Source organism: Phascolarctos cinereus, unplaced genomic scaffold, assembly GCF_003287225.1.
Source record: "Phascolarctos cinereus isolate Bilbo 61053 unplaced genomic scaffold, phaCin_HiC Scaffold_4;HRSCAF=312, whole genome shotgun sequence".
NCBI lineage: Eukaryota > Metazoa > Chordata > Mammalia > Diprotodontia > Phascolarctidae > Phascolarctos > Phascolarctos cinereus.
The window spans coordinates 719851805-719920678 of record NW_027555847.1 but is presented as its reverse complement, the minus strand read 5'-3'; the positions used below and the strand labels follow the sequence as shown (position 1 = coordinate 719920678).

The window sequence follows — 68874 nt, the reverse complement described above, 5'->3', positions numbered from 1 at the left end:
CCCTCCAGGCAGAATAGACAATCCTTTGCTCAGGCAGTTTCCCATACTTGGAATGCCACCTTTGCCCCTGAATCCTTACCCATCTTTTAAAGCCCAGATCCAACATCACTGCTGCCTCCTCCAGGAAGGCCTCCCTGACCTCTCCGGTTGGTAACAACCTTCCCCCCTCGGACCTCACATAACCTTCTGACGCCTCCACTTGCACTTTGTTGTCATCCTGCACTCCAGCACTGTGTCCTGGTGTATGGCAAAGCTTTCCCTTTTCAGGTCATCCCCAGAGGATCGTGGCACCTCAGACCAAGAAGAGACCTGCTCGGCCATCTGCTCCCTCCCACACCTGAACAAACAGCCAATACACAGTATCCGTGGCCTGTAGAAAGCTAGTTTTTGCTTCTCTCCTCCAGGTAGTAGGAGTCACTCACCTCCCCTTTTACTTCGGGATAGGCTTCATCACTGGGAATTCCCCGCCCCCCCCATGTTACAATTAAATTTACTTGTTGACACGACTGGGAAATGCCAGTACATGCCCTACCTTCTAAGCTCAGAATTGATCCCCCGAGTCCTCTTTCTCCTCCCTAATCAGTCCTCCACAGAGGGGCCAAATTGACGTTCCTACAGTTCAAGTCTGGTTGTGCCCTTCTCTTGCTCACAGAACTTCAGAGTCTCCTTCTGGATTTAAGTACACTCTCTCCCGCCATCTGAATCTGAATCCCTCCCCAGTCTGGCTCTAGGTGACCCGTCCAGGCTCAGCACACATGTCTGCTCTGCACACACTGTGTTAGTGTTGGTGCCCAGTACTCCCCATACAATGCATGACCTTCCACCCCCATTTCTGGACCTTTACACAGCCTGTCCTCTGCACTCCAAATACACTACCCTGCTTACTTTTGCCTCAGAATCCATGGACCCCTTCGAGGGTCAGCTGAGATACCAACTTGTAAGAGGCCTCTTCTAGAAAAAGGGAAGCAATTGATAGGGGTGGGGGTGGAGGTTGGATCATTTCATCAAAAGTCTCTGCAAAGTGTCTTCAATCCAAGATATAAAGGGTACTCACATATGAGACCAATAGTAATGGATAGCTGCTCAAAGGATGTAAGCAAATAGTTCTCACAAGAAGACTTGTAAAGTACTAAAAATTGCTCGAAATCACTAATGAAAGGAGACATATAAACTGAAACAGTTCTAAGGTTTTATCCCTGTTCAACAAATTGGAGATGATGAAAATGGGAATCATCAATGTTGGTGGGGCTGTGGAAAACTAGGTGCACTGGTACATTGTTGATAGAGCTATGAATTGGTCCAAACATTTTGGAAAGGAATTTAGAATTATGCAAATAAAGCGTGCCTACCCTTTGGACTCTAGATTCTAGTGCTGGGCACATACCCCAAGGAGGTCATTAATGAAATGAAAAACCCCAGAGACACCAAAATACTTGTAGCCAAACTTTTTGTGGTAGCAAAGAACTGGAAATAAAAGTGCTCATTGATTGGGTAATGGCTGAACAAAAAAGGCTGTTTTGGAGCCAGCTTGGCTCTCCAGGAGCCTCTTGTTAAATTTTCAATGTGAGCAATCACATCTGAGAAATTGGCAAAGGCTACATATCAGGGTTTGATCTATTGTTTTATTGATTATCTAGGCTTAAGTTATGGCTAAAATCTTAATAATGCAAATTAGACTTAAAAGTGTGTGAATTCTACCCCCACCCATTCCCACTCCCCCAACCCCACCCAAAAGAGCCAGCTGTTAAATATTTACCAGGGAACTCCTGGGTACATGCATGTAAAGGAATGTTACTGTGCTGTAAGAAATTATCAATATAATGAATTTGAAGAAGCATAGAAAGACATATTGAGCTGATACAGAATGAAGTCAACAGAGGCAAGAAAATGGTATATTAAAAAATGACTGCAACAAAGAACCACAGAACGATTGAAAGGGGATGTTGTGAAATGACGGCATGCTGGCCCGGAAGGAGACAGAGGAGAAGATGCTTGCCCTTGCCCCTTTGGAGACAGTCAGTTTGGCTGTTTTTTTTTCTTTTCCTCTTTAAAAGAAAAAAAATTCTATGTTGTAAGGAATAAGTTATCTGGAGGAGAGAGGACAGAGGGGAAAATGTAGGCAATGTAAAAATAAATGATAACCTTAAAAGTCTATTTTTCTAATTTAAAATAATTAAAGTTCCTCGTGGTCATAGACTGTTTTTGCTTCTTTCTTTGTATCACCTGTGCTTAGTAAAGTGGAGGGCACATAGCAAATGCTTAACAAATGCTTCTTGGTTTCTAAAAAAAAAAAAGATTGAGAAAAACCGCAATAATAAGGTAAATGAAAATTGCAACAATCCCAAGGTTTCATTTTACTCAGCAATATTAGCACAGATGATCAAAGTGGGAATGGTCAGCGTTGGAGGGACTGTGGAAAGACAGACATACTAATGCCTTGCTGGCATAGCTGTGAATTGGTTTAGATGTTCTAGAAAGAAACGGAGATTATGCCATGAAAGTGACTAAAATGCCTGGAACTTTCTGCTCATACATCCCACTTCGAGGCACTTACCAAGAAGGTCGCTGACCAACATACACCAAGATACTTGTAGCAGCATTTATTTGTGATAGCAAAGAACTAGAAACAAAATACATAGGTGCCTACCGATTAGGGAACGGTTAAAGAAACTGTGATACATGAATGTGATAGAATGTTACTCTGCATGATCAGTGTGGGGAATTCTGAGAAGCTTAGGGAGAATTCTATGCACTAGTGCCAAGGAAAATAAGCAGAACAGGGAGAAGAGTATATACAATGACCACAGTATGAAAGGAGGGAACGAAAAAGAAAGAAAGTCAAAATCAAAAGCTATGTCATTTTGATGACCAAGAGACATGGTAGAATGCACCTCTCTGCCTTCTTAGAGGAGATGAGACACTATGGGTGTGGAATGCTACATATAATGCCAGACTTGATTGGATGATGCTTCATTTTGCTACACTGTTTCTTTTTCTCTTCTTTTTTTTTGTTCAAAGGGATGGCTCTTTGGGTGGGAGAAGGGGAGAGACACCTTGGGAAATGAAAGTGATATAAAAACAAACGCTATCAATACGAATGAAAGAAATATTTACAAAAAAGAGACACCCTCCGCCCCACCTGCACTTTGTGAACATTCAATTCCAGCTCCCATGAAACGAGCTATTTCTGTGTCTGATTGTTTTGTTGTGAGCTCCTATTGTAAGTTTTGGTTGTCATTATTTTTAAATAGCCCACTAAAAATATTCTCCTAACAACAGGGCATGAGAACTTATGATCTCCCCTGTCACCAGCGACATCCCTCCGGGAAACTGTATTTTGTATGGAGTCTGTATCGATTATTCGGTGTTCCTTTTATCCTCTGCTCTACCCCTATAGAATGTGAACTCTTCGAGGGCAGAGACTGCTTATTTTTTTTCTCCTTTCCTCCTCAGCACTTCACACAGTACCTGGCACAATATTGTAGTTGTGCAGTTGTTTCAGTCGTGTCTGACTCTTTGTGACCTTATTTGGGGTTTTCTTGGCAGAGACACTGGAGTGGTTTGCCATTTCCTTCTCTGGCTCATTTTACAATGAGGAAACTGAGGCAGACAGGGTTAAGTGACTTGCTCAGGGTCACATGGCTAGGAAGCATCTGAGGCTGGATTTGAACTCAGGAAGATGAGTCTTCCTGATTGCAGGCCTGATGCTCTATCCACTGTGCCAACTAGCTGCCCCTACCTGGCACATAGTAGGCCCTTATTTAAGTTGGCTGTATTATAACTGTGATCTCAAAGCCCCTTTTGGCCTTGGCTGGAATGTGACTAGGCAGGTAGGAGAGACAATGACCTTGGCCCCAGGCAGAGCAAGGTCATTGTCTCTCCTACCTGCCTACACTGGACAGTGGGAGGGGTTTAAGTTGAAAAATTGGGGGGCCCCAAGCCCCAGAGATGTTTGCTAGTTTGGGGGCAAATACCTTTAATGTGTATAATGACCAAATGTAACCTAGGCTTCAGGGGCAAAAACTTGGAAGCATGAAGTATACTCACCAGGAGTCAAATGATGTCTCCAAGAGGGAGATCCACACCCTTGGACCAAGATGTTTGAGTCCAAAGAAAAGATTGATATCTATCATATCAGCTAACTAGGAGGAAACCCTGTTCTAGGTCCTGAACTTGGGAACAAAAAAGGTCTGGCTGGATGATAGATTTTTTTTTTTTTGCTAACCAAGACTCTGGAAAGAAATAAGACAGGCTTCTCCAAAAAGAAAAAGAAACAAACAACAAAATTAGTTTTCTTTTTTTTCTGTTGCTGGTCATGTGGCTAAGGCAAGGGCAGGTGCTTTCCAAAAAGAGCTGAAAGAACATTCCAGCCTTTAGGCAAACAGTGTCCAGCAGAGACCACATGCCCAAGAGAGCCTATGGGTGAGTGAGCCTGGTAGAAGCAGTGTGGTGACGTCACTAGAAGAGTGCAGTGTTGTAAGCATGAGCTGACCCTCCACATATGTATCCTGGTCACGTGTTTCCTGTGTACATGTTGTTGCCAGCACATAGTAGGTGCTTAACAACCGCTTATCAACTGACTGATCCACTGATGGAGCGTGGATTTACAGGAGAGTGTGTCCCGGGTTCATGGGGCAGATGCTGTATTGCAACACTTTTTATTATGCCATTTATTAAATACCTTTGCTATGAACTAATTGTGTCCTGTGGCTACTAAAGGTAAGTAAGCACACTTATGGGGGCTTGTGAGCTATGAACCCCCAGAGTACTTTCAGCCTCAGCAGACGTCACTAGCCGAGGAGACCTGCCCTATAAGGTGGGAGAGCCTCCTACTACCTCAGAATGATAGAGTGGTAAGTATGCCACACTGGGACTCAGAAGCCCTGAGTTTAAATCCTGACTCCTACTTATTCCCTATGGGACTTTGGGCTGGTCATTTAACCTCTCCGTGCCTCAGTTTCTTCCTCTGTAAAATGAGGGGGAGGGTAGACAAGATGGCCTCTGAGTCCCCTTTCACCTCTAAGTCTATGCTTTCATGATCCTCTGACTCGATGGGTCCCATGAGGAGGGGGACTTGGTCTTCTATAACATTCCCATTTCCCCACAAAGTACTTAGTAGGCACTCAGTAGATTATTAGCTAAACAAATGAAGGAATGACTCCAAGAGATGGAGTGGTTCAGTAAAAAGAAAGCTGGATCTTGACTATGAGGACCTGGGTTCAAATCTTGCCCCTGTCACTGGCCTGCTGTGTGACCCTAGGCTAAGCCCTTTAACTCCCTGAGTTTGAGTCTTATCTGTAAAATGAGGGGATTGGACTGACTGAGGTCTTCCGGCTCCAAATCTGTGATGATGCCACCAAGTCACTTCCCCTCTGGGCCTCAGTTTCCCCACCTGTAAAATGGGATGACTATATGCACGCTAGCTGTCATGAGAAGAGTGGGTCCTTCTGGGATGGGCTCTGGACATGAGAGTGAAGAGAACTGGTAGGTTCTCGGTATCTGGAAGCCGACCTCTCAGCCAAACGGCTTGAGCTGGAAACCTGAGTGGGGGCCCAGAGGCCTCCCCTGGAAGGGCCCTGGCCTGAGGGAGATCTGGGGCAGGCTAGGCTGGTCTTGGAGGCAGACTGGGGCCTCAGGCTGGGGGAAGGGGAACGGCTCACAGGATCTATATTTGGGCAGCTGGAGCGGTGACTAAGGGGCCGTGATAACAGGCTTGGGGTGGCAGCATCCCAGGGGGATTGGGGGGGGCTGGGAGGAGCCAGCTGCCAGAAGGAGACTGGGGGGGGGGAAGGAGCAGCCGCTGCAGAGACTAAGCCCTCCGGAAGGCCCCTCCCAGGCCCATTGTTTTCTGAACCTCTACTCCCTCCACTCCAGGGCTTGGAGCAGCCTCAGTGGGGGGAGGCTGAGGGGAAAGTGGATGGGGCTCTAGCTATTACACCACACTGCCCCATTCCCCTTTGGTCCTCACTGCACCCCTGGGAGGTGCACAGGTGCTACTAGTACCTTCCCTTTCTGGGCCTCAGCTCCGAGATGCTCCATCTCTACGATCTCTTGCAGCCCCTAGACCTCAGCAGAGCGTCTCACCCTCTCCCTGGAGGCCACAAGCTGCTGTCTGGCCAGGAAGAGAATAAGGCGTTTTAATGGCCCTTCGAGATCTGGCTCCCCTCCTACAAAGGGCCCCCTGAGAGTATGGCTGGGAGCACATCCCTTGAGGGGCAGTGCTCAGGAAAGTGCTCGGGCAAGCCGCCGGCTCTGCTCAGACTCTGGCTCACTGTGGGACCTTGTGCCTTTTCCCAGCCTCTGGACAGGCCTCTGAGACCAGAGATTTAGAATGGGAAGAGACCTTAGAGGCCACTGACGCTAACTCCATTATTTTAAAGACCGGGAAACTGAGGCCAACAGGCTCTGTGACTTGCCCAGGGTCACCTCGTTCCTAAGTATCGAAGCAGGATTTGACCCTGGCTCTTTCTAGCTACAATTCTGGTGCTCTATTTATTTATTTATCTTTTGAAAGTTACAAGTCACATTTATTACATTTAAAAAGAAAAGCAAGGGGTACATGCAGTTTTCTGCACAAGCCTCTTTTTCTGTTCTATTGTGAATTTAGAAAGTTGCATGTTATTTGATCTCTGTTAAGTTCAGATTCAAAATTTTTTTTTGTAAATAATATTTTATTTTTTTACGATTACATATAAAGATAGTTTTCAACATTCATTTTTTAAATAAGATTTTGAGTTTCAATTTTTTTCTTCCTCCCTCCCTCTCATCCCCCCTCCTCAATACAACAAGCAATTTGATGTAGGTTATGCATGTGCACTCATATATTTCCACATTAGTCATGTTGTGAAAGGAGAAACAAAAGGGAAAAACCACAAAAATAACCCCAAAGTACAAAACAAGTGAAAATAGTCTGCTTCCATCTGCATTCAGACTCCATAGTTCTTTCTCTGGATGTGGACAGCATTTTCCATCATGAGACTTTTGGGGTTGTCTTAGATCCTTGCATTGCTGAGAAGAGCCAAGTCTATCAAAGTTAGTCATCGCACAGTGTGGCTGTTACTGTGTACAATGTTCTCCTGGTTCTGCTCACTTCACTCAGCATCAGACTACACAAGTCTTTCCAAATTTTTCTGAAGTCTACCTGTTCATCATTTCTTATAGCACAATAGTATTCTATCACATTCGTATACCACAACTTGCTCAGCCATTCCCCCACTGATGGGCATCCTCTCAATTTCCAATTCTTTGTCACCACAGAAAGAGCTGCTATGAATATTTTTGTACATGGGGGTCCTTTTCCCATTTGTATGATCTCTTTGGGATACAGCCCTAGAAGTGCTATTGCTGGGTCAAAGGGTATGCACATTTTTGTAGCCCTTTGGCATAGTTCCAAACTGCTCTCCACAATGGATGGTGTTCTATCTATTATACCACACTGCTTTATTCCCATTTGGTCCTCATGACACCTCTGTGACTTGGACAGGTGCTATTATTATCTTTATTTTATAGATGAAGAAACTGAGGCTGACAGACAGGGTTACAAGCAGGTTAAGTATCTGGGGCTGATTGGAACTCAGGTCTTCCTGACCCAGGCCCAGCGTTCTATCTACTGTGACACCTAATTTCACCATTTTACAGGTTAGAAAAATAAGGCCTAGGGAGGGAAAATGACTTGCCCAGAATCCTACAGCCAGGTGCAAGAGACTCAGGATTCAAACCTAGATCCCCTGATTCCAGATATGCTCCTTTGTATTAGGCCATACTGATTTGTCCACAAAAATATTGTCCTACATGCCTCGTGAGGTCATTGTGAGTGTTGAATGAGAGAAAACTTTTTGGAGAGGTAGAGGAGAGAGAACCCTGTCTTCTCTTCCAGGAGAACCACTGAATTCTGGCCCCCTGCCCTCGGGGGCAGGACTCCCCCTGAATCCTGGCACATCTGGGCACAGTGCCCCAAAAGTTCAGACATCTCTGTTCTTTGGCTACTATGGATGGGGTGCAAGGAGCCCTTCATGTTGAGCGGGCCAGCATTGGGATGGCGCCCCTGGCAGGGCAGCCCCAGGAGGTCATGCCCCTGGATACAGGTAGGCAGAGGCTGGAGGACACAGGCGAAGGTGAGGAGGCAGCTGGAGGGTCCTGAATAAACAGCAGATCTGTAGCATTTCCTAGCCCACTGAAGGCCAGGAGACAAGGCACTACATGGGCAGAGGCGTAACCAACTCATTAGCTGGCAAAGTTCGCAAAACAACCATAAATATTATCTCACAACCCTGGGAGATATTATTCCCATTTTGCAGATGAGGAAACAAAGGCAGAGAGAGGTTAAGTGACTTGCCCAAGGACAAGCAGCTAGGAATTGTCTGAGACTGGATTTGAACTGGGTCTTTGGGGCTCCAGGGCCATTGCTCTTCCTTGGTTTTAGTGTCAAGAGACCTGGTTGCTAGTCTTAACCCAGCTGTGGTGGCTGGTAATCTTGGGTAACTGACTTCCCTTCTCTGGGCCTGTTTCCTCCTCTGTAAAATGAGGAATTTGGACTTGTTGATTTCTAAGGCCCCTCCTTATCCCTGCCATCCCCTGTTCTAAGGCCCTCCCAGCCCTGCCATCCCCTGTTCTAAGGCCCTCCCAGCCCTGACACCCCCTGTTCTAAGGCCCTCCCCAGCCCTGACATCCCCTGTTCTAAGGCCCACCCCAGCCCTGACATCTCCTGTTCTAAGGCCCTCCCAGCCCTGACACCCCCTGTTCTAAGGCCCTCCCCAGCCCTGATACCCCCGTTTTTGTTTTTTTTTGATTTGCATTTCCCTTTTTATTAGTGAATTGGAGTATTCTATCATATGGTTAGTAGCTTGCAATTCTTCTTTTGAAAACTGTTTGTTCATATCCTTTGAACACATGTATTGAGGGATGGCTTTTGGTCTTACATATTTTTGTTACTTGCCTATATATGTTGGATATCAGACCCTTATCAGAGATATTTGGTTATAAAGATTTTTCTCGGTCTACCTCTTTCCTTCTTATCCTTGTTACATTAATTTTGTTCATGAAAAAGCTTTCTACTTAATTCAGATTAGAAGCAAGCAAACTTTTCCTTTCAAATCTACAAATGATTAGACCTTCTTTGAAATGTTCATACATACAAGTATATTTTGAGTTAGGTTTATCTCCAAACCTATTGCATAACACACCGTCTTCTATTCAGTGAAGAACCTAGAATTACTTCTAAGAGATAATTGATTCTTGGTTAACAAACAAACAAACAAACAAACAAAAGCCCAACTGGTCACTCTCCTGAGGACCCCATAAAAGGCTGAGTTTCCTGGCTCTTAGAAGCCATGTGGAGGAGACCCCTTTGCCTTTGTAGCATATAAGCTCTGAGTTCACTCTCCCAACTCCTCACTCAGAGCTCAGCTGGCTACATTTCTCCTCAGGGTTCTAGGGATACCCCTTGACAGGTTGGGAATAGTTGTCTAGGACTATTTTCCTCCTTCCATTTATTTTTCCCCCATCATAATTCCAGTTAATATCTCCAATGTCATCTAGATGATTTCTCTTCAATATCAATTAACCAATTAACATCACTTAGATTTTACAAAGGGATATTTACTAAGAATGGTAGTTATCAATCATTCCTGCTACCCAGTTTACTTCTGTTGATACCCCCTGTTCTAAGGCCTTCCCCAGCCCTGACACCCCCTGAAGACCCTCCCAGCTCTGACATCCTATTTTCGCGTGAGTATGGAGGGGACCGTCCAGCAGCCATGCACCATTTAGCTCATTGTCTTTACACAGATGCTTCTGCTCCCCTGAGAATGCTTCCCTTCTGTCTTTTTATTATGGCCTCTTAGTGAGTCCAAATGAAAGCTTTTAAGGGGCTTTGGTAACAGGAGAGTCTGAGGGAGGCAGATGCAGCTCAGCACTCAGATACCACATGCACCATTCCCCAGAGGGGCCGCAACGATCCAGTGCTGCCGTACGGGTTCAGATTCTGAGTCTGCTGTTTACTAACGCCCCTCGAGGGGGCGGTGTGACCCTCCCTGGGCTCGCTTGCCTTCTCTGGGGAATCTGGAAGGTCCCATTTTCTGTCTCCTCAGCTGGCATTGTGCCCCAGGGCCCTGTTTGCTTCTGATTGGTCAGTGCTCTGCATGGGTCATGCCTATCCACTTTCCTCCTCTAGCGATCACACTAAGATTCCCATCCCTGGAAACTAGGAATCAACCCCTTGGCCTGGGATTTCACTCACTAACCACCCCTGTGCCCTATGTACTCTATTAGAATGGAAGCTTTTTGAGGGCAGGGACCATCTTTGCTTTTGTGTATGCATCCCCATCTCTTAGTATAGTGACTGGCATGTAGTAAGTGCTTAATAAACGCTTTTAAATTCATTCATTTTAAAATCTATGAGCCTATGCCTAGGCAGGCTAACCTCAGAGAAGTTTTCAGGGGCAGCTAGATGGTGCAGTGGATAGAGCACTGGCCCTGAAGTCAGGAGGACCTGAGTTCAAATCTGGCCTCAGACCAAATGCTTGACACTTACTAGCTGTGTAACCCTGGGCAAGTCACTTAACCCCAACTGCCTAAACAAATAAAAGAGAAATTTTCAAAAAAGAAAGCTAATTCCTCTGGATTCTTTTTTTTTATTTCTTAAATTAATTTATTTTTATTTATCAACAATCATTTTGAGTTTTAAATTTTTCTCCCCCTCTCTCCCCACCTCCCTCTCCACAATGGCATGCAATCTGGTATAGGCTCTACATATACATTCCTATTACACATATTTTCACATTAGTCATGTCGTAAGGAAGAATTAGAACCAATAGAAGGAACTACAAGAAAGAGGAAACAAAACAAAGTAGAAGAAAAAAAAGAGCAAATAGTCTGCTTTGATCTGCATTCAAACTCCGTGGTTTATTCTTTGGATGTGAACAGCATTTTCTGTCATGAGACTTTTGGAAATGTCTTAGATCCTTGCATTGCTGAGAAGGGCTGAGTCAATTCCTCTGGATTCTTGCTGCTGCTTCTTTTAGATATCTCTCTTGCTACTTCCTGGGGGAATCCATCCATCCATCCATCCATCCATCCATCCATCCATCCATCCATCCATCCATCCCTTCATTTATCTGTCTATTCATCCATTTATCCATCTATCCATACATTTATCCATCTATCCATTTATCCATCCATCCATCCATCCATCCATCCATCCATCCATTTATCTATCTGTCCATCCATCCATCCATTCATCCATCCATCCATCCATCCATCCATTCATCTGTCTATTCATCCATTTATGTATTTATCTATCCATCTATCATTCCATTTATCCATTCATCTATCTATTAATTCATCCATCCATTCATTCACTTATTCATCCATCTACCTATGCATTTATTAAGTGCCTACTATGTGTCAGGCACTGTGATAAGCAGTAGAAATACAAAGACCAAAATGGGATGGTCTTTTCTCTCAAGGAGCCTATGATTCCTACTGGGGAGGACAACACAGACCACATACATGAGTACAAATTCTATATAAAGTGATTTCAAGCCTGGCTGATGGAGAATATTAACAAATGAGGGTAGAGGGTGCTCCTCCTCGGTGGGGCCTCAGCTGGCATCTGGTCCAACCCATACCTGAGCAGATTTGTCCATAAGTATTTGCAAGGTGTCTCCCTCTTTTGACTGTGAGATTCTTGAGGGCTGGGACTGGCTTTTTTTTTCTTTTTTTTTTTTCTTAGCACATTGTCTGGTACATGGTGTTCAGTCATTTTAGCTGTGTCTCACTCTCTGTGACCCCATTTGGGGTTTTCTTGGCAAAGATACTGGAATGGTTTGCCATGTCCTTCTTCAGCTCATTTTACAGATGAGGAAACTGAAGAAAAGAGGGTAAAGTCACACAGCTAGTAAGTGTTTGAGGATGGATTTGAACTCGGGTCTTACTGACTCCAGGCCCACCTGATATATCCACTGCATTATTAACATTTTTTCCATCACTTTATTAAGTCTGGACAACCCACAGGACCATACACGGAGCCCCAATTTGTAGTTTTCCAGTTTCCAAGATGCAAATGCTCACATAGAAAATTTAAAAATTAGCTTTGGGGAGCAAGTTTGGCCTGGCTCTGGCAGAGGGTCGCTCCTAGAGTCCTCAAGATTAGGTCACTTCTGCTGTGCTTCTTACAGTGTCTTTGAGAATCAGCATGTCTGAAAATGGGAAAAGAACCCACGTGTACAAAAATATTTGTAGCAGCTCTTTGTGTGGTAGCCAAGAATTGGAAATGGAGGGGATGCCCATCACCTGGGGAATGGATGAGCAAGTTGTGGTATATGATTGTGATGGAATGCTATTATTCTGTAAGAAGTGGTGAGCAGGCAGACTTCAGAAAAACCTGGAAAGACTTGTATGGTCTGATGCTGAGTGAAGTGAGCAGAACCAGGAGAACGTCATACACGGTAACAGCAGCAATGTGTGATGACCAACTATGACGGACTCAGCTCTTCTCAGCAATACATTGATCCAAGACAACTCCAAAAGACTCATGACAGAAAATGCTGTCCACCTCTAGAGAAAGAACTCTGGAGTCTGAATGCAGATGGAAGCAGACTATTTGCTCTCCTTTTCCTTTGTTGTTTTATTTTATTGCTTCTTTCTTGTGTTTCCTCCCATTAGTTCTAATTGTTCTTTACATCATGACTAATGTGAAAATATGCTTAATATGAATGTATAAGTAGAGCCTATATCAGATTGCATGCCATCTTGGGGAGGGTGTGGAGGAAAGGGAGGGGGAAAAATTTGAAACTCAAAATCTTATGGAAATTGATGTTAAAAACTAAAAATAAATAAATTATTAAAAAAAAAGAGTCGGTGTGTCTTCTTGTCCTTGGCTTCCAGTGTAGACACTACTGCTTGGGCTAGTTAGGATGATGGTGAAAAAGTTCGGATCCTCCCACCCTCTAAAGTCCACAGTGTCATCCTGTGCTCAAATGGATAGAGGAGGAGATTGAGGCAGAGGCTGAGCCTGAGGCTGGGGTCCCAGCTTTTCTCCTCTGCTCTCCCTGCAGGCCCCTCAAGACTCCTTGGGTGGGGCAGAGTGCCTGGGGCAGCTTCAACACTGCTGCCAGATACCCAGATGCTGGTTTTATACAAATTCCACAGGACATAACTAGATCCAATCTAAACACACTTCCTGAAAAACCATCATTGTTTCATTTCCAACACCTTTGTAGGACTTCTCAATTAATCGCCAACTTCTTTCTCTAAGCCTAAAGCCTTTAATTGACTAACTCAATAGAAGTGTTTAAGCCTTGTTACTTCATGCTTCTGTTTGTTGAACCCAAGGCAGGTGTCTCGTGATAGAGGCAGCTGAGGTATATGGGGTGATTGATTGATTGACTCCATGGCCCCTACCCTTATACTAAGATTCGGAAGTGCTCAGAATGGACCCTAATACTCCAGCTGGGTTCTGAAGAGGGCGCTGGTCCTGCTCACTATGCTGTCTCTCTCTCTTTTTTTTTTTTGCTTTTAGGCAATTGGGGTTAAGTGACTTGCCCAGGGTCACACAGCTAGTATGTGTCAAGTGTTTGGTCTGAGGCCGGATTTGAACTCAGGTTCTCCTGACTTCAGGGCCGGTGCTCTATCCACTGCACCTCCTAGCTGCCCCTACGCTGTCTCTTGATAGGTCATCACGGGATGAAAGATGTCCATACTTAACCTCCTATTACCACTGCCTAAGACGGCATTGTTTTCTTGGCTGCTATGTAAGATGCTGACTATGGAACTTGTAGTCCACCAAGATCCTGATCTTTTTCATCTGAACTCTTGTCTAGCAGTGTGCCACTCCCCCTTCTTGAAGTGATGAAGGTTTGGGGCAGCTAGGTGGCACAGTGGATAGAGCACCAGCCCTGAAGTCAGGAGGACCTGAGTTCAAATCGGGCCTCAGACCAAACACTTGACACTTACTAGCTGTGTGACCCTGGGCAAGTCACTTAACCCCAATTGCCTAAAAAAAAAAAAGAAAAAAAGAAGTGATGAAGGTTCTCCTCAGATCTCACACTCAGCTGGTCAACAAATATTTGTAACAGAGATGATCCCGGGGAGCTGGCCATGTGCTCTGTCCCAGGGGATTGGGGGTGGACATATGTGACTCAGTGACTTTATTTCCTGATTTTATCTCAGTCCCTGAGATTCAGGGGTTGAGCCATGTGCAGATTGAGATCCAAGGGGTCTCTCCTGCTACATATTTGTTAAACTTCTACGTGTGTGTATGTGTGTGTGTGTGTGTGTGTGTGTGTGTGTGTGTGTGTGTGTGTAGCACTTGCTATTAGCTTAAGGACCCAGCTCAGCCCAAGAAGCATTTATTGAGCACCTACTATGTGCTACCATTGTGCTGGGTACTCTGGGGATACAAGGAGGGAAGGACCCAAGCATTTATTACCCCCCTACTATGTGCCAGGCACAACTCTAGGCACTGGGAAGGCAAAGAGAAAAGTGAAAACAGTCCCTGCCCTCGGAGAGCTTACATGGAAATGCTCATTTGAGGAAGAGGGAGAGAGTCCCCAGCACTAAAGGGATCGGGAAAAGCTTTGTGTAGAAGAGAGGCCGTGGGCTCTCTGGTGTTGGGGCTCCCTCTAGTGGTACAAATCCTAAGCTGGCCATGCCTAGGGGCACCATCTTAAACGCCAGCCTAGGAACACTGACCTAGAGCTGGTAGAGGCCTCAAAGGATACACAGTCAACTCCCCTCGTTTTACAAAAGAGGAAACTGAGGCAAAGAGAGGTAAAACACCTTGTCCGGGTCACGAGGGGAGCAAGTAGCAGAGCTGGGATGTGAACTCCAGATCAATCTATAAACATGTATTAAGCACCTACCATGTACAAGGGTTGGGTATACAAAAGAGGCAAAAGTCAGTCTCTGCTCTCAAGAAGCTTCCATTCTAATGGGGAGGCAACATGAACACAAATATATACAATTGGATACAATATATTAACAGAGGAAATAATAATCCCCTCCTTTATTATTATCATCACTATCCTTGACTAATTATTATTGTTATTAAATTTTAATTAAGATTATTAACAATAATCAATATAGGGAAAACACTGGAATTAAGAGGCATTGGGAAAAGCTTCCTACAGTAGCAGGGGATTTTAGTTGGTACCTAAAGGAAGCCAGGGAGGTCAGTAGTTGGAGCAGAGGAGTCTATCCATTGGTTCACCTAGGAGAGAGAGCATTCTAGGGATGGAGGGTGGCCAGAGAGAATGCCCAGAGCCAAGAGACAGAGGGTCTTGTTTGTGCAACAGCCAGGAGGCCAGTGTCACGGGGTCAAAGAGAACACACAGGGAGTGCGGTGTAAGGTGGATGGGGCGGTGGGAAGGGCCAGGTTAGAGAGAGTGCCAAACAGGGCATTTTGTATTTGCTCCTGGAGATAATAGGGAGTCACTGGAGTTTACTGAGTGACAGGATCAGTCAGACCTGTTTTACTCTTATGGGACACTCATATGGTCCATCACCAAGCCTGCGCTCAAAGCCTCCTTATTTTGGTACGGTCTACCTCATGTCCCCCTAAAGTCTTTTTAAAAGTCCACATTGGCTCTTATAATGTGCACTCACTCACCCAACAAACATTTATTAAATAACTATTGTATTCTAGTCACTGAGGATACATGCATAAAAGTGAAATCGTCCCTGCCTCACTGAGCTTACGTTCTTTCATAGTAGACAACACGTACACATGTAATGGGAGCTTGGTCAATGAGAACCCAGCTCTTAGGAGCATGCAGAGGGTTCTCTGCCTGATGCCATCTCCTGCGTGGGCTTTGGGCTGTGTGCTGGTATTCTGTGATTGTTTTCATTTAGCTCACTGCGTGATTTACTGGACTGACTGCTGAGCTGGAAGCAGAAGAGTCCCACAGGGATAACTCACTCTCTTTCATGTCCTGCTGTGCTCTAGTGAGAAGCTAAGAACTGCTGTTAGCCTCCAGGTCGAGAGAGCACCGTTAAAAAATGGACTTGCTGGTGCTTATGGCCCTGTTGTAGGTATCCTTTCCTTTATTTGTTGAAGGGGTATTGGAAACGGAATGGACTAGGCTGGGACCTTGTGGGCTTTGAAAGGTCAGGAGAGTAGCAGGGCTCTAGGAAGTAGAGTCCATGCCTGAGTTTGGCCCAGTGCACCATAGTGGCCCTGAGGAGTAAATTGCTTTATCCAGCCTAGCTGGGGATTGATGCACTGGTGCAGACTCTGCCCATTGGTTATATGCATTTGGAAGTGAACTTGGAACTTTGAACTCATTCTCTCCAAAGAAGGAGGTAGTAGAGGAGAGAGTGTGCCTTCAGTTCAGAGGGATGGGTTTGATACTTCTGTCCTTGCTATGTCTTTTGAGTAAATGCCTTTTTTGTAAAAGTTAATTGATGCTAATTGATTAAATGACATGGAGGCACTAATTGATGGTATTGATGAGCCTGAGGAGATGTTATTGGCAGTGGTTAGATGATATAGAAGAGATGACTGGCTAACAAGTGGTTGATATTGGGGAGAATGCACCAGAATGCAGGCTTAAGTCAGCCTAAACCCCTCATGGGTACCCCTAGACTCCTGAAGGGGAGATGTAGCCTTGTTTTGGGAGCTGACTTACCAGTTCAAGTGAGAGTTGGTATAAGGACTCCAGAGTGGATACAGACAATATATGTAACAGACAAAATAAATAAGGAAGGAGAGGCTTAAGAAGAGTAAATGGAAAAATATGCAAAATTTAAGAGTTTTTGTACAAACAAAATAATTGTAGTCAAAATCACAAGACAAACAGGCAGCTGGGATGAAAATCTTTGCTGCAAGTTTCTAAAGGTCTGATAATCAAGCTATATAAGGAACTGGTTACATTTTATTCAACTAAGAAACATTCCTCAATAGATAAATGGTCAAAGTCTGTATGAACAGGCAGTTTTCAAAGGAAGAAATCCGGGCTATTAACAACCTATGAAAAAATGCTCTAAATTCCTCCAAATCATGTCAAGTTAAAATCCTCCAAATTTCTCCAAATCATATCAAGCACTTCCTGTGAGCCAGGCACTGTGCTAAGTTCTGGGGATACAAAGAGGCAAAAGACAGTCTCTGTCCCCAAGGAGCTCACAGTCTAATGGGGGAGAAAATATACAAACAACTTCAAATGAACAAGATATAGAGGGGAAATGGAAGGTAATCTTTAGCATTAAGGGGAACCAGAAAACGTTTCTTGCAGAAGGTGTCATTTTAGTGAAGATTTAAAGGAAGCCAGGAGGCAGAGATAAGGAGGGAGAGCATTTCAGGTATGGGGGACAGCCAGTGAAAATGCAGAGTAGGGAGATGGAGTGTCTACAATTAGAAAAATGCAAAATAAAGCACCTCCTGGGTTCTGCAAAGACGACAAAAGTGGAAAATGACAAATATTGGAGGGGTCATGGGAAAATAGGCACACTTATACATTGTTGGTGGAGCTGTGAAATGGTTTGGGCCCTTATGAAAATAATTCGGAGCAAAGCCCTCAAAGTCACTAAACCATCCACACCATTTGACCTAAACCGTACCCCAAAGAAAGTGTATCGTTCTTGTCCAGCTGTGTCTGACTCTTTGTGACCCCATTTGGCGTTTTCTTGGCTGGAGTGGTTTGATATCTCCTTCTTCCACTCATTTGACAGATGAGGAAACTGAGGCAAACAATTAGGGGACCTGAGCTTGAATAAGGTGTCCGAGGCCATTTTTGAACTCACTAAGAGCAAGTTCCTGACTCCAAGCCCAGCACTCTATTTGCTGTGCCACCTGGGGACCAGCATCCATAGCTACAAAAATATTCTTTTGGTAGTAGCCTCAAACTGAAAACTGATGAGATGCCCACATGTTGGGGAACAGCTAACCAAATTGTGATATAAATTGTAAAGGACCACCATTGGCCTATGAGGAATTACAAAATGGCAGTTTGAGAAGTAACTGAGGAGACATCTGTGCTAGACTGATACAGAGTGAAGACAGAGAACAATTTATCCAATGACAACAGCAGTCTAAGGAAAAACAGCTTGGAAAGACTTTAAACTCTGATCACTGCAGTGGGAAATGAGGAGCCCGGAAGCCCAAGGTGGAATGCACTCCTCACCACCTCCCAGAGCTGCTGTGGTCTCTCCAAAGGCACCAGGAGCATCCGTTTTCTAGCACTGCTAATGGGGGAATTCGTTTTGCTAGACTATGCAAATTGTTAGGAGGATTTTATTTTTATTGTTTATTGTTCAACTGGGGGAGACATAAAATGAACTGGAAATTAATGAACTAAAATGAATTTTCGAAAACAAGTGAAAAAAACATACAAAATACAGAGGAAGTTTAATAGAAAAGGTAAGTAGGGAGAGAAGGTACCAGCAATTGGGGGAAATCAGGAAAAGCTACACGACGGTTGTGGGGGGACATAACACACATTCCCAGAGCACCTTCAGGTTTACAAACCTATTTCCTCCCATTCACTTTGTGAGGCACCTAGTGCAAATATGATTAGCCTCATTTTACAAATGAAGAAACTGAAGGAAGCTCAGAGAGAGGAGTGACTTGCTGACATTCCCTGTTCTGAGATCTCTCCCAGCTCTGACATCACCTCTTCTGAGGCCCCGCCCAGCTCTGACCATTCCCTGTTCTGAGGCCCCGCCCAGCTCTGACATTCTCGGTTCTGGAGTGCTGCTGTGATTGTAATTACTCTCAGGCTGGGGCTCTGCAGGGGACTTCCCCCCTCTGCTGACTAGAGCTGGTATTGAAACCTGGCCCTTGGGGCTTTACTTCGCATTTGCCACTCTCCCCTCTTTTCCACCATCAGAGAAGTACTCTGGTGATGGGCTAGGCCGGGGGAGCTAGGCTGGGGGACCTAGGCTGAGGGAGCTGGGATGGGGGGGCTAGGATGCTGGGACTAGGCTGAGGTGGTTAGGCTGGGGAGTGGCTAGGATGTTGGGGCTAGGTTGAAGGGACTAGGATCGGGGTAGAATTGAAAAGCTGAGATGGAGGTAGGGTTAAGGGTCTGGGATGGGGGTCTAGGAGGGAGAGAAGGGTTAGGTTGGCTGCAGTATAGGAACGAAGGCCCGGGATGGGGACTGTGCAGGGATGAGGGTCTGCAGGCCGGGAGACCGGGCGCTAGGAGGGAGACAGCTCTGGGTTGGATGGCCTGAAGGCGGTGTCTCTCCTGCCTGGCCCTGGCCCCACCCTCCCTCCCGGAACTATGACGTGGCAGCCCCCCACCTCCGGCAAGCTCCCTCCTCCCTTCTCCATCCTCTCTCCATCTGCTTCCACTCAGGCCGGTCGCGCCAAGCCAAGCTCGGCTCCTGCCCAGACCCCTACCCCAGTCCCTGCCCCCTTCCTCACCCCAGCCCCCGGGCCTGGTCCCCCCCTCAGCCGGTCCCATGCGTCGCCTCCTGCCGCTCCTTCTCCTCCCCGGACTCTTCGCTGTCGCCTTCCAGCCCGACTGGAGCAAGCTTCGTGGCTTGGCCCGGGGCAAAGTGGAGGTAAGGGGGACTCATCCCTCCACCCAGGCCCCCCGCCCCCACCGCGAGGCTGGCTCCGTGAGCCTTCCTCATCCCTCTAGGACCCTGGCTGACCCCTGGGAGGGGTCCCCATCCTTCCCTGAGGCTCCCGTCCCTCCAAAATCTCACCCCGGGGCCCTCCACTTCTCCCTGGGCCTCCCAACCCCCCCCCCCGCAATATGCCCCCGTCCCTCCAGAACACCCCCTCCAACCCGGGCACTCCACTCCTCCCTGGGCCTCCCAGCCCCTCTGCAGTATGCCCCGGTCCCACCAGAACGCCACCTGGACCTCATTTTCCCCTCCCTCTCCCCTACTCGGGACTGAGGAGCTGCCTGACATCCCTCCCCCATCCCTCCACTCCCAGAAACCGCTCCCACAACATCCCTGTACTTTCCTACCCGATTCTCTGGGTACTCCCCTCTCTAAACAACATTATCGTCTCTCCCTGAGGCCCCCAGTGCCCTCCTGGGCTCTGATCCTCATACACAACTCCCACACAACTCCACCTCCTCCCATTCCTTCCCAAACAGATCTGCCCCCCCTTCCTTTCTCTCTTCTGACTCAACCTCCCACTCCTCTCAGCCTCTATTCCTTCCCCAGAACCCAGTCCTTCAGGACCTCCCATCCCAGAAGCCTCTCATTATGGCTTTTGACTCCAGCCTCTTCCTCTGCCTCCAGTTCCTCTCCTCTCCTGCCCCTCTGGATCTTGGGATCTTCCTCTTCCTCTCTGTGGACTACCTCTGTTTCACTGCCCTGAAGCCTGGAGATCTCTTCTCTGGGGCTTCCTGTTTTCACCCCTTGACTTAGTAACCCTAGCTTTGAGGCAGGGTCTGGGAGGGAAGGCCTTGGGGATGAGGAGGGGCTGTGGGTTGCACACAACCTCGGAGAAAGCCCGAGCTGAGCTGGACAGTTCCACAGGTCCAAGGATGCAGCCTCTGGGAGTGTGTGGAGCAGTCATTCCCTGCAAGTTCAGGAGACCTCTGATCTAACCACTGAACTCACTGGGGGATCTTGGGAAAGGAGATGTGGAGGGGTCCCTCCTACTTTGCCATTCTATGCCCTAAGGCCTCTTACGGATGTTGCAATTGACCTTGGAGTCAGGAGAGATGGGGCAGGGGACCACACAATGGCTGGCTCTGAAAGTCAGAAGGTCTGGGTTCGAATCCTACTTCTCATACTAGCTGTGTGACCTGGGGCAAGTCACTGTCCTTCTCTGGGCCTGTTTCCTCATCTGTAAAGTGAAGGGGTTGGCCTGAATGGCCTGGTGTGAATCAAGGGTACCGTGAAGTGACAGCCACTGTGTTTTTATTCTAGTACTTGAGTGCAGGGAAAGGACTGGGGGAGGGGAGGTGAAGAGGCAGCAGTGACCAGCTCCATCTCTCCATGGGGCTAGAAGAAAGTCCCCCCCCTCCAGCCCCTGGTTTTCCCCAGCCTCCCTGCCTAGGGGAGAGGAGAACATGGAACCAGGCCCTGGGGGAGGGACCTGTCTCTGAGGCAGGTGGAGGGACCATGTGGCAGCCCTCCCTAGGGCTTCCTCTCCCCACAGGAAGTCCCCATGGGGCCCCATCTTTGCTGGCCCCCCCAAAGGTGCCCACTCTGCACCTGTGGTTCTTTCCAGGGTTGAATGCTCACACCACAAGAGGCTGATGAGATGGGGGTGGGGAGGGGAGCTGGCAGACACCCATTTGTCTCTTGTGAGCCTGGGCCTCAAGAATCCCCTCTTACAGGAGTTCAAGGGAGCTCTTAATCCAGCCTGGGGCATGTTTCCCTATTCATTAAAGTCTGCTGAATGCCCTCACCTAGGTATAGGGGCAGTGTATAAAGAGGCCGTCAGGCCAGTCCTGGGACTTGGAGTTAGAAGCCCTAGGTTCAGATCCTGGTTCTGCTATGCACTTGATCTCTGTGACCTTGGGCAAGGCATTGCCCTTTTCTGGGCCTCAGTTTCCCCTTAAGTGGATTGGGTGCCACCCCTCCCCCCATCCGTGCATTGACACTAGTCGAATGACTATGGGCAAATCTCTTCTCTGGGCCTCAATTTCCTCTCTCTGAAATTAGGAAAAGAGAGCCGACCCTGCAAAAAAACAGTGACCTCGGGCCTTAGCTGCATCACATTAGGTAGATGGCTTCACAGACCTTCCCTTCCCCTGCACCCCCAGTCCTCCGTAGGCCTCTGGTGAAGAAACCCCTGCCCTAAGACTAGAAAAGTACCCACCTGCATCGGTAGAGTGAAGTTCCCCAAATCCCTGGCCCATTACTCTCATCACTGAGGTCCTTTTCCATAGCATAGATGCTGCCCTTGAGGAAGGTACCCCTCCCTTCCTGTGTTTCCCTGGAAACCAGGGATGGCATGTTGGGTTGCCATGACAACCAGAGAGTTAAAAATAATTGCAATGGTATTCATCTGGTCCTTTGGAGTTTGCGAGGGCCATCCCTATAAGCCCTAGATGTTGGGTGGCTGCTGGGGGTGGGGATTAGGGTGGCTGTGGGACTTAGGAAGGAGACCGGCTGACCTTTGGCTTTGTCCCTGGCAGACGTGTGGAGGATGACAGCTGAATCGGCTGAAGGAGGTAGGGTCCTGGCTGGGAGTGGGTCAGGAGAAGGGGGGCCCACTGAGCGGCTGGGGTGGGTTATGTTTGGGGGTTGCTAACGGTCACTTCCACTTCCTCTTTGTCCTCCAGGTGAAACTCTTCGTCACCCAGGATGTCCCTTACTAGTATCTTTTCTCAGCAGGCGGTCTCTGGGTGTGTTGGGGGTGTGGCAAGGGTCAGCAGGAGCCCTGGACAGCTCTTACCGGCCCCTCTGTTTTCTCGACAGCTGCTGACTCTCAGTTCCCCTCAGGGATCACCCCCGTTCCCTGAGGCTCTGTAAGGATAGCCTTGGGCACCAGATGGATGGTTCTCCAGAAAGCGTCTAATGAGGGGCAAGGGTGCTTGGAATAAAGTAAAAATCTGACTAGGGCAAAGGGTTTTTCCCCGGGGTCCCCTTGGAATTAGCCCCCTGGCCTCCCACTTACAGCGCCTCTGACTGGGGCAAAGGTAGCTAGCAGCCCCTCATGCCTCTGACCTGAGCAATGGGGTGGCCAGCTCTGCCTCCCTCCATTTACTGTACTTCTGATGGGGCTAAGGGGGCAGCTAACCTCCCTATTCCCCAATCCAGGCCCCTCCAGATTAAGGTGGGGCAGGGGCAGGCCTCCCACTCCCCAAGCTCTTCTATCTCTCTCCCCCTACTCCTTCCTTAACTCCACTACTAGCCACAACCTGGTGACGAAATACCTCCCTGGAGCCGACCCTGAGCTTGTGCTGTTGGGTCACCAGTATAAGGAGCTTGAGGTGAGACCCCATCCCATACACATATGTGGGGTGAGGGTGGGGAAGGACCTCTCTGTGGAGACAGCACAGCTGTTGGGGGCTCTGGGTGAGAGTCTGGTCTGTGGATTCCTATCATTCTGGGGGCCACTCTGACCTTTTTGCTCCTTTACAGAGAATCCCCCTCCATGACATGACCCGGGAGGAGATTAACCAGATGTTGAAGGACTTGGGCTTCTATCGAAAATCGAGCCCAGATGCCCCCGTACCTCCCGAGTACCAGAAGGCCCCAGCTAGGCCCTCTGAAGCAGAGGCACCCAGTCCAGTGCCCCATGGGGATTCAAAGCCCACACGCCTGGAACTCTAGGCTCAGGGACTGTGGCTCGCACCCCAGCTGGCAGCTGTGAAATGGTGTTGCATGCCAGGCTCCCTAACTGGAGCTGAGGTGCCAGGGCCATGCCCATGCCCCCAAGGGGAGGGCTGGCACACTGCTGGGGTCACCCACACACCTCAACTTGCCTGGCAGTACCCCTTGGGGGTGGGAGAGTGGGAGAATGGTGAATGTCTCAAGTCCAGGAGAAGCGGCAAGTTGATCTGCATGGGTGGCATTGGGACCCTGTCGACGGCACCCCGCCTCCCCCGTCCAGCCACTAAGGACAGGATGAAGCTCTCAGCTCAAAGGGCTACTCTTGCTGAGGGCAGATGGCTGTGTCCTTGGGGCCAGGCCAGGGGTGTGTGTGGAGGCTAGGGCTGAGGTTTTTCCCTTTTCCTTATGCAGTAAAAGCCCCTATTCCAACTGGCAATGTCTGTGTGTCTGTCTTTGCCCTTCTTCCAGTCACTGCCTCAGGGGGTACCAGGGACTTAGGAAACTGGGCTGGAATGCTCAGGCTGAGGTGACTGACATCCCCTCCTCACAGCTCCCCCACTCCCCGGATACCCCATCAAGATTCAGTCTCAGGGGCAGCTGGGTGGGGTGGAGGTGCATTCACCAGCCCTGGAGTCGGGAGGACTAGAGTTCAAATCCAGCCTCAGACACTTACTAGCTGTGGGATCCTGAGCAAGTCACTGAACCCTGATGGCCTCCCCCCACCTAAAAAAACAACCACCAGGATTCATCCTGAGTGACCTTGGACAAATCTCTCCACCTCTGGCATCTGTAAAAGGAGAGGGTTGGAGTAAAAGGTCCCTGAGGGCCCCTCCAACTCTAGACTGATGGTCCTGTGATCAGGGTCAAAACCTGGCGTCCCCAGTCAGGATCCCACTCGGCCCTTATCCAGCTCTCTGCAGGTGTGACTGTGGGACTGGGGGGAGGTAGTGCGGGAGTGGGGCTGGACATAACCCCTCCCCCCCCAGGGGCCCAACACAGTCCAATGTGTGTGTCTGAGGGCTCCCTGAGGCCACTGTGGAAGTAAGTGGGATGGGGCTGGCATAGAATGGGCATCCAGGCCGAGGTCTCGGGGCCCTGAAGAGAGTGGTCCTGGGTTCAAGTTGTAGCTCTGACACTGACTAGCTGTGTGACCTTAAGCAAGTCATGGCTCCTCTGCCCGTTGTAAGGCCCTTTGCCAGCCTTTGCTCTGATGAATGGCTGTCACCAAGACTTCCTGGCTTGCAGGTCAGGGACCTATGTCACCTGTCGACTGACCCTGGATTATGGAGTGCCCCCGCAGGTGCCCAGCTGCCTCTTTGACAAGAGGTGGGTGACAAGAAACTCACTATGCATTGAGGAAACCCCTCCTCCTGCGTGTCAGGAGCCTGGGTGGTGGTCCAAGGACAAGGCAGTCGGGCTGAGAACGAATAATTTATAAAAACACAGTGAAACGCTGTGAGTAGCGGGCGCTGGAGCTGTGGGGTGGCACAGCAGTGCGGTGAGGGGGTGCCGGTGCCAGGGAAGTAGCGTGCCGTCCTGTGAGCCTTTCTTTATCCATACACGGGGGGAGAAGGGCAGGGGAAGGCCTCCTCTGCTCTGGGGGGGCAGGCACACGGGGACGATGGGGACACCCTAGAGTTCTTTTTGCCGTAAACGCAGCTCATGCCGTCTCAGGTGGTTGTAAAGGGACTGCACGTAGGTGAAGACGCACTTGGGGTCTGGCTTCTTGCCCATGATCATCATGTCTTCCACGTCCACCAGGGGCACGCAATCCACCAGCACCCTGCGGGGGGGGGGGAAACGGGGTGAGTGATGGGGCTGATTCTGCCCTGTCTGCCCCTCCTGCCGGCCCCGGATGGCAGGCAGAAGCCAGTGCTCAAATCCAGCATCTACCACTCAACTTTCCGGGCCAATCCCTCCCCTGGGCCTCAGCTTCCTCCTCTGTAAAATGGGGAAAGGGGCTCGATGAGATGATCAAGATCCCTCCCATCTAGAAACCTTTGACACTGGAGTGGGGCGGGGTGGGGGGCATTAGCCAAAGAACAAAGGCCTTGCCGACCCTGCACCCTCAGGCGGCTTCGAGATTTGTCCTCGAGCCCTCACCTTTCCTTCCTCTGGGAGGGAGGGACTGGCCAGGAGGCAGCCAGGGCCTCAGCAGGCAAGACCATCCCCCGATATTCCAGCTGGCTCTGGAGGCTGGAAAGCGCCTGTCCCCCTCCCCCCAGCTCTTCTCTAGCTCACAGGTATAGACATGTGGAGTGGCCCATGGCAGGGGTGGGGAGGGGGGGAGTAGGTTGGAAGGACCCTGACCAGGAGTCAACACTGGTGACCCCTAGAAGCAGCTCCAGCTCCTTCCATGCCTGTCGTGAGGAAGCTCAGCCACTGCCAGGGCCCTGAAGCTGATCAGAAGGGTGCCTTAGAGCCATCTAATCCAACCGCTTCAGGAGGCGGCTGGGTTCCCTAAGGGTTAGTGTTGCACCTGAAGTCACAAAGACCTGAGTTCAAAGCCTGCCTCAGATGCTTGCTAACTGGGTGACCTCTGGCCAAGTCACTAACCTCTGCTTGCTCCAGTTTCCCCATCTGAAAAACGGGGCAGCACCTACCTCCTTGGGTTCTTATGAGCCTTGGCCCAGTGCCCGGAACACAGTGGGCACCAGAGAAACGTTAGCCATTATTGTTGATGAAATCCCAGGTGCAGCCCCTGCTCTGAGCCTATCAGTGGTTATGGCCATTGCTGTTCAGATGCCATCACCTCCTGGGGCAGCCCACACACCCCACAGTCTCCCCCTTTCATACAGTGAAATCTGCCTCATGCCATCTTCCCCGTCACTTCTAGTTTTGCCGGGGTCGGGGTTGGGGGCAAGCAGAGCTAAGCTGAGCCCTCCTCCTAAGGCAGCCTCCCTTACTCGAGGACCGCCGCCATTCTCCCCTGGCGCCTTTCAGCTGCCCTCCGCTGGACCTTCTCCAGCCTCTCCATGTCACGGCATAAAGGCGCCCACCACCAGACGCAACCCTTCTGATGAGTGGTGAGCAGAGCAGAGGCCAGAGGGGCGGGCACCTCCCTCTTCAGGGCACCCAGGACCACATCAGCCGCCACACTGTGACCATCATCTTTCATCTCTAGTGTCTAAAAGGTTGCAAATCACTTCCTTTTTAACAAGCCCGGGAAATGGGTCATGGCCCCATTTTTAAGTGGAATCTCAGGGGGAAAGAACTTGCCCATTGCAAGTATCAGAGCCAGACTTCAAGCACCATTTCCTCAATTCCATGCCCAGTGTCTTTTCCATGATGCCACATGTCGAGCTTGTGGTCCACTGCAACGGGCAGCTCTTTCTCTCCTGGAACTTCTATGTGCCCACACCTCCTCTATCCTGTGCTCAGGAAGGGGTTGCTTTTGCACACTTAGAAGCCTCTGAATCCATCTCTATTCACTTTCCTCTGATTTGATTCTGCCCAACATTCTAGGGGCGTTTGAGACCTTTCTGGACCCTGACTGTAAGCCGTATTAAATTCACATTGAATGAAGAGGCAGCCTGGGGAGGGCACTGGATTTGGAGGCCACACTGTGACCATGGGCAAGCCCCCACTCTGAGCCTCAGTTACCCCATCTGCAAAACGAGGGGGATGGATTTGGGGATCTCCAGGTCTAAAATCAGTGAATCCATGAATTGTCTCTCCAGTTCATGTCACCCGCTAATGTGATGAAGGTGCCATCCCTGCCATTGAAGTCTTGACTTCTGGCTAACCAGAGATCCCTGAAGGCCTTCACAAAGGCCCTTCCAAGCTGTCATGGAATCATTAATGAAAGCTCTTTGGGCCTGGTTCTGAAAGCACCTAGCTACTCCCTCCATCATTTCCACGAGACCTTGAAGAACTCTTATCAAATGCCTGGCAAATAGAGGGATGATCTTTCTCCAGCCTTCCCCAGTCTAGCAACTTGGCTTCCTGCGCCACCAGCCGAAGGAGGTCCGATGAGCTGGCCCTGATCACTGCTTCCCTTTCTATATGCTCACACACCATCCTTTTAATAACACGTTCTTGAGTTTTACTCCCTGGCTTCGAGTTTACAGACTCTATTGGCTTCCCTCTTTTGAAATGGGGACCTTTGGCCTGGAGAAGGGAATGGCAAATCACTCCCCTATCTTTGCCAAGAAAAGCCCACAGACAGTAGAGTGCAAGGGGCTGTGAAGAGTCGGATGTGACTGAATGATGGGGCAACAGTCCCGTGGCAACAGTCCCAGCTCTGGAGCTGGGACCCTCCTTATTTTACAGATGAGGAAACTGAGGCCCAGGAAGCTTACAGGAACACCGAATCCATTTAACAAGCTAAAACTAGGGCTAAGGAAGGGGAAGGGCACTGGCCAACACTTCCAGTGAGCTAGTGGCAGATGGAGGACTAATTACCCACATCTCCTGACTCTTGGCCCAGGACACCCATCACCCTCTTTGGGAATAGGTCCCAGACCTGGCCGTCCTCTGCTAAATCAATCAACAGTGTGAGGACGTGTGTTTATCTTTGTTTGGGGACTCAACCGTTGCTAAGCAACTAAGTTTGTATAGAGCCAGAGCCCGTTGTGCTTGTGGGCCCCCCTCAGGGCCTCGGTTCCCCATCCTGGTATGAAGGTCCTGGGCAGGGGAGAGGGGCTGTCTCTCCCCTCTACTACCGATGATAGACCGGAGCCACTTCCAGGGAAGCCAGGCCCCAGGGCTGGCTGTGAGGCCCCAACTACACCCCTTGAGCCGGTGGGTTTTCTGGAATGGCTGTCTTGGGCTGGGCTGACCAGCAGGCCTAACTCTCGGCCACCCTGGCCCTAGCAAAGGAGAGCTCTCTGGCTCCCAGAAGGCCAGTTCTGCTGTGTTTCCCTGAAGGCTCACACCCAGCTAGGGAGGCCTGGGGCAGAGGGGTGGCACAGTCAGGCAGCTTCTGGTCTTGCAGGGTGGAGGGGGACAGGGCACAAGCTGGTGGTAGGGTCTGATACACAGGCCCAGCTGAGGAGGGGAGCAGGAGGCAGGGCCATGGGGCAAGAAGAGGGCTCCTGACCTATGACAAGAAGGAAAAGGGACCAGAGCCCTGGCCTAGAGCGCTAGAGCAGAGAGTCTGGGCCCAGAACCAGAACTGGCCTCTAGTCCTGGCTCTGCTACTAACTGGCTGGGAGATGGTAGTCAAATCACATCCTTATTGGATGCCTCAGTTTCTCTCATCTTTTACATGAAGGAGCTTCTGAAGCTAACATACATTCTGTATTCTCAGGCTTCTCCCCTAGCCCTGACTTCCCTTGTTCTGAGGCCCCTCCTGACTCTGACACCCCCTGTTCTAAAGCTCTCTAGCTCAACTGAGGTAACATCTACAAAGCACTTAGCATCATGACAGCACATAAGAGGCCCTTTCAGGTTTCTTTCCTTGCTCTGACATCCTCTGTTCTAAGACCCCTCTCAGCTCTGACATCCCCTGTTTTAAGGCTCCCTAGCTCAAGTGAGATAATATTTGCAAAGCACTTAGCACCGAGCCGGCACATAGGAGGCCCTTTCAGGCTTTGGTGGGGGAAGGCCTAAGACCCCTCCCAGCTTTAGTGCTCTGGGGCTGAAAACCTCCTGTTCCAGCTGGCTGTGGACAGTGACCCTGCCCCCTCCTTTCCCAAGGTTTCTGAGCCAGGTCTGTCCTGGGAGTCTTCCCTGGCCCTTGCCTCCCTGGCTCACATGAGTCTTCCCTCTCAGCCTTATAAAGCCATTGTTTATGCTGGGAGGCCTGGGGAGCGTAGGCTTATGGGCTCGGGATGCCCTTGGTGAGGAGAGCCAAACAGCATCAGACGTCAGGAGGCCTGGGGCTGAGTCACACTTTCCAGGGTTTACAGAGCTCCCCAAGGGCCCGCTACCCTGCCCATATATGACAGAGAGCAGTGGCAGGGCCAGCCTTTGGGGGTGGGTGGCCCTGGGTACCAGCCTGGGGAGCCTGCCTAGGACAGGTGAGCCCTTATCCCAGGTGCGCCCTGGCCACTCCCAAGTCTAATGGTGATGGGAGCTCACTACCCACACCCACAGCTGCCACAGCAGCCCGCCAAAGGGGGGGGCAGCCTCCACCCTCTGGCCCCAAGGCGCCTCAGAACCCAGGGCTGGGGCCTCAGGGGGCACCTCTGCTGTGCCCACTTTGTCTGCCCTCAACCAATTCATTATGTGCCCATGGCCAGGCCAAACCCTTCTCTGGATCTGTTTCATCATCTGGAAAAACGGGGGTGGGAGGGCATTGGCCCTGTCCGCTTGAGAAAGCTGTTCCCTACTCTCCCTTAGCACTCAGTCCCGGCTCTGGATCCCCCAGACAGGGGGCTTCTAGTGTCAAGCCTGTCACTATTTGGATGTGGGGTTGCACAAGTTCTCCCTACAGCCTCTTCTTCTGAAAAGGAGATGGATGGAAGAGATGATCTCCAAGGCCCCTCCCCTCTCTGCCATCCTCTGTTCTAAGGCTCCTCTCCTCTCTGATATCCCCTGTTCTAAAGCCCCTCCCAGCTTTGACATTCTCTGTTCTAAGGTCCTTTCCAGCCCTGACATTCCCTGTTCTAAGGCTCCTTTCAGCTCTGACATCCCCTGTTCTAAGGCCCCTCCCAGCTCTGACATCCCCTGTCTAAGCTCCCTCCCAGCTCTCACATCCCCTGTTCTAAGCTCCCTCCCAGCTTTGGCATTCTTAGTCAGGGATCCCCAGATCTCCAAGCACTGCCAGGTCAGGCTTCCAGTGATGCTGGCATTAGCTCCCTCCCCCTTCAGCAGGCATCCTGTGGCCAGAGGAAGGCCCCCTCCCTCCTCCCTCCACCGCAGGTGCCCCTCCCCCCCCAAGCCCTGCTGTCTCCCTGGAGCAGGGCCGGGCTGGGAAGGCTTTCTCACCGTGGGTCTCTCAGCTGGGGGGTTTAGGATTTTTTGGTTTTTACCAGCCCCTTCTGAACCAGGCAGCGGTAAAACTCCTGGATGTACGTGTAAACGCACTTCCAGTCTGGTTCGCGCATCCTCACCATGTCCTCTGTGTCCAGCAACTGGGGGCAGTCAGCGTGGGTCCTGGGGGTGTGGGGGCACACAGCCAGCCCAGCCGGAGACAGGCCCGACCGGGGTGGGCAGAGGGGAGGGGTGAGGAAGGGTGGGAGAGAGAGAGGGGGGAGGACAGAGGGAAGAGAGAGGAGAGAGGGGGGAGAGAGAGAAACAGAAAGAGAGATCCGTAAATCCGGTGACATTCTCCACGCGCTGCTGGGGTCAGCCCACGCCACCCCCCACATGCTCTCCGGGCTGGGGGGGGTGCTACTGTCCTCTACTGGTGTGCGATGCATACAGGGCTGGTGGGGGAGGGCACAGGGTGGGGGGCCAGGCACCAGGTGCAGGGGGCAGGGCTCCGAGGGAAGGCTGGGGAAGGACAAAGGGGTGGTGCCCCCCTCTACCCCCGGGGTGGGTGTGGGGGTGAGTGAGGCTGGGAGGGAGGCGTGAGAGGATGTGGAGGGGGAGGGGGAGGGGAAGAGAGGGGCAAAGGAAAACATCCAGGCTCATGGGCAGGGAAGGGAAGGGTCAGGTTGGGGTGAGGTGTGATCAGAGCGGGCCAGGGGCCGTGTGCTTCAACAGCAGATGATTCCAAACAAGAGCGGACTTGCTCTCTTTGCTATATATCCGGCGTATATAGGCCCAGGGAAAGGGGAGGGCCAGGGGGCCAGCATGGCCCCCCTCCCAGCCCATCGGCTCCATTTGGAATCTCGGGCTGGCATATTGAGTGGACACAGGGGTGCAGAAAGCTTCAGGGGACAGAAGGAAAGGTAGAGAGAGACAGAGGAGGAGAGAGAGGAGGAAAGGGGCAGGGAGGGGGCCACCTGGCGTGCGGGCCACGGATGGGGCTGGTCGGACGGTCGAGGCCGGGCAAGCGTGGCCCAGGCCCAAAGCTCCTACTGTCCGGCTGGAAGCCCCCTGTACAGACTGGAGAAAATGCTGGCCCCCCATCGAGGTGGGGGACAGAAGCCTCAGTACTGGAGGAAAGGGACCAGGGAGGAGGGGCAGCAAAGGCCAGAAGGAGTCAGGGTGGGAACAGGGACGTTTTTGTCCCTGCCCCTCAAAGTCCTGGGGGCTGGGAGGGAGGTGATGCCGAGGCCCCGGGAGGCCTCAGCCGGTCCTGGCCTGACCTGGGGACTGGAAGAGCAGCAGAAAGCGAGCTGGGGAGGCCCAGGGCTCCGGGCCTGGCAGAAGGATGGAGAAGGCAGGGAAGCTGCGGGGGGGATCTGTTCTGCCCACGCAGGGCCAGGGGCAGGGGCAGGCTGCCTGTCTCCAGCTGGGGGGCCCACGGGCAGCCTCGACCTGGTCACCCCCCACACCTCGGCCTCCACGCTCTGGGCCGGTGATGGCCAGCGGGGCTGGGCTACGTACTCTGCTGACGAAAAGGCCACCTCAAAGTTGTGACGCCGGTTCTGGGGGCTCAGCTGGCCATAATCGAAGGCCTCAGGGAAGAAATTGTGCACCAGTGCACAGAAGGCCATGCCGTCACTCCAGCTGGACGAGAAGTTCTGGATGTCGACGTGCTGGGGGGACGAGGAGGGGGGAGATGAGCCTCCCACCAGACAGCCCCTCTCTAAGGCTTCTCTGCTCCCAACTAGCACCCTCCCCCAGATCCTTCCACGGAGTCCCAGGTGACGCAGACTCAAGCCCCGTCACTGCGTGGCCATCCCTCCGTGGACACTCTCCAGCCCGTCCTTACCCCATAGGGCCAAGACAGGTCCCGGCACTACAGATAAAGTCCAACGAGGCAGAGGCTGGGGGAACTCGCTCCATCACCCCACTAAGAGCCTCGGATCTTTTCTAGAACCATAACTGTCTAGCTGAGCCTCCCCATCTTGGAACCCAAGGCAAGGCTGAGTATTCTTCCCAGTGAATTATACCTTACTATTCCATTAGATTCACTCTCCTATCAATATCCTTTTGAATCTTGGAGATCATTCAGTCATCAACAAACAATGCTTAAGCACCTACTGTGTGCTACACAGGTCCTGTCCTAGGCCCTGGGAGTACAAAGATAGGGAGAAGGGAGTCTCTGCCTATTAGAGGAGACAAGGGAGCAGATTCCATGCAGGAAGGTGCCAGGCAGCTAGACAAGGAGAGCTAGGGTCCAGAGAGGCCAGAGCCACCACGGATGCTTTGGGATCCTCGGATCTCAGTCAGAGGACTTCCAAGGCTGACATCCGAGCAGCCCAGGATGGCAGAGGTCAAGCAGGGCACGGGGAAAGGAGTCTGAGTTGTCGCTGGGCCGCTTCGTATCTGTGTGACCTTGACCAGCTCACTTGCCCTTAAGGGAGAGGACTTTGGGCTGCATGACCTCTGAGGTCCCGGCCAGAGGCAGCCTGGGTGTTGAAAGAGCCTCCAGGGTCCCAGGTCAGCCGCTGTGACTGTGGTCAGTCAGTCAGTCAGTCACCAGCAAGCATTTACTAAGTGACTACTCTGCGTCTGGCACTGCAGAAGAGAGGCAAGCCAGCCCCTCCCCTCAGGAGCTCCCAGTCTACCGGGGAGAGTGAGCCCGGGTGAGTCTCTGCAGCACCCCTGCAAACGGGTCCGTCTGGCCTCCCAGGGCTGCCGCCCCTACCCTGCCAAGTGCCAGGCGTGAGGGCATGGCCAGCCTTCAGGAGACACTGGTATAATCAGACTTTAATGGGATTAATAGAAAAGTATTTTTACGACTGCAAGAAGATTACACTCCAAGCCCAAACCCTGCGAGCCCCGGGGCCCCACCGCGATAGGATCTGGCTTTTACACAGAGGTAATCATCCCAGGCCCCGGGGGACTGAATGTTCTTGGCTGTTGGAGGTTTCTAGTGTTTCCAGCTGGCTCCAGACTTGAGGGCCTTCTCACGCCTGAGAAACAGACCCACTGAGGAGACTCTCAGAGAGGGGAGGGGCCTTAGGGCAGGGGATGTCAGAACTGGGAAGGGGCCTTAGAACAGGGGATGTCACAGTTAGGAGGAGCCCCATCGAATACGCAGCCCAAATTCTTCATCTCATGGCCAAGGCAGCTGAGATGCTGCAGAAGGAACACAGACTCTAGTTTTAAAACCTGGCTGCAGTCCTGGCCCTGACGAGCACGAGTCCCCGTTCCGTTCTTTAGAGCCTCAGTTTCCTCTGAGAACACGAGGGCCCATGCAAGGGCCTCCGCGGTCCCTTCTGGCTCCCTGCCCATCGGCCTTGCTGCCTGCAGGCTGCTCTGGGTGCCCGGGAGGGGCTGCTCACTCACCTCGTAGCCTCGGGTCTTTGCTCGGCACCAGTCTAATAACATCTGCTTGATACTGTTGGCGTTGGGGACCCCAAAACTGGAAGAGCGCTGTATGGCCCCCCGCGAGCCAGCAGGGCCGCTGTGGAGAGAGAGCCAGCCACGCGGTCGGGAAACGTCCCCCATCTGCTCCCCCTGCCCCCAGCCCTGACCTCTTCTCAGCCTCAGCCCCGGGGCCTCACCTGCCTCCCCCTCCGCCACTGCCCTCCTTCTCGAGCTTCTCGATCATGGCCTTGCGGGCCTGGGATGCAGATGTCTTGGGCAGGCTCTGGGCCTTCATCAATTCCTTCTTCTTCTCGGCCTGGCGCCGCTCCAGGGCCGCCAGGCTGCCGGCCCTTGACGCTGTCTCATCCTCACGGTCAAAGATACTTTCAGAGAAGGGGAGGGTAAGAGGGGGCCCTAGAGGCCAGGGAGTCTACTAACCCCTTCATTTTACAGATAAGGAAACTGAGGCCCAGAGAGGGGAAGGGGCTCGCCCAACATCACACAGTCATTAGCAAGCGGTAGAGTGCTCCTATGAATGCATCCCATTTTTCTCTATACCTTGCTGGAACCCCTTCATGTTACTGAGGTCCTAGGTTACCCAGGTGATATAGCAGAGTCAGAGTCAGGATTTGAACCCAGAACTCTTCCTATGAGGAGACACTGTCCACTGTGACCTGGACCCCTCCCCACCTCAGCTCGGGCCCCCCTGGATCCCTCAGCAATCTCAGCCTAGGCTCTCCTCACCTGCCCGTCTTCTTGGATGAAGAAGTGAAAGACTTGGTCTGGACCACTGTCCTGCTGCCGCCGTCTGGTGGGAGGTAAAAGGGGGCAGGAGTGAGGGTCTGAGGGGCCCTGGGGATGGGCAGCCTCAAAGGGAGTGTCTGAGGGGCAGCAGAGAAGACAGAAGGCAGAGTGATCAGGACAGTGTCCAGACAGACAGGCAGACAGACAGGCAGAAGGTCAGGGATGGAGAGCCGGAAGAAGGCCGCTGGGGGCCGGCTGGCTGGGCCTTACTCTCAGATCGCTTCACAAAGCTCGACTCCACTGTGGTGGTCCGGGAGGTCTGGCTGCCATCGCCTGGTGGGGAGAGACACCAAAAGGGCCCTTCAGTGGGAATTATGGGAGGATATCTACCTTGCCAGGGGTCCTCTTCTCTACCCTCCATTACAGAGGGAGGGGATGGCTTGAGATGAGAGTGTCTGCCCTCTAGGAAGGGAAACTGAGGCAGGCAGGTCATGTCTAAGCTTCCTCCCGCCCCTGACTTTCTCTGTCCTAGCTCTAACAGTCTCTATTCCCCAGCTCTGACACCCAGAGTCTGGGGAAAGAATGAAAGAGTAGAAATTGTTACAGTCAAATGCGGTCACGTGTTAGACACAGTAGAGTTAGAGCAGCTGGCTGTGAATCCCAGCTTTGCTACATTACTAACTAGTCTGACTTTGGGCAAGTCATTAACTGCTCTGGGACTCAGTTTCCTCCTCCTTAAAGTGAGAAGGGGTGGGCCTAGATGGCTTCTGAGGGCCCACCCCCAGAGGAGTCAGGACAACTCAGGTCTGGTGTTTGCTGCCCACTCCTGGACCCTTACTAGAGTGGATGAGCCTCTCTGTCTTGGTGACGGTCCTCACAGCTGAGCCATCAGCTGACTTCTGGCTCTGCTGCATGGTGGTCTCTGTGGCGGTACTGCCCCGGCCCTCCCCTGGCCGCGCCCGGGCTTCCTGGAGGCGCCGCTCCCTTTCTCGGTCCCGCTGGTCTGGAGGGGGCCGTGTGCACACACACACACACATGGCACCCGGGGGGGACACGAAGGGACACCCACAGACACACAAGACAAGGTTGGGGAGGGCAGGTTGTTAGGAACGAGGTGTTTACCTCAAGGGCCCTCAGCTCCTCCCTGGAGCCTGGGGCTGGGGCCAGGGACTGACCAGCCAGGTGGGGATTACTAAAGGTTGGGAGAGAGAAGCTAGGGAATGAAGAAGCAGGGGCTGAAAGACAGGAGCTGCATCTGGAGCTGGAAGGGAGGCGGGTGGGAGCCATAGCACGTAGGGGGTGCAGAAAGCTCATCAACGGTTCTGTTGGGGTTGGAGGGCATTGTTAAGATCAGGGAGCTCAACAGTGAGAAGCTGGGGAGAGGGGCTGGGCAGTCCTGGCCTGGAAGGATGACCCTTGCTGTGGTCATCTGCAGCACCCCCTGCTCCCTCCCTCTCTCCCACTTCCCAGTCTAGCCCATACCTCTCTTCCTCTGCCGGAGGTCCCGAAGGGCAGCCCGGATCAGCCGCCTCTCCTCAAAGTCTGTGGTCTGGTCCAGCTGTGGGGGGCAGTCCAGGGCTGACTCCTCCCTGTGTCACTGCCTCCCCTCCCCTGCCCTCCCAGACGGCCCTTCCTCCCTGCCCCCACCCCAGCCGCGTCTGTACCATCCTGTCCAGGACAGTCTCATCTTCTATGGCGGCCAACTCCTCCGGGCGCAGCTTGCTCTGAGGCTGGGGCTCCGGCTCCTTCCCTGGCCGGCTCTTCTCTGTGCCGTTGGCCACGTCCACTTCCAGCTGCACCACGGTGGGGGTCTCCACCACTGCCTCTGCATCCATCTTCCGTGGGAAGAGACCAGGGAGGGACAACCAATCCATTAACAAGCATTTATCAAGTGCCTACTGCATGCAGGGCGCCTCGGATGCAAAGACAGAAGTGAAACGGTCCCTGCCCTCGAGGGGTGTACAGTCTACTGGCAACACAAACAGAGAAGCCAATGCAGACTCAGCAAACAAGCCCTACGAGGCCACTGGGAGATGGGGGGATGGAGGGGGAGGAGGGGAGGTGCTAAGATGACCTGAAGGAATGGTGCTAGAGAAGACAGCATGCCCCAGACATGAAGGCGGTGTCCGGCGACCAGAAAGTGAGCCACGCCGGGCTGGAACGCCGGTGATGGGAGGCGGGACACGGGTCGGCCCAAGCCAAACCACAGGGGGCTTTAAACGCTCACCACAGGGGCATGTATGTGCCCCAGAAGTCAGTAGGGAGCGGAGGAGAGACATGGCCAGTGATGTAAAGGACCCTGCCTGTCCCTCCTTCCAGTCTGCTTGCCCAAGAGACCAAACCACTGGAAGCCAACCCACCAGGGGGCTGCGATCTGGGTGGCTGAACGTCTAGAGGACAGCCAGGCTCCGGCACTGCTATGAGTCCCCTGCACGGGGTGGCCTTCGCCCCTGCTGAACAGAGGCGCTGGGGCTGACGGGACGCCGAGGGCCACCAAGCCCACTCTTGCCCGGTCACCTAGAGCGGGGGCTGCGATCTGGGCCCGGTCAGACTCATCCATGGAGAGCCCAAGAAGGAGAGGTTGGCTCACCCGGTCCTTCCTCTCTGGGCCCTGACAAGCCCGGCTCCTCCACCCCAGACAATGGTAATCGGAGGCTCACGGGAGGGATCAGAAGATACAGGAGCCAGAAAGCCTGGCTGGGCCAGCCCTCAATTTCACAGACAGGGAGGATGCCGGGTGCAGAGGAGAGGGAAGAAGAGAGACCAAGATGGTGAAGAGTGTCCAGATCTTGCCAGAGGAGGCTTGGCTGAAGGAACTGGATAAGATGGGGGGTGAGAAGGGACGGGGGGAGGCCCTGTGGCTCTCCTCAAGCATCTGAGAGGCCCTTCCCGTGCAGAGGGATCAGCCTCATACCACCAGGACAGAAGTGGGGGTGATGGATGGAGGGCAGAAGTCACAGGGAGGCAGATGCTGGCTCTCCATAAGGAAAACCCTCTCATACAATCCCAATAACGATTAGAAAGTAGAATGAGCATGCCTCGAAAGGCAGAGGATTCACCTCCTCGGAGATCTCCAAGCAGAGACTGGACAAGCCTGGGTCAGAGGGGCACCAGCTGGGCCCTGGGGCCTGAGACCTGAGTCCCAGCCCTGCCTCTCCGGGCTTGACCTTCCTCTTTCTCCTCCTCCTCAGTAAACGGGAGGCCCTTTCTCCGTGGATGGCGATCACCATTCATGGCGCATCTCATAGTTAATGAGAATCGTAACCACAGAGCTCAGGAGGATTACCTGTGACCTTCACAACTCTGGAAGAAGGTGCTGTTATTATCCCATTTTATAGATGAGGTAGACAGAGGTGACGTGACTTGGCCACAGCTAGGAGGTGTCTGAGGCCAGATTGGAACTCGGGTCTTCCTGAATTCCACTGTCCGCATAGGCCGCGTCGCCGTCACCTCTGTCTGTACCCAGTATGGTGCCTGGCACCACAGGTGTTAATAAATCCTTCCTGACTGACTGGGCTCTTGGAACCCAGCATGCTCCATGAGACAGGGAGGGTAAGGATCATGACAAAGGAGGAAACTGAGGCCCGGAGAAGGAAGGAAGATGCCTGAGGTCACAACACTCAAGCCCAGGCTTCTGATTCTGAGCCAATTCCCCCACCCACTCTTTCTCTCCACTTGGTTGAGCCCCTGGGCCCTTGGAATGTCCTGGGTGACTTCCAGGCATGGGGGTGGGTGGGCCTGGGGGCAAAGCAGCTGTGCCAGGCCCCACCCAGTCACCCGGAGGAGGGGCTGGGCTCTGGCCCACACTCCTGGCTCTGCCTTGGCTTTCCAGGAGGGCCCTGCTCCTCGAGGACAGCTCTGGCCTGGCTCCGTCCCGGCCCTGGGCTAAGGCTAGTAACAGGGGAGGAGGAGGGAGGGGGCACCCCTGAGGGCCAGGGCATGGCAGGAGTGGGGCCTGGGCCTTCTGCCCTCAACCCTTAGGTCCAGCCTCCCTCCTTGCCTTGGCAGGGCCCTTGCGGCCGTAAGAAGACCCGCAGCAGCTGTCCCCAGGAGGCTCCTCCCCCCTTGCTCTCCCACTCACCCCAGCCTTGGGCCTCCCGGCCAACACCTGCACCCCAAACCTCTCCAGACAGACAGCGCCCCTCCCGGCTCGCCCAGCGATAAGCTTCGTCAAGGCCGTGCATGACGCCTGTCCTCCCTCTCCGGTGCCCGCCCCCCAAGCAGGAGCCCCTGAGCCTAAAGGGGCTGCTGCGTCTCCCCCTTCCCCGCCCTGTGCCGCTGAGCAGGCAGGACTCTTAGAGACCATCTGTTGGACCCCCTCCAAGTGTAGAGAAGGAAGCCGAGGTCCAGTGAGGGGAGGGGGCAGGCTCCCAAGGCCCTCTAGACTGAGCACCAGCCCTCTGTGGACGCCCTGCTATTGCTCTGGCTCCCCAGGAGAGGGCCTGGAAGGCTCCCCTTCCTGAGTGCCCCATCTCTGTCCCTTGGCCTCCGCTGGCACTTTGCTCCCCTCCCCCTCCCCAAGGACCACTGTCCTCCCACCTCTCACCCTTTCAGCCTTCTCCCAACTCACGAGGCTGTTGCCACAGGACAAAGGCACTGAGGACAGGCGCCGGGTGCTGAAGGCAGGGGGGTGGGCCACGGGGGTGGCCTCAGGCCCCTCATCCTCCACCCCCTGGAAGAGGGCTTCAGGGTCCTCGGCCGCTAGGAGGAGGGCGCTGGGGTCGGGTAGCCCCAGCCGCAGGCTCAGGGCCTCCAGCTGGAGGCTCAGGCACTCGAGCTGCCCTCGGAGGGCAGCTGTCTCCTTCTGCAGCTCCCGGGCCGCTCGGGCCACGGGCTCCATGGCTGCCACCGCGGCCTCGGCAGCCCGGGTGGCCGCCTGCTGCCCACCCTCCACCTCCTGCCGCAGCTGCTGGAGGGCCTGGGTCAGCCGCTCCTCCAGCTCCGAGGCCAGGGCTTCCCCGGGCCCCTGGGGGCCAGGCCTGGCCACCCCCGGCATCCTGCCTCCCAGGCTGAAGCCACAGTCAGCTCTGTGGGCAGGCAGGCGGAGGGCGAGGGCAAGGGCAGCAGGGCCCGGTCTGCCCCGCCCCTGTCCCAGACTGGCTTCTAAACCAGCAGGGGCTTTTGTTTCCAAAGAGAAACCTATTCTTGTCCCTGTGGGGAGGAGGGGGGTGAGGGGTGTGGCGTGAGCCCCAGCAGATGCCAGCCTGCTGGCCCCTGGCTCGTGAGCCTCCATCCCCTGCCCCCAACTCTTGGCAGGACCCCAAGGGTTTCCCCTGCAGGAGCACACAGAGGTCAGCAGGGAGGGAGAGGGACAGGTGGCCATGAGGCCACCACCCAGCGCAGAAGAGCAGAGGATCAGGGCTGGGAGAGCCCCTAGGAGGCCTCAGCCAGGCTGGGGGAGGAAGCTGGGCCCCAGAGTTCAGTGACTTGTTTAAGGTCACACAGCCACTAAGACGGACCCTGAGTTCTTCCCCCCCCTCAGGATGCCACCTGAGTCCCTTGGAAGGAGGAGTTTGGGATGGCCTGCCTCCAGGCCTCTGCACACCAGAGACCCCTGGGGGGACCCCAGGAGGCAGCAGACCCAGGGCTCAAGCCTCTCAGGGCTCCCAGGGAGGGGGCAGCTCACAGGGCCAGATCTCAGGCCGCCCCAAGCTACCTGGATGGCCAGAGCGCATTACCTGACAGAGCGACCGCCCGAGATCCTGCCCAGACTGCCGTTCCCTGCCTGTGTGGGGTCTGGCTGTCTCCCAGCAGGAACTCTGGGGAGCCTATCCTGGCTCGTGAATAATGAAGGGGCCTGGAGGATACAGTTCCCCCAGCACCTGCCGCTCGAGGCGCTTGTGCCACCCCCCAGCCCCTGCCTGGCCGGCCTCACCGCCTCTAGGGTCCTCCTCTTCCTGACTGCTGCTGCCGCTCCTGCCCAACCTGGCCCCCCCACCCCCAGCTCATCTCCTAATCCTAATCCCATCCTGTGGGCCCCGGCCGGGTATTAGCTGAGATGAATCTGCTTCCTTTCCCAGTGGGGCCACCCGGAGGGGCCCCAACAAGAGGCCCAGGGCAAGCTGGCTGAGGACAGGGACCAGGCCCTTCCAGCGCTCCTCAGTGAGAAGGACCCCTAATTCTCCAGCACCCCAAACAAGACTTCCAAAGCACTTTTCTAACAAGAACCCCAGAGAGGACAGGAGAGCAAGTATTCTGAACCCATTTGATGGAATAGGAAACTGAGGCGAAGAGAGGGGAAATGCTGTGGACATGCTCACACAGCTAGTGAAGGTCCCAGATAGGTTTGGGATGCAGGAATTTCCTGATTTTGAGGGAAGGGGAAAGGGCCTAAGAGAATGAGGAGGAGGGGGAAGAGCGAAGGGAGAGTGCATTGGCCCTCAGGGTGTGCCTGGACAAGAACTCCTGGGTCTACAACACAAGTGGGCCTCCTCTGCTGGAAGGCCTCCAGTGACGGGGAGCTCACTACCTGTCCAGCAAGCCCAAACCATTGGTTTTGGTTTTATTTTTGCATTTGGGTTTCCTGATCCTGCCCAGCCTGGAAGGGCAGCCTGGGTCACTCATCCACCCATTTCCAACGTCTGACCTAGGCCCCCTGAGGCAGCTTGGTGGCCCCCCCACTCTTGGGGTCACCACATTGACACCAGGCTGAGGGCTATCTTAGCCCACTGCCGCCCAGCACACCCTGTGCCATGACTCTCAGGCACGGCTTTCATTGTCTTTGTAACTTCTGCCCCGTGGTCCTGGCTCCGCCTTCTGGGGCTGTGCAGGCCCATGACATACTAGATGACAGGCTCTCCCGCCCCCCCCCCACTCCCTGCCCGGGCTTAACAGCCCCAGGTTCTCCCAGGGGACATGAGGCAGACCAAGGCCCTCACCTTGTTGGTGTGACCCCCACTGGAGACATGGCTGGTGCTGCCCACATGAGTGACGGTCCCGGGGGTGCTGACGTGCTTGACGGTCCCAGGGGTGTTAACGTGTGTGACGGTCCCGGGGATGCTGATGGTCCTGGGGGTGCTGACGTGTGTGACGGTCCCAGGGATGCTGACGGTCCTGGGGGTGCTGACATGCCTGACGGTGCCCATCCCGGTGCTGCCGCCGCCAAAGTGGACGGGGGTGCCTCTGAGCCCCAGTGTCAGCTCTGTGGAGGTGGGAGACTTAATCAGAATGGAGGAGGGCGCCCTCCTGATCCCCACCCTCTGGGTCAGTGCCTCCAGGTGGGGGAGACAGAAAAGATGTCCCCAATCCCCGCCTACCCCAGGCCCCCAATTTTCCTGGTTCCGCATCTAGGTGGAGCTCAGGTTCAAAGGAGCCAGGCCTGGACTCCCACATCCCCGGGAGGCTGTGCCTACCCAGTGCCAATTGGCGGGGAAGAGGTTGTCTGCTGCCTGGGTGGAGATGCCAGGGGAAGGACCCACAGAGAAGGGAAAGAACAAAAAAGCTCCACCCCGAGATATCACCTGGAGGCTGGGGAGGGGGGCATTTTTCGCCCCCGCCTCCCCCCAGACAGCTCAAGCCTCTTTGGCCCCAGGCCTTCTTCACCCACCTGCCCTCTGGTTGCCCACGGGGCCCAGCACTCGGCTGCTGATGGGCTGGCCTCGGCCATCCTTGATCTCGATGGTGAAGGTGGTCTTCATGCTGGCCTCCTCAGCGGTTCGGGGTTGCGGGGTCCGGCTGCCCTGCTCAGCCTGCCTGGCAGCGACGGGCAGGGTGCTGGGCTCCTCTGAGCCCAGTGGGGGCCCCCTCTCTCCGTTTTCAAGGGGCCTCCCCTGTGACGTGGCCAGGCTCCTCCCCCCTGGGCCCTCCTCTTTAGGGCAATCCCGATCCCTGGCCCCCACTCTGACAATCTGGGGCTCTCCTTGCCAGGAGGAGGTGCGGGTGCTGCTGCCGGCGATCTTGGAGGTGATGAGGGAGGAAGAGAAGGAGGAGGAAGAGGAGGAAGAAGGGCCCAGCTCTGCTTTCACACTGCTCGTGAGTCCAGGGCGCTGCTCACTTGGTCGGTGGGGTTCTGGGGCTGCCCGGTCCCCGGAGCTGAGGAGTCGCTGCTGCTGGGGGGTCCGGGCCCCTGGGGGGGCAGGTGACTCAGAGGATGTGAATTTGCGAACCCGGTCCCGCACCGAGCTGGTCCTCTGGAAAGGGGAGGGGCTGGCCTTGGGGAAGTCTGGGAGGGAGATTCAGAAGGAGGGAGGGCAAGGTCAGGGGGCCAGATAGGACCTCTAGGGCTTTTGCCCCCAGGACATTTGATGAAGAAGCCAAATGGATGCAACGCTTCCCTGGGGCATCCCTGGGGTGGGATGGTGGGGAAGGCCACTGAGGGCCAGCTGCCGTGATTTGCCCCTCCCCACCTGAATCCCAGATCCTTAAGTGGGGGGGACAGTGGGCGCTACCTGGGGCCTCAGCCCTGCGGGGGGTGAGCAACGACAGGGAGCGTTGGCAGGAGCGCGGGCTGGGGAGGCTGGTGAGGCTGGGCTTGTGGAGAGAGGGCACTGCCAATGCCCATGCTGCGGGAGAAGCCAGAGGAAGGGGTGGTGCCACATGCATGCCAGGAAGAGAGGAGAAAGCCATTGGGGGTGTGTGGCAGAGAGCCAGTGAGCGGTCAGTGTGGGCCCTCACAGGGGGCCAGGGGAGGGGGCAGTGTGGGCCCCTCACAGAGGGCCACTCTGAGCACGCCCAACACTCCCCGTCTTCTCATACCTTGTTCCTTCCCCTTCATACTCTCACACACACACCCATCCTCTCACACCTCCTTCCTCCCCCTTACACACTCACACACACCCATCCTCTCACACCTCCTTCCTTCCCCTTACACTCACATACATGTCCCCATCCTCACACCTCCTTCCTTCCCCTTACACACTCACACACACATACATGCCCCCATCCTCTCACATCTCCTTCCTTCTCCTATACTACACACACATACATGTCCCCATCCTCACACCTCCTTCCTTCCCCTTACACACTCACACACACATACATGCCCCTATCCTCTCACATCTCCTTCCTTCTCCTTATAGACTCACACACACATACATGCCCCCATCCTCACACCTCCTTCCTCCCCCTTACACACTCACACACATGTCCCCATCCTCACACCTCCTTCCTTCCCCTTACACACTCACACACACATGCCCCCATCCTCACACCTCCTTCCTTCCCCTTACACACTCACACACACATACATGCCCCCATCCTCTCACATCTTTCTTCTCCTTACACACTCACACCCCCATCCTTACACCTCCTTCCTTCCCCTTACACACTCACTCACACAGTCACCATCCTCACACCTTCTTCCTTCCCCTTACACACTCTCACACACATACATGCCCCCATCCTCTCACATCTTTCTTCTCCTTACACACTCACACACACACATACATACATGCCCCCATCCTCTCACACCTCCTTCCTTCCCTTTACATACTCACACTCACAATTCTTTCCTTCCCCCTTACACATACTCACTCACCCCCCCCATTCTTTGATGCCTCCTTCTTTCCCCCTCACTCACACACCCAAACACACACTTCCTCCTCCCTTCTCCCAAACACTTGCTCCCTGCCTCCAACCTGGAAACCTTCTGAGGCTCTGTCCCCTTTCCCCACCCCTCCCCAGCTTGCTCCCCCACTGGTAGCTGCCGTGCTCTCTCTCCTCCTCCCCTCAGATGTGGGTGCTCGGGATGGACGGGGATGTCATGGAAAGTACTCTGGCTCTGGCGCTGGAAGACCTGTATGACAATCCTTCCTCCCTCTGCCACTTGGTCACCCCCTGCCTCAGTTTCCCCCTCTAGATGAGATGGCCTCTGAGGTCCCCTGAGCCCTGGGGAGGATGGGGGCAGGGCAAGTCCGTGTTGCACCTGGGGGGTAGATTCTTTCCCACCACAATGCCCACTAGAGCCTTGAACCCCTGGCACCCTCCCTGACTGAGGATCCTCCACCAGGGAGGGGGCTCCTCAAGGGGTATTCTGAGACCCCAAACTGCTCCGAGACACTTTGGTGATGAAAGGCTCAAGGTTATGAGGTCACCAGTTCAGATCTGGAAGGGCCTAGAGAGATGACCTGTCTGACCTCTTTATTTTACAAACAAGGAAACTGAGTCCCAGAGTACAGCCAGACCCCTGATCCCGAGTCCAGACTGCTTCCCCAGGAGGCTGTCTCGACCTGGTGGGAGGCAGGGCCCAGCTTCTCAGCAGGGTGCCCCTGCCCCCTCTTGGTCCGGAGATGTCTGCCCAGTGCCCAGGAGGGCATCGGGGTGGGGAGCCTGGGGCCCAGCCCTTATTGGGGAGAAGAATGCAGGAGGCCGTGGTTTCCCTTTCAAGGCTCGGAGGTAGAGCTGCTTGGATAAACAGCCCCTCCATCTCCCAGCCCTGACGGCAGGCTGCGGGATGGCGGTGAAGCTGCCCGCTGGCCTGGGGCCCAGGTCAAGGGCCCCGCGTGCTGCAGCCTCCCTCCTGGGCACCGCCCTACAAACCCCAGAGAACCTCTGAGGCCATCCACACCAGCCCACATCTGAACAGCATGGCAGCCCTCCAGGACGGGGAGCTCCTTCCCTCCCAAAGCAGTGTGCCTGGCTCTGCCACTGCCCTCCCTGTACCTTGGCCCCCCTTAGCCCTCTGCCACACAGCCAGGTGACCCCCCAGGCTCTCCCAGGGGCACCTAGGCAAGGCCCTGAAGCCTGGGCCCCTGGGGCTTTCCAGAGGCCCTTCCTCAGGGCCAGTGGGGGGACCAGCTAAGGCCCAATTCCTTACCAGCTTTCTTCGCATCGGGGGTCCCAAATGCTCTCTCTGCCACCTGCTGTCTTTGGCCTGGGCCCAGCTGAGGAGAAATGTAGCCTTGGATGGCCCTGTTTGTGAGGCCTCTGGCCTTCCCGGCTAGGGCCACCCCAGGGCCAGGCTGCCCATTCACAACCAAGGTCAGGGAAGGGTGGTCTGTAAATATCGGCCAGGGGTGGGGTGGGGAGGCAATCATACTGAGACAGACTTGACCACCCCCTCTCCACCCCAGGTCACCTACCTTGCCACTTTGGACATTGCTGCCCAGAAGTTGGCCTGGCATGTGCTCCCTAGGCTGGGCTGGGAAGGGTCCTGGGCTCTGGGGGGCCTGCAGAGGCTGGGGCTCCTCAGGGCTAATAGCCCTGGGGGGACTCGCAGGACCTGGATCCTCCTCCAGGGAGGTGCTGGGGGGCCTCTCACTGGCCTCCTCGCTACCTGTCTCCACCGGGCACTGGGCTGGCTCTGAGGATGAAGGCGTGGAGGGTGGGCTGGGCAGGCTGGGGGGCCTTGGGCCCAGAGCATCCAGCAGCAGGAGGGGCCCAGAGGCCATGCCTGACAAAGACAAGAAGTGGGGGTGGCCCACATAGTCCCTCCTCCCCTCCTCCCCGGCCCTCCCGCCAGGGGCTCACAAAGCCCCAGCGCCCCCCGAGCCCAGGCCATACCGTCTAGCTTGGAGCCGGGGGCGTCTTCTTGCCACTGGCTGGTCTGGGCCTGAGTCTGCACACACTCGGTCTGCTGTTCCTGGTCCTTTGCCTGAGAGCCAGAGACAGAAGGAGACAGAGACAGAGGTAGGACAGAGAGACAGGGACAGAGACAGAGAGAGCCAGATAGAGACAGGATGGAGACAGAGAGAGCCAGAGACAGAAGGAGAGAGCCAGAGGTAGGATAGAGAGACAAGGACAGAGAGACAGAGACAGAAGGAGAGAGCCAGAGGTAGGATAGAGAGACAAGGACAGAGAGAGACAGAAGGAGAGAGCCAGAGGTAGGATAGAGAGACAAGGACAGAGACAGAGAGAGCCAGATAGAGACAGGATGGAGACAGAGAGAGCCAGAGACAGAAGGAGAGAGCCAGAGGTAGGATAGAGAGACAAGGACAGAGAGACAGAGACAGAAGGAGAGAGCCAGAGGTAGGATAGAGAGACAAGACAGAGAGAGACAGAAGGAGAGAGCCAGAGGTAGGATAGAGAGACAAGGACAGAGACAGAGAGAGCCAGATAGAGACAGGATGGAGACAGAGAGGCCAGAGACAGAAGAGAGCCAGAGGTAGGATAGAGAGACAAGGACAAGAGACAGAGACAGAAGGAGAGAGCCAGAGGTAGGATAGAGAGACAAGGACAGAGAGACAGAGACAGAAGGAGAGAGCCAGAGGTAGGATAGAGAGACAAGGACAGAGACAGAGAGAGCCAGATAGAGACAGGATGGAAACAGAGAGAGACAGAGACAGAAGGAGAGAGCCAGAGGTAGGATAGAGAGACAAGGACAGAGAGACAGGACAGAAAGAGACAGAGACAGAGAGAGCCAGATAGAGACAGGATGGAGACAGAGAGAGCCAGAGACAAAGAGAGATAGACAGAGGCAAGACAGAAAAGGACAGAGAAAGAGATACAGAGAGAGAAAAAGAGATAGAGTGAGAGAGAGACAGCCCCAGACCCTCAGGCTGCGGCACCCAACTCTATTCTGTAGGGCGGACAGGGCGGTGCCAGATGTCTTAGGTCATGCAAAGTAGCTGGGAAGGAAAGCTAGGGTGGGGCTCAGGTAGCCTGGTTCTGATAGGGCTGGAACACAGCGGCCCTTCATCCTGCTAGTGACACACAGGGCTACTCTCATGCTCACACACACACATATGCATGTGTACATACATGTATACATGGATGCTGACAAGAAGGCTGGCTGAAATACGGACTATAGAGGCAGGCATGTACGTATACATGCACACATTTGTGTACACACACACACACACACACACAGTCACAGATTGAGAACTGAACTTCCCCCAAGCCCATTTTAGAGGAAAGGCCACTGGTTCTGTGGTCCAAGATGCTCATTACCTGAGTTGACCCTGGGCCAACCACTTCACCTTCCTAAGCCTGTTTCCTCCTCTAAAGTCCTCTCTGGTCCTGGACTTTTAAAGCAGAAGCCCAGAGAGGGGACAGAACTGGGTCAAGAAGCCTGTAGCAAAGCTAAATTTAAACTCAGTCCCATGGACTCCACACCCACACCCACACGCACAGGCACACAGAGAGGTCCAGAGACCAGGGAATGGGAGAGAAGATGGAAGGACCCTTAGGTACAGATCCTCTAGCCCAACCTCATTTTACACATAGGGAAACTGAGGCAAGGTAAAAGGCTTTCAGGAAACGAGTTAGGGGCAGAGCCAGGGGGAGAAACCAGCTCATCCCTCACCAAAGAGCTGTGCTAATGGGGTAGGGGTAGGGTGGGGTGGGACAGGGCTGGGGGCAGGAGGAGGCAGCCTCACTACCTGTGAACATGAGCCCCCACCCAGACAGGAGCAGAAGCCAAGGGTCCCGGACCTTGGTGGGACAGCAGCCTCTAGTGGCAGCCCTTGGCATGGCGCCTCCCTATGGCTTTTCTCTGAGGGATGCCGTCCCCTCGGCCCACATCAGCTCCCTCCACACATTCTCGCTGACTCCTGACCAAGGGTCCCAGGCCCTCGGGACACAAAACGCCACAGCTGGAGGGGCCTTTAGGCTGTGCCGGACAAAGCCTAACTACCTGGCCCCAGAGGGAGGGATAGGGAAGGTGGATGTAACTGAATTTAATCTAACCGAATCTACCTTAGCCTCGAGAACAGGAAGAAGTGTCCCAGGCGCCTCGGCTGAACGCCAAGAGCCCCCAGTCCAAAGCCCTCATTGGACTGTTGAAGAAACCGAGGCTCAGGAACGTGGAAGGAGCCCTGGCAGGTAACAAGGCTTCAGCCAAGGGCTGGAAGAGCCGAAGGTTTGCCTCGGCCAGTGGCCTCATTTTACATTTGGGGAAACTGAGGCCCAGGACACGCCATGAATGGCCCAAGGTCACCCATGTAGATAGTACTGCCTTCCGGCAGCACCAAGCTAGGATGGGCTGCCCTGGGGGGTCTTGAGGGGACGGTCCACTGGTCAGGTTTGACTCAGGGCCTCCAGCATTGGCATTCTGTGCTATAAAAACGTCAGAGCTAGGGGAACTTGGAACGTCATCTCTTCTGACCCTCTCAAACTACAAATGAAGAAACTGAGGCATGGAAAGGGAACCTGGGCCCCGGACCCACTGAGCAGTCACAGCAGGCAGCAGCCGCCTCCCACCATAGTACGCCATGACCTTTCACCCGCTCTCTGGGAGAGCAAACAGAAGGCAGGTGTGCACAGGGCTGACCACACCTGCCCACTCCACCCTGGCAACCGTGGGCCCACACTCCTGCGACACTCTCCCTCCCCACTCCCCTGAAGCCCGGCCTGCCTCCAGAGGCTTCACTCTGACATCTCTGCTCCCCAGTGACTGATGGAGAGCCCGCCTGTAAGGAAAGCCCAGTGACACCCAACAGGTGAATGTGCGGGACGGGCCGGACAAGCTCCCCCTTTCTGTACCCCCTGCGTAAGTGTTTGGGTGAGAAAAGGATACACAGAGAAAAGATGATTAGAGAGCGGGTGGGGCCTGGGGCCACTCAACTCCTCTGTATCCGAGCAGGACTCCTCTCAAACACACCCAACGAACAGTTATCTAGAATCAGCTTGACTCACTCCAGTGATGGGGAACTCACTACTTCTAGGGCCAGGCCCATCCACCTTTGGAGTATGAGACTTGGTGGGATCTGATTGGGAAGAAGCCTTCTGTCCCCCCAGACGCCTCCCCTCCCTCCTGGAAAGCCTCTTCCTGGGGACTCGGGTACACAGAAGGGGCGTGTGTGTGTGTGTGTGTGTGTGTGTGTGAAAGAGAGCATGTCAGAGCCGAGAGGGGCTTCAGACCCCAAGGAGTTTCAGAACAGGGAATCTTTGAGCCGGGAGGGGCCAGCCTCTTCACCAGGGCAGTGACATGTCCAAGATCATACCACTTGGAAGGGACTGATCCAGGACTCAATGCAGGTCCCAGGCTGCAGGGGCTGGCCTCTCGTCACTGCCCCTGTCTGACCCCAAAGGAAAGCAGAGGGGGACATTTTTGGGGGTGAGGCCGAAGGTCAGGGTCAGGCCGACTGCAAGGCTGGCTCCCTCGTCCCTGGTGCCCTGGACTGGGCACAGGGGCACAGACACAAACAGGCGCCCGCCTGCAGGGCCCACTCCCCTCCCCCGGGGGGTGCTGCTCACCTCCTGGCGTGCCCGCCTCCTGGCTGCCCGCCCCTCACTGTCCTCCTGGGCACCGGATACCCTTCCTGCCAAGGTGGCCGCTGCAAGGAGAGAAGGGAGCGGTCAGGGGCCAGGGCAGCGGCAGGAGGGCTGGAAGCAGGGGGCGGGAAGGGGTCGTACCCTCGATCTCCTGGGCGCGCACTCGGCGGATGGCAGCTCGGATCAGCTTCCGCTCCTCGTATTCAGCGGCCGCCCGCAGCTGCAACGAGGGGGGGCCACAGGAATGAAGGGGGTCCTGCCGGGCCCCTCCCGCCACCCCGTCCCTTGCCCCAGGCCCGGGCCCGGGCCCTCACCAGGGTGGTCAGTTCCTCCACATCGCTGATGGCCTCGAGCTTGCCTGACAGCAGGGCCAGGGCCACCCGCTGCTGCTCCTCCTCCTGCTGCTGGGAGCTGTGCGCACAACAGACAAGCAATTATTAGGCACCGACTGTGTGCCAGGATACAAAGAAAGCCCCAACCACACACCCTGCTCTCAAGGAGCTCACAGTCTAATGGGGGGGGAAGCCCAGATCCACATTTATATGGGGGGAGGGTAAGGAAGGAAGGAAAGAAGAAGAAGAGGAAAGAAGGAAGGGAGGAAGGGGAAGGAAAAAGGAAGGAAGAAGGAAAGGAAGTAAAAAAGGGAGGGAAGGAAAGAGGAAGGAAGAAAGAAAGGAAGGAAGGGGAAGGGAAAAGAAAGAAAGGAGGGAAGGAAGGAAGGGGAAAGGAAGGGAGGAAGGAAGAAAGGAAGGAAAAAAGGGAGAAGAAAAGGAAGGAAGGAAGGGAGGAAGGGGGAAGGAAGGGAGGGAGGGAGGAAGGAAAAAAGGGAGAAGAAAAGGAAGGAAGAAAGGGAGGAAGGGGAAGGAAAAAGGAAGGAAGGGAGGGAAGGAAGGGAAGTGAGGAAGGAAGGAAGGAGGGAAGGAAGGGAGGGAGGGAGGAAGGGAGAAGGAAAGGAAAGAAGGGGGAAGGAAGGAGGAAGGGAAGGAAAAAGGAAGGAAAGTAAGGAGGGAGGGAAGAAGGGAGGTAAGGAAGGAAGAAAGGAGGGAAAGAAGGAAGAAAGGGGAGAAGGAAGGGAAGGAAGGAGGGGTGGAAGGTGACCTTGGGGAGTCATTCCATCACTGGGCAGCATGATATGGCAGAGGGAGTTATTGGCCTCAGAGGGAGAAAGTCCTGGGTTTAAGCCCTGCCTCAGACACCGAGTGACATGGGGCGAGTTGGGTGGCCTCTCTGGGCCTCAGTTTCTCCATCTGTGGAGGCACTCTAAGGTCCCTTCCCGCTCAGGGTCTCGGATCCTTTGACCGTGGAACAGGCCCACTCCACAGATGGGGAGGCTGAGGCCCACGCAGGGGCTGAGGGCCAGGTACTCACTGCAGCCAGTTCTCCTTGTTCTCCAGCCGCTCTGCCCGGAAACGCTTGGATGCCAAGGCCCCCTCGTCCCGCTCAAGCTCCTGCCGCTGTAACTCACGGATGGCCGAGCGGATGCGGCGCCGTTCGGCCAGGTCCAGTGTGACTTCGAGCTGGGGACGGACAGAGGGAGTCCCGGGGTGGGCTGGGGTGGCGTTTCCCAGGCAGGGAGGGGCTCTGTGTGTGCCACCCACACCAGGGGCTCTGGGGCTCCCTTGACCCTGGCACACAATGGACAGCCTGTCTGGCCCCACGCCCACGCGCTCACGTGCCTGGGTCCCGGAATGTCAGAGGGAGCCATCGCGCTACATGTCCACTAGCAAATGATTCCCATTTTAAAGATGAAGAAATTGAGTCCCAGGGAAGCTCAGCGACCCACCCCTGGTTACCCAGCGGGTAGTGGGAGAGCTGAGCTTTGGGGCCGGCACGTGCCATCACGCACACCGCTACAAGCCTGCTTCTCTGACCTCAGTGTCTCCAGCGCTCGGCCCCTGAGACAAGGGGAGAAGGGGTGAATAACTCAGGGGCCCCAGGACCAGGTCTCTCATAGAGCCAGGTACCAGCCTGCTGGAGGACAGCCTGGGCAGGGTCTAGAGCCAGGCTGGGAACGGTTGAGATGCCCTCGGGAGGAGTCCGTACTTGATCCTAGCAGCTGGGAGCCACAGAAGATTCTAGAGCAGAGGAGTGGCAAGGAGAAGGGGGTGACATCTGGCTGCCTGGAGGTGGGAGCCTCACCAAGCCCAGACGCCATTAGTGGTTAAGTGCCCATTGTGCTAAGCCAGGCCGGACAGAAAAAGACCGAAGATCCAACCGGCCTCCAGAGTAGGAGCTAATGGACTGCTGAGCCTAAGCCCCTGAGGGAAACCAAGGCCAAAGAAGGCAAGCAGCCAGCTCAGGGTCCAGCGACCTGCCCAGAGCAGAGCGAAGGAGTTGGAGGGGACTTCCGAGCTCAGTCTCCCCTTCCCTCCTAGTTTACAGAGGAGAGAAACTGAGGCAAACAGTTAAGTGACTTGCCCAGGGTCACATAGCTAGTAAGGGTCTGAGGCCACATTTAAACTCAGGTCTTCCAGTCTCCACTACTGCATTTCACTGCCTAAGAAACAATTTTAGGGGTTGAGAGGGACAGAGATGATGATCTAAATTTTACAGATGGGGAAACTGAGGTCTAGTAAGGGGAAGTAACTTGGTTAAGATCCCACCGACAGTCAGGGGCAGTAGGGAATCAAAGCTCAAATTCAGCTCTGGCCACAGTGTGGGACACTGGAGGGAAACCGAGGCAGGAGGTGGGCCTACTGCCCCCTCAGGAAGGGACCTGACCCATGACTGCATTGGGGTCTGTGGGGAAGGCTGCAGGGGGCCCTAACTCAGGCCTTGTTGCTGCCTGGAGGGCGCGTACCACATGGCTGGTAAGGGTCAAGGGTCATTTTCTGACTTGAACCTGGGTCTCTGGCCTCTGGCCCTTTAGCCTCTCATTGGAGTGGGGGAGGGGAAAGGGAGGAGGAGGAGGAGGATGGTGATTGCAGCTGCCATTTATATAGATGTTTCAGGTTTGTAATCCTTAAAACCGCCCCGGGAAGGCGGTGCAATGATCACCCCCATTTTACAGATGAGGAAACTGAGGCAAACAGGTCTTTTAAGTGACTTGCCCAGGGTCAGTGTCTGAGGTCAGACAGGTCTTCCTGACTCCATCCATTGCTCTCCCCACACCAATGAGATGCCCCCCCCTTCTCCTCCCTGGAAAGAAATCTGGGCTCAGGAGTCTGGTGACCTGGTTTCTGGTCCTGGCCCTGCCCCTTACAATCTGTGTGAACTTGGGCAAGTCACAGCCTCTGGGCCTCACTGTAACATAGGGATGGGCACTCAGAGCCACAGGGAGGATCATCTTGGATCCCAGGACTTAGTGGGAGGGAGGGAGGGAGCTGGGCCCCAGGGTCTGTGGCCGCAGCCCAGCTTACTCCTCATCCTGACCCTCCTCCTTTCCCCTCCAGAATCTGGAGTTAAACTGCTCCCATCTACTCCCCCACCCATTTCCAGACTTGGGGTGGGGGGAAGAAGACAGGCTTCTCTGTTCCCCTTCTTATAAGCCCCAGCAGCTGGGGGAGGGCAGAAGTCTGAGGGGAGAGGATTCCTGTTAACAACAACCCCCCACCCCCACCCCGGCCCCTAGCCAGCAGGGCAGGGCCTAAAGCAGACAAGCAGGCAGCTTCCAGGGGGTGGGGGTGGGGGTGGGAAGGGCCTTAGAACAGGGGATGGCAGAGCTGAAAGGGCCTTGGAACAGGGGATGGCAGAGCTGGGCCACTGGACTCCTACCCGCCCCACCAGACTTTTTTCTACCACACCAAAACCTGGAAGGGTTGGGGGCTCTTGAGATAAGGGGAAACTAAACCCCCAGGACCCCCCAATTCTAGGAAACAAATGAGGAAATGCAGTGGTGAGAGCTTCCTCTGGGTCTCCCTGGGCCCCAGGTGGCGTCCATACTCTGGTGAAGGGAGGGGGGAGCAAGCAGTACCTGCTGGGGAGGGGCTGGAGACACTCCTCTGACACCCTGGGAGGAGGCCGGCCAGGAGGGGAAAGCGGTAGGGGGGCAGAGAGCAAAAGGGAATGGAGAAGAAAAGGGGAGGAGGAGATCGAGGGTCAGAGGGAAAGGAGAGGGGAGGGGCAGCTGGGAGGGAGGAAGGCAGGAGGCTTGGGGGGGCTCGGAGTGGAAGGCCGGCCAGGGCTCAAGGACTATCTCCATCCAGCAGAGGAAGCAGGAGCAGCTCCCCCAGGCGGGGGGGGGCAGCCCCGGGGAAGCAGCTGCCCCTTCCTCACCTAGCAGGCCCAGGCTGGGAAAGCAGGCAAGTCCCCCATGCTCTGAGGATAGCACACCCCGTGCCTGCTCCTCAGGCTTCCTTCCAAGGCGCTCAGAAAGTGACCATGGGAACTCATTCACCCCTGGGAGCAGTGGCGCTGGCAGGTTGGGCCATCCCCCAGCTTCCTGGGGGGTGGAGGGCAGGAGAAGCTGCCAAACACCCCGTGGGGAGTGGGGAGGGGTGTCCGACAGGAAGGACTCCCAGGCCAGGGCTATTTCTTCCACACTCCAGTGGCAGCAGCGGAAAAAGCCCTGGCTCGGGAAGTGGGAGAGCCAGGTCCAGGCCTAAGTCCCCCCCTCAGGGCCTCAGTTTCCTCTCCTGTAAATTTATGGGGTAGGACTAGATGTATGAACACAGAAAAGTCACTTCCCCTCTGAGCATCTGTATCTTCATCTGTAAAATAAGGGTAATAGTGCTGGTTGTACCCACGAGGCCAGAAGGATAGGAACTTTAGAGGGCGATGGGAATTGCTAAAATTATTGTTGTTGTATTATTAGCCCAAAGCTGCTGTGCTCTAAGTCCTGTCTCATCTCAGCCTTGACATTCCCTGTTCCAAGACCCTCCCAGCTCTGCCATCCCCTGTTCTAAGGCCCCTCCCAGCTCTGCCATCCCCTGTTCTAAGGCCCTCCCAGCTCTGCCATCCCTTGCTCTAGGGCCCTCCCAGCTCTGCCATACCCTGTTCCAGAGCCCTCACAGCTCTACCATCCCCTAAGCTCCTTAGAACTTAGTCCTGACCCTCTCTGGACCTCAGTTTCGTCATCTGTGAAATGAAGGGGCTGGCCTCCATGCCAGCCAGTGGTCCTGCCTGTCCCCTACTCCACGGCCCCTCCCAGCTCCCATCCAGGGGAAGCCCAGGCTGGTGCTGAGGCCTAGGCCTGGAGAGAGGAGCCTGAGCCATTGAGAGGGCCAACATCCAGGCTTGGAGACAGCTTGGGTCCTCTGCTGAGAAAGCTGGGACTCCTATTCTACACTCCCCCAGCTCCAAGTAATCTTACCTGGAAAACTCCCCCAGGGCCCTCTCCCCACTGAGCCCAAGGGTCCTTGCCAGCTCTGGCCTGGCCCAAGGAGGAGTGGGGGTGCCTGGGCCATGGGAGGTTGTGAGCTTCCTTTGGAGGTGAGGGTGGGGTGAAGGAGGCCAGCCCAACCTCCTTTAGCTCCCTGAAAAGTCCCCGCCCTTCCCATCCTGCCAAGGATGGGCAAGGGGGAGCTTTGGGGGTAGTGAGGAGTCGGGAGACCTGCTCCCTCGCTGTGTGACCTCCAGCAGACCCCTCCTCCTGGGCTTTCCTCCTCTGTAAGATGAAAGAGGGAGCTGGAAACTCTCCATAGGAGACCAGGCCTGGGAACTGCTGGCTCCCAGGCCTGCAGATCTTCACCCTTCTTGTGTTATAAAATGAAAGACCATGGATCATAAAAGAAACCACTTATATCGAAAAGGGGATCAAAATTCAAAAAGACAAATTATGTTCACAGACCCTGGGTGAGGAAACCCTGGCCTACATCACCTCTAGGGTCTTCTCCTCCTCTCCCATCCCTACCTCTGATGGCCTCTGTTCTAGGTTTTCAAAACTGCCCAGTTCTGACATTCTGTGTTCTAAGGCTTCCAGCTCTGACAGGCTGTTCTAAAAGTCCCTCCCAGCTCTGACAGATGCTGCTCCATGTTCTAAGAACCCTCCCAGGCCCAGCCTGAGCGAACAGGAAGGGAAGGAGTTGGGGGCCAGACCCCCCCCTACTACGTGGGTCGGTCTAACGTCCCCTCCTCCTCAGGGTCCACGCTCTGATTGAGCTCAGGCATCCCTGGTTAGACATGAACAGTCCTGGTCAGAGCAGGAGGCAGGACCTGAACGTCAGGCCTGCTGCCCCCGAGGGTGCGCGCTCCGGCACACCTGTGGCCTCTGAGGCCCTGCTGGCTTCGGGCACAGATCTAATCCAGACCCAGAGGCAGGCACCACAGGGACCCCCAAACAAACCAAAAACCAGTCCCTGCCCTCAGGGATTTTATGCTCTACTGGAGTGGGGGCAGGGGCAATTCTATTTCAATCATCAAAACCTGGCAGGGAAAGCCAACTACCCAGGAAAATGGCGAGGAGGTGGGTTGGAGGGTCTTTAAGCCCCTGCCTAGTTCTAAATCCTAGCAGGGCCCTACAGGCTCTGGTAGGTCCCTCTCCTCCTCCTAGCAGGGAGATGGTTAATGAGTCAACAGGAAAAGTACAAAGGGTTATTGTCTGCTGCAGGGGTGGGAGGGGAGGGGCAGCCGCCCAGGCCAGCTTCAGTCTTACAGCCAGCTAGAACAAGCCACTGTCAGACACTGGGAGGAAAAGCCTTCTGAGCTGGGGACGTGGGGTGGGGGAGAGGATAGAGTAACAGCTCCCAAGAGGCCTCCCTCCCCTTCTTATTGATCCTCCCAACAGCCGGGGGCCTGTCATCCAAGTGCTGCCGACAGAGACAGCACCCATTTTACAGAGGAGAAAACTGAGGCCTGGGGAGGGGAAGACTCTGCCCAGGGAACACAGCTACTTCAGTGTCAGTTCTCCCAGGGCCATAGTGAAGAGCCAGAAGGGCAGGCCTTTCATTTTTACAGAGGAGGAAACTGAGGTCCAGAGTAGTTATGTGGCTTGTCCAAGGTCACAGAGCAAATCTATGGCCGAGCTAGGATTGGAACTCTGGTGTCCTGACTCCGAGCCTGGGTACTGCTGTTCCTACTGTACTGTTTCCCTCTGATAGAATGTAAACTCCTGGAAGACATTCTGGGCACCCAGGGGCACTGTCTTGTTTGGCCTCTGTATCCTTGGTGCCTTGGTATACAGTCAGGGCTTAATTAGTGCTCGCTGAATGGAAGTGCTCCATATAGCCTGGCAGTGGAGCCCCCCTGTTTCACAAACCATGGCCTGGGAGGAGTTCCCCCCCCCCCGCCGGACAGATGGGCACGAAGTGATGAAGGCTGAAGGCGAGGTCCCGAGATCCAGGCCAGGGGGCAGCTTGTGGGGTCCTCCCTTCACGGTTCATGACAGAGGGGGCCACAGGGTCATTAACCCTGACCTCTCTCAAGGACAGCTTCGCTCCTGTCTAATGCCTTAAGTTGGGGGCCTTCCAAAGGTGTGGGGGAGCCAGGGAAAAGAAGAAGCATGTTCCTTTTGGCTCTGACATGCCCTGTTCTCAGGCCCCTCTCCTCTCTGGCATCCCCTGTTCTCAGGCCCCTGGAGTTTCTGAGAGCTGAGGTACTATCAGTCTGTCATCATCTGTCAGCCTCTGGCTTTGCTGCGCCTACATATCTCGCCCCTCCCCTCTCGCCAAGCAGGGAGTGCCCGTGGGCAGCAGCTGACTTGTTTGAATCAGCCAATGGTGCCCACTGGCAGTCGGGCCCCACCCCTGAGCCAGGGCACCCGGGCAGTCTAGGCGTGGCTTTGTGTACCTCAAACTATTACACTACTCAGTGGCTGGGCTAGGATGGCTGAGGTTGGGAAAAGGGACCCCAGAATCCCAGGTTTTGGGGCTGGAGTGGAAGATTAAGGCTGGAGGCAGGGGAGGCTCAGAAGACCAGGGTTTGGGCAAGCGGGCAGCCACGGCACAGGCTGACAGTGGGGCCTGGGATGGCCCAGGCTGGGGGGAGGTCCAGGAGGAAAGGAAAGGTTTGGCTAGCCAGGGGGTGCTAGAGTGGCCAAGGGCTATAGGCAACTATAACTCCAGGTTTGGGGGGAGGCGAGGCTGCAGGGACTGGGGCTCCAGGGTACAGGAGGGGGTGATTTGGATGGTGGACATTGCAGATGGTCAAGGCTGGGCCCAGGAGTGTGGGGGGGGGCCCTGTGGCTGGTCCTCAGGGTCTCTGTTCTGGCTGCTCACTCTTTCCACTCCCATCCCCGTGCCAGACACAAGCCTAGCCCCAGTCCCAGCTGGGATCCCCAGCCCCTCCCAGGCCCAGCTGTTGCCACGTGCAGCCGCCCCCCCCCCCCCCCCCCCCCCCCCCCCCCCCCCCCGCCCAGCCCTCAGGAATGTGTGGGAAGGAAACAGGAAGGGGGCTGAGAGAGCCCAAACCTCCCAGGACAGAGGGAGCGTGGGGCAGTCAGGGGAGGGGGGTGGAGGGGGAGAGCCCTAGGGAAGCCTGGGAAAGCTGGGGAGGCAGAAGAGGCTGAGGGGCCACAGGGCTGGGAGGTGGGGACAGGAGCCCCCGTGATTGAGCGGTGGCCTGGGAGCGGAGTTTTCCCTTATATGGACTTGTCTTCTCCCAGAGCCCCTGGTCGGGACTGGAAGCCAAGAAGCAGCCGGGGGAGCTGGGATCCCTGTGCCAAGGCAGGAAAATGAGGGGTCTGAGACACTCTCCCCTCCCCCAGCAACTGCCCCCACATGCCCTGGGGGTGCCGGGGGCAAGAAACCGAGAGGTCTGTCCTCTGCTCCCCTTCCCCCCAGGAAAGAGAGGGAGGAGGGAGAGAGGGGATGGGGAGGGAAATGAGGAGGAAGGAAAAGAGAAGAATGGAGGGGAAGAGAGGGGAGGGGGGGAGAGGGAGGAAGGAAAGGAGGAGGGAAAGGAGGGAGGAAGGAAAGAGGAAGGAAGAGGGAAGGGGAAGTCCCCTCTGCCCCCCTGTCCATCCATCTGTCCACCCATCCATTCATCCATCCATCCATCCGTCCATTCATCTCTACATCCTTCCCTCCCTCTCTCCAGCTTATGATTCAAACCAGACATGCAGGGCTCTAGCTGACAAGGTTGGCTGGCCACAGAGAACGAACAAGACGGAGCCCTGGCCGAGCGTCCTAGGATCCTATATCTCCAGCTGTAGAGGACCCCTCCCTAGAGGGGGAAACTGAGGCCCAGAGAAGTGCATGGGCTTATCCAAGGTTACACTGGGGGCGGCCCTCTTTCCACAGCCTGGGTCCTAGCCTGGCCCTGCTGCTCTGGGGTTGAGTTTCCCCACCTGTGAAAAGAGGGGATCTGCCACTATGGCCTTGGACATCGCTTTCCCTACCACCCAAGGCTCACTCTGGAGACCCCCTTGGGGAGAGACCCTCCTAGCCTGGGAGATCCCGGGAGCTCTGGGCAGAGAGGACAGGGACTCCTTCTTCAGTCCACCAGCTTTCCCACCTCCAATCCTTTGCTTCCCTCCTCACTTGCTGACCCCTTCTGATGTCATCCCTTAGAAGGGGCCTTCCATGAGGCAGCCGGCCCTGGATTCAGGAGGACCTGAGTTGAAATCCAGCCTCAGACACATAACACTTACTAGCTGTGTGACCCTGGGCAAGTCACTTAACCTCATTGAATAGCCAAAAAAAAAAAAAAGGAGCCCTGTCTGACCACCCCCAGGTGGGTCCCCTCTTTCCCCATCAGACTTCACACAACCCTTCGCCACATTCTAGAGAGCTTACCAGATCATGGCGGTATTACCATCATCCACAATTGTGTCTCATTGTTCTCTTAGACTGGCAGCCCCAGGAGGGCAGGACCTTGCCTACATCTAGCCTAAACCCAGGGCTCAGCTAGGAGCTGAATGGCCCCCAGGGCCCTGCCTCTCCTCAGCTGCCTAAGGTGAGGACCAGACTGCCTTGCCTCACTTAGGAATTCTGAAGAGCCAGAGTGAGACTTCAATCAGCAGGCATTAATTAAGCCCCTACTGTACACCAGGCCCTAAAGACACAAAGAGTGAGTCCCTGCTTGAAGGAGCTCATATTCTAATGGGGGAGATGGACAATAGAAACCAGGGTGCTTGGAGACACTCTAAAATAGGGGAGGAGGAATTGGAAAAGGCCAGATGTCTGAGCAGCGGTTCCGAGCAGGCCTGAAGTCTGACCCTCTGGGGATAGGGAGGGAAACGAGGAGGAAGACATGAAGGAAAAGAAGAGAAGAATGGGGGAGGGGAGGAAGGAAGGGGGTCAGAGGCCCGCATGAAACAGCAGCAGAGCCAAGCCTGGAGCCCCCAAACCCAAATGCTCTTCCCCTTCCAACACTGCCCCAGAGACAGAAACACAAAGTAGTGCTGCATGAGGGCCTGAGGGGGCCGGGAGCAGGGCTGATGTTGGCATTCAAGGCTTGGACCGCTCATGTTCCAAGTGACTACGCTGGTCTCTCCTCCCTGCAGGAAGTGGACATACTGAGAGGCCGCCAAAGCCAGCGCTCTGTGGCTCCCATCCCCATCCTGCCCTCGCCTGAGCCAGAGGCCTGCACTCTGTCAGCAGCCTTGTCTCCTGTCCCTGTCTTCCTTCCTCTTGTCCCGTCCTGGCATCCCTCCCTTCCTGCCTGCTGCCCCCGGCCTGCCGGCCCCTTCTCCCCTCCTGAGGATGCTCTGGTGACTCTAAGCACAGTCCCCTCCCACCCCCCTCCCAGCTGCCTTCCTAGACCCACTGGAGCGGTCAAGAGCATGAGGGGCTGGGAAGCCTAGTAGCTCCTGGTCCCCCAGGCCCCTCCCAACTTGTCTTCCTAGCCCCCTCAACCTGGCCCTCCAGGCCCCTCCAACCTGGCTTCCTAGGTTCCCCCCCCAACCTGGCCCTCTAGGCCCCCCCAATCTGGCTCCCTGAGCACTCTGACTCACACTGACCCCTTGCAACCTCTCCTCTTTGTCTGGCTCAGGCTCCTTGGATCAGACAACAGGCTCTGTCATGGGAGTCACGGGTCCCATCTATCTTGGTAGAGCCAGTACTAAGCACGGCGCCTTGTACATGGTAGGTGCTTAATAAATGCATCTTGAATGAATGAATGGATGGATGAGAGCAGTCAAAGCTGAAGAGGACCCTTAGAACAGAGAATGTCAGAGTTGGGAGGGGCCTTAGAAAAGAGAAGGTCAGGGCTGAGGGGGCCTTAGAACAAGGAATGTCAGGGCGAGGAAGGGCCTTAGAACAGGGGATGTCAGGGCTGGGAGGGGGCCTTAGAGATCACCCCTCCCCCTCCCCCAGGCACCCCATCTCCATTTTACAGAGGCAAAAACAGAGCTGTGTTTTCCCCTGGGTCCCAGGGGGTGATTGGGGTCTTCCTCTCTCCCCCACGCTGCTCTGGGGTCTCTCCCTGGGCCCCTGGCAGGTGAAGCAGCAACGGTGCCCTCGGTGGACACGCTAGCCTCTAGCCCCATGAGATGGAGGGGCAGGAAGGAGGGGGTGCAGCTGCTCCAACCTTGGACCATTGGCCAGGTTTGGAAAGCTTCGGCCTGCCCTGGTCACCAGCTGCTCATCTCTGAGCCTCAGGCAGCAGTAAATCTTTAACTCCTCCTGACCCTTCCTGGGGGGTGGGGTGGGGGGCCGCCCAGCTGCCTTGGGGGGAAGGGGGTGGAAGGCCAAGGCACCTGCTGTGGGTGGGGGGGAGAGGAAGGAGCCTCTCCTGGGCACCGAGCTCACGGATCTGGAGTCAGATTTCATGTTTCTTCCTATCTGCCTGTCCTTGCATGGAAGCCCCTCCGCCTCGAGGCCTCAGTCTCCTCATGGCTAAAGTACGTGGGCAGGACACTGGGGCCGCTGGAAATCCAGACTACTGTGGTGCCCAGTCACCGAGGCCCGGCTCCAAAGAGAAGGCCATCAGCACACTGGTCTTCCGTGTTCAGCTGAGGAAGGGCCCTGACCTCAGGGACCCTGTCTTCTCTTCATCCTGGGGCCCTCAGGGGGCCCCTATAAAGGCCTCCTCGGACTGAGCTCTGCCTGAGTCTCATCAAGAGATTCCCTGGGCACACAAGGGGGCAGCAAAAGGCCCGGCTGCAGCCTGGAGCTCCTGCTACGTGGCTGGGGGTCTGAGGACACCGGCGTGGACGGGCTCTCTGTATGGAGATACGCCCCGTGGGGGTGTCGGGGCTCTGCTGACTGACCCCCCCACCCTAGGACCAAAGAATCCTGCTGGCAGCTCCCACCTGGGTCAGCCTCTCCTCCCAAACACGCTGGCAGAGGAGGAATCATCATTTCAGATGGAGACATCGAGGCAAAAAGCCACTCAGAGTCACCTGGCTAGAAACTCCCAGACCCGGAACTAGAACCCAAGTCTTCACCAGAGATGACAGGTCCTGAATGGTGCAGCACAGGGGGCCCTTAGAGAGCAGCTGCTACAGTGCTCTTGTTTACAGAGGGGGAAGCTGAGGCCCAGAGAGGGGAAGTACCTTCACAGTATCCCAGGATCACAGACTTAGAACTGGGAGGAGCCTAGAACGTGGACCACAGAATGTCAGAGCTTTCCAGCTTAGAACCTTAGGGCCTTAGAACAGGGGATGTCTGAGCTGGGAGGGGCCCTAGAGCATGGACCATAGAATGTCAGAGCTTCCCAGATTAGAACCTTAGAGCCTTGGAACAGGGAGTGTCTGAGCTGGGAGGGGCCTTAGAACAGGGAGTGTCAGAGTTGGGAGGAGCCTCGGAACAGGGGATGTCACACCTGGGAGAGACTCAGATACGGTGCAGTCCATGCCTCCCATTCTACAGATGAGGAGGAATGAGTCCCAGAGAGGCCCAGGGCCTTTCCCAAGGCCACACGTATAGTAACCAGCTGAGCTGGGGCACGGACCCAGCCTTCTGACTCCAAGTCTGACGTTCCCAGGCCCCGGGCCAGTTGTGGGATGTGCCTGGGCTGGCTGTTTTCAGAGGCTGCCAGACTTATCTCTCAAGGCTGAGTGACATCCCCTGTTCTAAGGGGGATCAAGAGGAGGTGTCATGGTCCTCAGGCCCACTCTGGAGTTGACCTGGGAGGGCCCAGGTTCTTGGACCTGTCCAGAGGGAAGGACAAGGGAGGCTAGCTGGTGCCCTTGGCTGGGGCCTCCTGAGGCTGCCTGCCCCAGGGAGGTGCTGCCTGGGGGTTGGTGGAGAGGGCACGGGGGTGCAGTTTGGCCCCAGAGCAGGGTTGGGTGGCAGCGGACCCTACCGTGCACCTGCTCCCGCCCGGGGCAGAACCCATGACTCCTTTACTGTTTAATCAGGGGGGAGGGGAGAGGCGGGGCTGCCCGCTCCAGACATGCTAAAACACTCTGCCTCTGCAGCTTGGCACAGAGGGAGGTAAATTCCACAGGGGCTCCAGAGCTGACCTAGTGAAACCACATTCCTGGCTGCAAGACCCCCCCCAGGCCCCCCAGTTCCATTCCTTGAAACAAAGGGAAGCCTTTCCCCTGCGCCCCTATTCTAGAGCAAGACCGAACAGCCTAGAAATCAGCACTTCCAGGTTCTCAGTCCCAGCTCTGCCCTTAATTCACTGTGAGCTTCCTCTGGGCCTCAGTTTCTTCATCTGTAAAGTGGGGGTGATTTTACCTGCTCGGTCTGACTCGTGGTGCTGTTATGAGGTCTAAAAGGACGGCGAATGCCCTGCACACGTAGGGGACGAGGCATCCCCACGCCCAAGCACCAGGAGTCACTGGTGCCCTGGCCTCCAGGCTCAGAAGTCCCGACTCAGTCCCAGCTCGGTCTTTCACCAGCTTTAGGACCCGGGATACAGTCCTTCCTCTCTCAGAGCCTCTAGGGCAGGGGGGTTGGAGAGGGGTGCAGTCTGCCTCCGCAGCCCCCGGGGATGACGGGAGGAAGGGGATGGCAGTGCCCTGGGGCAGGGCAGGGGCCTCCAGAGCTCACTCACCAGCTTCCGCAGGGCTCCTTCGTCCAGCCCGGCCAGACCCTCGTCCGCCATCTTACAGCTTCCAAGCTCTGCTTGCTCTCAGGGACGATGCCAGGGGCAGCTCTGGCTGGCTGCTGAGGTCCAGCACTCGGGCGTTCCTAGGAGGGTCTGCAACAAAGCCCAGTTGGGACCATGGGAAGAAGGGGACGTGAGGCTGGGGCCAGGCGGCTCCCTGTCCAAGCACAGTCCCGTCTGTCCATCCGTCCGGCTCCGACAGTCTCCGCAAGGGCCCTGGGCCTCTCTCCTCCAGTCTCTACCAGGCTATAGCCAGCGTGGTATCATGGAAAGGAAGTAAGAAGCCCCAGGTTCAAGTGCTTCTCTCTTCAATGCTAGACAGCTAATTTTTCAGAGGCCTTGGATTTCTCATCTGTTCAATGGGGATGCTTGGGCCACCTGCCTCAAAGGCCTTTGTGAGGAATGAACGAGAGCACGTAGAATGTGCTCTGGAAACCCGAGGACACTGTGTGACCTCTCATCACCATCGTGATCATCTCTGCCCACAGTGCATGGACTCGGGCTCCCCCATGACCAGTCCTCATGCCTTTCCTCTTTTAGAGGGGGGCCGTCCCGGGGACAGGATCCCCCATTCTGGAGCTAACCAAGCACCTGACCACAAAAGGCATTTCATCACTCTTCCTTGAATGCATAAGGAACTGGTGTCCCCAACTGGCCGTCTGGAGTCAGAGCTCACAAAACGTTTTAGTTGGGAGGGAGCTTAGAACAAGGAATGTCAGAGCTGGGAGGGGCCTTAGAACAGGGGACATCAGAGCCGGGAGGGGCCTTAGAACAGGGGACGTCAGAGCCGGGAGGGGCCTTAGAACAGGGGACGTCAGAGCCGGGAGGGGCCTCAGAACAGGGGACGTCACAGTAAAGTGGGAAAGTGCCTAGCTCTGTAGCCACATGACCTGGGTCTGAATCCCAGCTCTGCCTCTTCCTCCATGTGACCCAGTGACCATGGGCAGGACCCTTCCTCTCTGCGTGACTCCATTTTCTCAACATTAAAAAAAAGATCGTTGTCTAAGTCCGGGTCCAGGGTCCCTCACAAGGACAACAGCAGAAGTCGTCCATTGCCATCAGCTTGGTAAGACGCTTCCCACCCGTCTTTTTCCTTGAGCCTCAGAGCCATCCCAGAGGTAAGGACTACAGACAGAATCAGGCTGAGGTTCAGAGGTCCACCCAGGCCCCCAGAGCTGCCAAGTGTCTGAGGCAGGATTTGAACCCTAGTCTCTTGGGCTCCAGGCTCAGCCTCCTGCTCCTTTTTCAGAACAGGGGGCTCAGGCTGGAGGAGTCTGGAGCTGGGAGGGATCCTAGCAATCACCATGTCCAAAGCTCTCACTTCACACATTAGGCCCAGAGAGGGGGATTGACCTGCCCAGAGTCACACAGCTCATGAGTGGGAGAGGGGCAGGGGCTCAGAACAGGGCCATTTGGAGTCCAAGACTTCACTGAACCAGGATGCCTTCCACTCTCCTTCCTCATCACCTCCCTCCAGACTCTGATGCCAGGGAAGGCCAGCACCCACTTCTAGGGCAGAGCTGCCCAGCTCTCCCAGCTCCAGAGCACCCACCCATCCCATGTGGCTGGCGGCTCCCACCCACATAGGGAAAGAGTACCGCCTCCCATGGATAGCCTTCTTCTTCTTTCTCTCCAATCTAGACAGGACCAGAGCCCCTGACTCAGCCTGAGGCTGATTCTGTCATGCTCTCTGCTCCTCCATAGGCCAGATCACCTGGGGAGCTCCTCCCCATTCTGCGCACCCCACCACTGCGGCTCCCAGGGCTACAGAGAGTCAGCCCCCCTTACAGGACCAAGCCACCCCAGAAAGGCCTCTGCCTGCCAGTCACTAGGGAGTCACCCAAACCCATGCCTTCAATCCAATCACGCCCTTGAGCACTCTCTTGAAGGCATGACTGGGGGGGAGGGGGAGGCCTCCTGGTTGGGGGACCTATCTGGCAGGTACAGTAGGGACTCTACCCTCCCTGCTCAGGCTGGCCTGTCAGGGTCACCTATGGAGGGCAGTTTCGTCCTCATGGTCTCCTTAGGGCTCAGCACCCCCTCTCCCTCATCCATGCAAGGATTTCCAGGTGAGCGGAGGTTATGACTAACAGGTGTCAGACTCAGGCTGAGTCAGGGGCTCCCAATCCTCCATGTGGAGGACCAGCTGCATGGTAGGTGTGTGTGGGAGCTGCCAGTCACGTGGGATGGGGAGTGGGGGTGTGTGGGGGGGCTGGGCAGGGTTTGTCCTCTGCCCTAAAAACGGGTGCTGGCCTCCCCTAGCGTCAGAGTCTGGAGGAAGGTGACGGAGGCCCGGAAACCTGCATCACAGTTCAGTAACTCACCCCCTCACCCTGTCCACAGGGCCCCTCATCACTGGGTCACTTTTACTCCATGGTCTGTTCATCCGACCTCCATCATATTCTTTACCCCCCCTGCCTGTGGCCCCATCCCCTCCTGACCATCTAAGCCATTCTGGCCCCTGAGACCCTCGGTGGTGCCCTTCCCCAACTGCTGAGGAGCCGTCTCTCTTCAGGCAGGAGCCATGGGCCTTCAGGGACTGCCAGGCAGTGAGGAAGCACCTGTGAAGTGTCTCCTAGGTGCTCAGCACCGGCCAAGCACTGAGAAAGTCTCAGGCGCCCCTTCCTCCTGTCTCCCCACAGGTCCAATGAGCACCGCTCCTTCCTCATCAGTCTGGGGTCCCCTGTGCCCCCATCGCATTTAAGCAGCTCCCTCCTGGGAAGAATGACTGCTCGCAATTCCAATCTCCCTTCTGTCCCACTGGACCTGGCCCCGCAGTCCTCGTCCCTCCAGACCTTTGGGGCCTTCCCGCCCTTGTCCTGCTGACCACCTAAGTGGCCCTTCCTGTCGAATCCCGGGACAAAGGGCTGTCCTTCCACCAGGACCGGCTATGGACCCCGTCCTGGCCATCCCCTAGACCCGTCTATGTGGTACAGTCCATCATCACCTTCGGACCTGTCTATACGGCCCTCCCCCAGGGTCCATCTACACAGTCGGGCCATTCCTCAGAGCACGTCTACTCGTTCCTGCTATACTTCCAGGGCTGGTCTACGCGGCCCCAGGGTCCATCTACACGGTCCTGCACCTCCCCCAAAGCCTGTCTACACGGTCCTGTGCCTCCCCCAGGGCCAGTCTACGCGGTTCTGAGCATCCCCCAGGGCCCGTCTACCCGGACTTGTGCTTCCCCCGGGGCCCGTCTACGCGGTCCTCCCGCTCCGGCCGCCCGCACACTCACCTGGGCTCGGCGGCCCGCACAGCCCCGTGCGCCCAGGCCCATGCACCGGCTCCGTCCGCTCCGCGCGCCCCGCTCGGTCTCTATGGCCGGACTCGGATCGCGTCCCGCTGCTCGCCTCCCGCCGTCCGCTCCGCCACCGTCTCCCGGGGACACTGGCCGTCCCACCCCGCCCGTCCTGAGTCCGGCTCCGCAGGCCCCGCCCCGGCCCGCCCCTCGGCCTCTGCTGCCGCCAATCCGCCGCCGCGCCCCGCCCACCCCAGCCTATTCCCTCCCGCGGTTGGATCGATTTAATTTAGGTCACGCCCCTCCACTGCAGCTCCTCCCTGCGAGGCATGGCCGGCCGACTTGGCGCACAGCCTCCTGGGGGTTGTAGTCCTCTGCTCCTCTCCTCTTCCGTCACCCTCCTTTCCCCTCCTCGAGTCTGCCAGCGCGGACTTGCCGGGGCCCTCTCCACGGCCGGGCCCGAGAAACAACCGCGCGCGGAGGGAGGCTGGCCGAGGTGGCTCTGGGGCGGGAGGCTGAGCTCGCTCTCCCCTCCCTCTGCCTCTCTCTTTCTCTCCCCTTTGTTCCCAGCTGAGTTCCCCTACCTCTGGCTCCGCCCTCTTCCTCTTCTGCCAGAAGGAGCCTGCCAGAGTCCCTGGACGCGGCGGGCTGCGGGGGTTGGCTGGAAGGGGCCGAGAAAGCCGGGGTCTGGGGGCGACGCGAACAATGTTCCGTATTCCAGGAGCAAAGCTCCGAGCGCCCGAGCAAGGCTGACCTCCTAGCGTGCATTGCAACACGCATCGATTAAGGGCTAACCTCTGCTTCTTCCAGTAAAGGTCATCGGTCCAACCCTTCGTACTGAGGACAGCATCGAGGCCCAAAGAGGGCTGGGGGGGCTTGCCGATGGGCTCACGAGTTGTAAGTTGCAGAGTTTGAACCCAGGTCCTCTGGCGGCTAGTCCTTAAGGATGGTGTGTGCCAGGGGCAATGAGGAGACTGTCCTTTTTCCAGCAGGGCAGGCATGGACCTCTTTCAATGTCCCTTCTCAAATACTGAAAAATCTGTTAATCTGAAGGCACTACGTTATGGCTAGAGTAGGCATCTGAATATTTACTGGGCTGACGAAGGCAGATACTCCCGGTTAAACCAGAATGGATTGAACTGGCAGGTGATAGGTCGATGGGTGTAACCAGGGTCCCATCCTCACCAGGCGCTCCCCAGAGCCGGCAGCCCCCTGGAGCCGGGGTCCTCACCAAGACACCAGCCAAGAGCCCCAGGGGTCTGGGGGAGCAGAGTCTGCTCTTGCTGCGTGTGGCTGAAGACTCAGCAGATTCTCAGGCGGCCAGGCCCAGCGAAAGGCCCCAGAAAGAGGAAGGGGTCGGCAAGAGAGTGATGCTGCCTGTCACAGATCTCTAATGCATTATCCCCCAAGGGCCGGGCCTGGCCAACTCAGGGGCCCATGGCCCCCCAGCCTGGCCCAAAGTGGCAGCCTCCAGACCTCCTGCCAGCACTCTATGTGTCAGCCCACTGGGATGCAGATAAGGGGCCAACACACGGCATGGCCCAGCTGGGGAGAAATGTGCAGTAATTAAGATTCAGTCACATGGAACTCAGTTGGGGGACAGGGTGGGATGGCAGCAGCTTCCCTGCCTGGTGTGAGGGAAGGATGGCTGAGCTTGGTTTCACAGGAAGGGTCTGAAGCTCAGCTCCCCCTCCTATGAGCCAAATGACCCTGGGCCACCCAGACTTGGTTTCTTCAGCTGCAAAGTGGGGGATAATAATAGCACCCAGGGCTATTGTGAGGATCAAATGAGGTGATCGTTGTAAAGAGCTCAGCAAAGTGCCTGGCACATAGTAGGTGCTTCATAAATGCTTTTTTTCCCCTCCTATCTTCCCTCCCTCCCTCCTTCCCTCCTTCCTTCCTTCCTTCCTTCCTTCATTCCTTCCTTCCTTCCTTCCCTCCTTCCTTCCTTCATTCCTTCCTTCCTTCCTTCCCTCCTTCCTTCCTTCCTTCCTTCCTCCCTCCCTCTTCCTTCCTTCCTTCCTTCCTTCCTTCCCTCTCTCCCTCCCTCCCTCCCTCCCTCCTTCCTTCCTTCCCTCTCTCCCTCCCTCCCTCCCTCCTTCCTTCCTTCCTTCCTTCCTCCCTTCCTCCCTCCCTTCCTTCCTTCCTTCCTTCCTTCCTTCCTTCCTTCCTTCCTTCCTCCCTCCCTCCCTCCCTCCTCCCTCCTTCCTTCCTTCCTTCCTTCCCTCTCTCCCTCCCTCCCTCCCTCCCTTCCTTCCTTCCTTCCTTCCTTCCTTCCTTCCTTCCTTCCTTCCTTCCTTCCTTCCTTCTTTCCTTCCTATGAAGAGTGTGAGAAAACAAATAAAATGATAACATTACTAGCTGTTATGATGATGGTTGACTAGTCTGAGCCTTAGTATTCTCATCTGTATGATGGGGACAATAATTATTGCCTCTCTGAGACCCAGAGGCTGTTTTTGCCACTTTGTGCCACTGAAATAAGATGTTTAGCTGCTCTGAGTCTCAGTTTTCTCATCTGTAAAATGAGTGTTGTAAAACAG

General features: G+C 55.2%; 2 protein-coding genes and 1 long non-coding RNA gene across 7 annotated transcripts in view; 2 read left to right on the top strand and 1 right to left on the bottom strand.

The window, feature by feature from the left end:
• The window catches only part of LOC110215269 (uncharacterized), a 7949-nt gene extending 5755 nt beyond the window's left edge, over window positions 1-2194 (top strand). Inside the window, exon 4 of the long non-coding RNA XR_002326471.2 lies at window positions 268-2194. This is a non-coding gene — a long non-coding RNA (uncharacterized LOC110215269). The remainder of the gene's footprint in view (window positions 1-267) is intronic.
• Window positions 2195-19230: 17036 nt separating this feature from the next.
• Window positions 19231-23626, top strand: SELENOM (selenoprotein M). The gene is made up of 5 exons (XM_020996634.2): window positions 19231-19500; window positions 22050-22085; window positions 22197-22231; window positions 22769-22847; window positions 22999-23626. Exons 1-5 carry the CDS (start codon window positions 19399-19401, stop codon window positions 23188-23190), a joined length of 444 nt encoding a protein of 147 aa, XP_020852293.1. The 5' UTR covers window positions 19231-19398; the 3' UTR covers window positions 23191-23626.
• A 982-nt stretch (window positions 23627-24608) lies between these two features.
• SMTN (smoothelin) lies at window positions 24609-66488 on the bottom strand. 5 transcript variants are annotated; one of them, XM_020996380.2, is made up of 22 exons: window positions 66332-66488; window positions 63043-63189; window positions 50647-50795; window positions 49593-49689; window positions 49420-49498; window positions 49261-49340; window positions 45628-45718; window positions 45207-45517; window positions 44942-45008; window positions 42576-42689; window positions 41735-42349; window positions 41067-41329; window positions 35853-36023; window positions 35671-35746; window positions 35027-35191; window positions 34459-34521; window positions 34189-34252; window positions 33642-33827; window positions 33424-33541; window positions 31573-31724; window positions 30064-30231; window positions 24884-24973 (listed from the first exon to the last, which is right to left on the bottom strand). In XM_020996380.2, exons 2-21 carry the CDS (start codon window positions 63091-63093, stop codon window positions 30087-30089), a joined length of 3057 nt encoding a protein of 1018 aa, XP_020852039.1. In that variant the 5' UTR covers window positions 63094-63189; window positions 66332-66488; the 3' UTR covers window positions 24884-24973; window positions 30064-30086. The 5 variants fall into 5 exon arrangements, with proteins under 5 accessions (XP_020852037.1, XP_020852040.1, XP_020852041.1 ...); XM_020996378.2 differs by lacking the exon at window positions 30064-30231 and having other exon boundaries at window positions 24609-24973; XM_020996381.2 differs by lacking the exons at window positions 30064-30231; window positions 42576-42689 and having other exon boundaries at window positions 24609-24973.
• Between the last annotated feature and the right edge of the window lie 2386 nt (window positions 66489-68874).

Excerpts from the sequence above, each read along its gene's own strand:
- SMTN (XM_020996378.2), bottom strand. The coding sequence starts at position 63,093 with ATGGCGGACGAGGGTCTGGCCGGGCTGGACGAAGGAGCCCTGCGGAAG. Across the intron at positions 49,690-50,646 it reads AACAAGGAGAACTGGCTGCA|CTCCCAGCAGCAGGAGGAGG; the intron begins GTGAGTACCTGG and ends TTGTGCGCACAG. Across the intron at positions 33,828-34,188 it reads TCATCCAAGAAGACGGGCAG|TATCTTTGACCGTGAGGATG; the intron begins GTGAGGAGAGCC and ends CTTCTCTGAAAG.